We start from the raw sequence: 72089 nt of genomic DNA, 5'->3' as shown, positions 1-72089 counted from the left end.
TAACTGAATGAATAAGTCACTTAATGTAACGCCCAGCTCACTGAAGCCACTATACTGGATGAACTATACTAACTGTATGAACCACTGAACTAACGGATTGATCTAGTGAACTAACTGAACGTGCTAGTGAACTAACTGAATGAACCAGAGAACTAACAGAGTGAACTAGAGACCTAATTGAATGAACTAGAAAACTAATTGAACGAACTAGAGAACTAATTGAATGAACTAGAAAACTAACTGAATGAACCAGAGAACTAACAGAGTGAACTAGAAAACTAATTGAATGAACTAGAGAACTAATTGAATGAAATAGAGAACTAATTGAATGAACTAGAGAATTAACTTGATGAACTAGAGAACTAATTGAATGAACTAGAGAACTAATTGAATGAAATAGAGAACTAATTGCACGAACTAAAGAACTATATGCATGAACTAATGAACTAGTGAACAAGCTGAATGAACTGGTAAACTTACTGAATGAACTAGTGAACTAACAAGTTCAGGAAGCCGAAAAGCGTCCGTCCGTCTGTCGAAAGCACTATAACTTTCGAAGATATAAAGCTAGGCGCTTTAAATTTTGCACAAATTCTTCCTATTCGTGTAGGTTAGTTGGAATTGTAAATGGGCCATATCGTTTCATGTTTTGATAAAGCTGCCATATAATCCGATCTCGAATTTTGACTTCTTAAGCCTATAGACGGTGCAATTCTTATTTGATTTGGCTGAAAATTTGTTTGAGGTATTCTGTTAAGACAACAACAATTGAGCTAAGTATGGTTCAAACGGGTTCATAACTTGATATAGCTGCCATATAAACCGATTTTGGATCTTGACTTATTAAGCCTCTATACGGTGCAATTCTTTTTCGATTTGGTTGAAAATACAGCATGCGGTCTTTTGTTTTGAATTCCAACAACTACGCCAAGAATGGTTCCAATCGGTTCATAACCTGATATAGCTCCAATATAAACCGATCTCCCAATTGTACTTCTCAATTTATACACATCAAAAAATGCCCTTGTTATCTTTGACAGATGGCAATCCTGAGTTATGATGTAAAAGTATAAAGGTTGTGTTTATTAAGGTGGGTCATTGACGAGCAACCGAAAAAGGGAGAATTTTCAAATATTTGTGAATAACTGGAGGCCAACAAGGTTCTGAGGTTAGCCTGTCCGACTATGCAGCTAAATACCTGGATTCGTATCCTAACGAGAACAACAACAACATTTTCCACTAATACTGGCGACATTTATGAAGTATTCAACCGCCAAAAAAATGTCTCTACCCCCTCTACTATGCCAGCAAATCACAAAAACGAGCCATGCGATACGATCGCTGTTACTTCCCCATACATAAGTGTTAATGTATATATGCATGTCTAAATATGTGCGCGTGTGTTTTTAGGTTTAGTCAAAAGTCATTTTATTGGCAATTTAAATGTGTGTTCAGATTAACATAAAAGCGCTTTGATTTTACTCCATTTCTTGGGATCTTTACACCACAAGGCAAATAAAATTGAAACAAATGCCGAAGACATTCATCTCCAGTTAGCCGAATTTCCTATGAAGAAAGCACCATTAAAATGAAATTCAGCTAGCAAATGAAAGCGAGGAAAAATAATTAAAAAACAAAGACTACAAACGGGAAGATAAAGTTTAGTGCCTTTCTTTCAAACCAAAAAGTGCTCAGAAAACACCAACTTTAACAAAATGTTGCCCACATGCCTGGCAACATTTAACTACAATTTCTCCCATCTATCCTTTGGCTAATAGATACCAAGAAATAGTACTGCTGCATTTGTCTTTATGACCCCACATTTGTGGTGGGTATTTAATTTCTTTGACACCTTTTCATCATTGAGAGTTTAAAACCTTCACCAATTCCATTCTGTTCGTCGTTATTTGGATTTTGATGATTTGCTGCAAACCATGAATGACGAGTGAGTAACCTTTCAACCATTGACCATATCCATCTGTACAACGGGGCGTCGTCAGCATGTCTACAATTCTGAAGAAAGTTGTTAATTATGGCGGAATTTTATCTCACATCTTGTGTGGTTCTTTTTTGGGTCAATAAAATAAGAGAAACAGTTTTTTTTTTAGAGAAGTGAATTTAAAATGCTATTAGGATTTGCCAGTTCAAGGTTCTCTATGGATCTTAGCTTAAATTGACATCAATTCAAAGATTTTGATGAATTGTGAACTTTTATCTCACATATAAAGCAATACATAGTAACCACCATTTCATTGAAAACGCGTGAAAAGATACGCTTTGTGTACCCCTATGCCAAATATTGGGTTGCCCAAAAAGTAATTGCGGATTTTTCATACAGTCGGCGTTGACAAATTTTTTCACAGCTTGTGACTCTGAAATTGCATTCTTTCTTCTGTCAGTTATCAGCTGTTACTTTTAGCTTGCTTTAGAAAAAAAGTGTAAAAAAAGTATATTTGATTAAAGTTCATTCTAAGTATTATTAAAAATGCATTTACTTTCTTTTAAAAAAATCCGCAATTACTTTTTGGGCAACCATAAATAGGAGTTAATTTTTTAGAAGGGCTACATTAACAAATAAAGGATGGCTCTTTTGCTATATGTCATTCATTTGGGAATATCAATAAGCGACTCATTTGTAGAAATATCAACTATTATCAATCTTAGGTCTAGTTTCCTTTGGGAAACCAACTGACAACCCTTGGTTAATAGCTGTGGCAACGTATCCAACCTCGAGGGACAAAGCAACTTGGTTAGGTTACAAAAAAAAAAACAAGTAAAAGCGTGCTAAGTTCGGCTGGACCAAATCTTGGATACCCACCACCATGGGTCGCAGTGGTCGAGTTCTTTTCCCGGTATCTCTTTTTACGCCAACAAGAGATTGAAGAAAATAATTTTTATGCTATTGGAGCTAAAGGGTGATTTTTTTGAGGTTAGGATTTTCATGCATTAGTATTTGACAGATCACGTGGGATTTCAGACATGGTGTCAAAGAGAAAGATGCTCAGTATGCTTTGACATTTCATCATGAATAGACTTACTAACGAGCAACGCTTGCAAATCATTGAATTTTATTACCAAAATCAGTGTTCGGTTCGAAATGTGTTCATTCACCGTTCAGCGATGAGGCTCATTTCTGGTTGAATGGCTACGTAAATAAGCAAAATTGCCGCATTTGGAGTGAAGAGCAACCAGAAGCCGTTCAAGAACTGCCCATGCATCCCGAAAAATGCACTGTTTGGTGTGGTTTGTACGCTGGTGGAATCATTGGACCGTATTTTTTCAAAGATGCTGTTGGACGCAACGTTACGGTGAATGAACACATTTCGAACCGAACACTGATTTTGGTAATAAAATTCAATGATTTGCAAGCGTTGCTCGTTAGTAAGTCTATTCATGATGAAATGTCAAAGCATACTGAGCATCTTTCTCTTTGACACCATGTCTGAAATCCCACGTGATCTGTCAAATACAAAAATCCTAACCTCAAAAAAATCACCCTTTACATCAACTTATGGTGGGATTCGGACCATAATCGAATTGAATATTGAATACCATAGAAAAATTTCAACTCAAGGGCTCAAGGAGTAAAATATGGCAATCGGTTAATATGGGAGCTGTGTTAGGCTATAGACCGAGTCAGACCATGTTTTACACGTATATTGAAGGTCATGGGAGTAGACGTTGTACAAAATTCCAGCCAAATCGGATAATCTAGAGTCCTAAGAAGTCAAGATCCCAGAGTGGTTTATATGGCAGCTATATCAGGTTTTGAACCAATTTGAACCATACTTGGCACAGTTGTTGGAAGTCATAACGAAACACGTCATGCTAAATTTTAGCCAAATCGGATAGGAGTTGCGCCCTCTAGAGGCTTAAGAAATCAAGACCCCAGATCGGTTTATATGATAGCTATATCAGATTATGGACCGATTTGAACCATACATAGCACAGTTGTTAGAAATCATATCAGAGCACCTTGTGCAAAATTTCAGCCATATAGGATCAGAATTGAGGGCGCAAATCTTATCCTATTTGGCTGAAATTTTACAGGTTCAAGAAGTGGCCCAGTAGTGGCTCAAGAAGGCAAGATTCAAGATCTGTTTATATGGCAGCTATATCAGGTTTTGAACCGATTTGAACTATACTTGGCATAGTTGTTGGAAGTCATAACGAAACACGTCATGCAAAATTTTAGCAAAATCGGATAGGAATTGCGCCCTCTAGTGGCTTAAGAAGTCAAGACCCCAAATCGGTTTATATGACAGCTATATCAGGTTATGGACCGATTTGAACCATACATAGCACAGTTGTTGGAAATCATATCAGAACACCTCATGCAAAATTTCAGCAAAATAGGATCAGAATTAAGGGCGCAATTCTTATCCTACTTGGTTGAAATTTTGCAGGTTCAAGAAGTGGCCCAGTAGTGGCTCAAGAAGTCAAGATCCAAGATCAGTTTTTATGGCAGCTATATCAGATTATGGACCGATTTGAACCATACTTGGCACAGTTGTTCGAAACATGTCATGCTAAATTTTAGCAAAATCGGATAGGAATTGCGCCCTCTAGAGGCTTAAGAAGTCAAGACCCCAAATCGGTTTATATGACAGCTATATTAGGTTATGAGCTGCTTTAAACCAAACAAAGCACAAATGTTGGAAACTTTATCAAAACATCTCGTGCAAAATTTCAGCCCAATCGGATAAGAATTGTGCCCTCTAGTGGCTCAAGAAGTCTAGATCCAAGATCGGTTTATATGGCAGCTATATCAAAACATGGATCGATTTGGTTCCATTTACAATCCCAACCGACTTACACTAGTAAGAAGTAATTGTGCAAAATTTCAAGCGCCTAGCTTTACTCCTTTGAAAGTTAGCGTGCTTTCGACAGACCAACGGACGGACGGACATGGCTAGATCGACTTCAATGTCATGAGGATCAAGAATATATATACTTTATATATACTTTATGGGGTCTTAGACGACTATTTCGAGGAATTGCAAACAGAATGACGATATTTATTTCGTCATTCTGTTTACAACCTGTTTGAGACCAAAATAATTCAAATACAAACTCAGCTAATAAGGGTACATTTTTAGCGGAATCCACGGTGGAGGGTATTAAAGTTTCGGCCCGGCCGAACTTAGCTTTTACTGGGTTGCCCAAAAAGTAATTGCGGATTTTTAAAAGAAAATAAATGCATTTTTAATAAAACTTAGAATGAACTTTAATCAAATATACTCTTTTTACACTTTTTTTTCTAAAGCCAGCTAAAAGTAACAGCTGATAACTGACAGAAGAAACAATGCAATTACAGAGTCACAAGCTGTGAAAAAAATTTGTCAACGCCGACTATATGAAAAATCCGCAATTACTTTTTGGGCAACCCAATACTTTCTACACCCTTCACCATAGGATGGGGGTATACTAATCTAAACATTCCGTTTGTAACACCTTGAAATATTGATCTAGAACCCCATAAAGTATATATATTCTTGATCGTCTCGACGTTCTGAGTCTCTGAGATATAGTTATGTCCGTCCGTCCATCTGTCGAAATCACGATAGCGGTCGAACGCGTAGAGCTACAGGCATAAAATTTTGCACAGACACTTAATATTGATGTAGGTCATTGTGGATTACAAATGGGCCATATCGGTTCAGATTCAGATATAGCTCCCATATAAACTGATCTCCCGGATTTGACTTTTCAGCCCCTGGAAGCTGCAATTTTTGTCCAATTTGGCTGAAATTTTACATAGAGTGTTCTGTTATGACTTTCAACCACTGTGCAAGTACGGTCTGAATCGGTCTATAACGTGATTTGGTCCCATATAAACCGATCTCCCGATTTAGGGTCTGAAAACAAAACAAGCAAACAGGCGTTAAGTTCGTCCCGGCCGAACTTTGGATACCCACCACCTCTGGTATATATGTAAACCACCTTTCATCAAAATTCGGTGAATATTTCATACCATATGTCCCATAGCAGTTATGTCAAAATATGTTCCGAATGGGACCAAAAACAAATAAGTATAGCAACCAACTTATTAGTATTGGGCCAAGTTGCAGAAAAATGTCGAAGAGCCTAACACAAAGGACTGTCTCAAATTTCGGCGAAATCGGACAATAAATGCCCGTTTTATGGGCCCAAAACCTAAAATCGAGAGATCGGTCTATATGGCAGCTTTATTCAAATCTGGGCCAATCTGGGCCAAATTGAAGAAGGACGTCAAGAGCCTAACGCAACTCACTGTCCCAAATTGCGGCGACATCGGACAATAAATGCGCCTTTTATGGCCCCAAAACCTAAAACCAAGACATTGGTCTATATGGAAGCTATATCCAAATCTGGACCGATCTGTGCGATATTGCAGAAGTATATCAAGTGGCTTAACTTAACTCACAGTTCCAAATTTCGGCGACATCGGACATTAAATGCGCATTTTATGGGCCCAAAACCCTAAATATCCAAATCTAACAAAGGATGTCGAGGGCCCTAACACAACTCACTGTCCCAAATTTCAGTGAAATCGGATAATAAATGTGGCTTTTGTGGGCCTAAGACCCTAAATCGGAGGATCGGTCTATATCGAATGAAGTCGAAGGGCCTAACACAACTCACTGTCCCACATTTCAGCGAAATTGGATAATAAATGTGGCTTTTATGGGCCTAAGACCCTAAATCGGAGGATCAGTCTATATGGCAGCTATATCCAAATCTGAACCTATCCGGGCCAAATTGACGAATGAAGTCGAAGAGCCTAACACAACTCATTGTCTCAAATTTTAGCGAAATCGGATAATAAATGTGGCTTTTATGGGCTTAAAACCCTAAATCGGCGGATCGGTCTATATGGGGGCTATATCAAGATATAGTCCGATATAGCCCATCTTCGAACTTAACCTGCTTATGGATAAAAACCAAATCTGTGCAAAGTTCCAGCTCAATATCTCTCTTTTTAAAGACTGTAGCGTGATTTCAACAGACAGACGGATAGACGGACGGACATGTGTAGATCGTCTTAGATTTTTACGCTGATCAACAATATATATACTTTATAGGGTCGGAAATGGATATTTGGATGTGTTGCAAACGGAATGACAAAATGAATATACCCCCATCCTTCGGTGGTGGGTATAAAAAGATTAATTTTTTATCCGATTTTCTTAAAATTCGATATAGTGAGTTGCTTTAATCCTCCCGACATCCGGCCCAAATATGATCCACATCAGACTGTTTAGATATAGCCGCCATATATTGGTCTAATATTTAGATATAACTATGGATATGGTAGTGGAGTTATAATAAAATATGATGATTAATATATCCACGGTAGTTGGTATCCAAAGTGCGGCACGACCGAACTTAACACTTTTTACTTGTTATATAATCGATAATTATACCCTACACCACTACTATATTGTAGGTGAATTTGGAAGAAGGGAGAGAGATAGTATACCGATTGAATAAGAATAACTTTCTGATTCGATTTAGCTATGTCCGTTTGTCTGTCTGTCTATCTGTCTGTCTATTTGTCTGTCTATCTGTCTGTCTATCTGTCTGTCTATCTGTCTGTCTATCTGTCTGTCTATCTGTCTGTCTGTCTATCTGTCTGTCTATCTGTCTGTCTATCTGTCTGTCTATCTGTCTGTCTATCTGTCTGTCTATCTGTCTGTCTATCTGTCTATCTGTCTGTCTATCTGTCTGTCTATCTGTCTGTCTATCTGTCTGTCTATCTGTCTGTCTATCTGTCTGTCTATCTGTCTGTTTATCTGTCTATTTATCTGTCTATCCATCTATCTGTCTATCTATCTGTCTGTATATCTGTTTGTCTATCTGTCTGTCAGTCTGTCTATCTGTCTGTCTATCTGTGTGTCTATCTGTCTGTCTATCTGTCTGTCTATCTGTCTGTCTATCTGTCTGTCTATCTGTCTGTCTATCTGTCAGTCTATATGTCTGTCTATCTGTCTATCTGTCTGTCTATCTGTCTGTCTATCTATCTGTCTGTCTATCTGTCTGTCTATCTATCTGTCTATCTATCTGTCTGTCTATCTGTCTGTCTATCTGTTTGTCTATCTGTCTGTCTATCTGTCTGTCTATCTGTCTGTCTGTCTATCTATCTGTCTGTCTATCTGCCTGTCTTTCTGTCTGTCTATTTATCTGTCCGTCTGTCCATGTTAATTTGTATACAAACTACGGGTCGCAATTATCATCCGTTAGTCTTCAAATTTCGTACAGGCATGTTTTTTGGCCTTGAGACGAAACCTATTGAAATTGAAAAAATCGGTTCATATTTGGATATAGCTCCCATATATATGTTCGTCCGATTTGCTGTAATAATGCAATAAAATGGACATTTGTTAACCGATTTTCTTATGACTCTCGGTTTAGATTTAGAAATCGGTTTACAGTTTTAGATATAGCTCCCAGAATTATATATGGCTCCCACTTTATACCTATATGGTAGGTGTAGGGTATTATAAAGTCAGCACCGCCCGACCTTTGCCTTTCTTTACTGGATTTTGTTTGTTTTTGAAATTCCAATTTTGACCAAATTCCAAAATTATCCTAAATCTTAGATCTATCCCCATTGGGATGAAATGAATTTTAAGAAACTTCTTTTCGTTTAGCCTTTCAAATTTTTCTCGCAATGGTTCCACTACCTTTGAATAAATCTCAAAAGTATGCATCAACTTCCATTTATTATGAGCTCTACTCAGTGACTCCATGTTAACCCCAATAATTTAGAATTTTCACAAGTCAACTTAAATCATTCCAAGATGGTAATGACATCTTGCCCATATCTTTAAAAGAGTAAAATGGGAGTGAAGTAGACTCCAAAACAGAAACAAAACCCAGCACCAACAAAACTCTACAACACTTCGACATAGAATAATGTTGCCAACATTATGGTGCTATAATAACAATACATCATAAGCCCTATCAATTCGTATGAATCTTGAAAAGTGTTTTTGCACTAAATTCTAACTGCCATCCATTGTGGTGGATAGTGGCCAAGCGATGTGTGTGTGTGCGTGTGTGTGGAAATGTGTGAGATACACTCAGACTCACTGGATTGCACATGCGCGCCTTGTGTGAACGCCTTTTGTATTTAAGCACATCTCCCATCTGCATCTGAGTAGGCAGGCATTAGACCAACTGCCTTTGAACATATTTCATTTAATTTGTCTTAAGACACTTGGCCAATAAGGATATGTGGCACATGTATATAGCCTCACTAACTTGTTGCATTTGATGGTATGACATTTGTTTTCAGAAAGAAAAGAAGGTTTGACTGTAAGTTAAGACAAATTCCAGGACTTGATGAATGTAACGAATTTGGAAAATTGTATAAATGAGATTTATTATACCCACCACCATAGGATGGGGTATACTAATCTAGTCATTCCGTTTGTAACACCTCAAAATATTGACCTAGAACCCCATCCTCTTATATATAAAATTCGATTTGTGTTTGCTTGTTTGTTTGTCGGTTTGTTTGTTCGTCGGTTTTTGTTTGTTTGTTCCGTATAGACTCAAAAACGGCTGAACCGATTACCTTGAAATTTGTTGATGTCGGGAGGGGGACGGACTCTCCCCCTTACCCCAAAAGTGCCGCCCAAAAATAAAAGTGGACCGATCGAGACAACATGGGATTCAAATTAAAGGTATTCAAGACTAGAGCATGAATTTTATAATAAAAGTTGGGTCCAAGTACCGGGGGGCCGCCCCAGCCCCAAAACCCCTTAAAATAGGTTTATTTGACAATCATGATAATATGGGATTTAATTGAAAGGTATTCGGGAGTAGATTACGAATATGGTCAGTAAGTAGAAATAGGCCCTATACTTTACTGATAACGGAAGGTGCCGAACCCTCCACCGTTACCCCAAAAACACCACCCAAAATCAAAAGTGGACCGATAAGGAAAATATAGGTATCAATTGAAAAGTATGCGGGAGTAGATTACGAATCTGGCATATAAAATTCATATCGAAGTATAGGGGGTCACACCACACCCACAAAAACGCCAAAATTGGGCACATTAGCCAACCACAGATATATGGGACTCGGTTTGTTTATTCCGTATAGACTGAAAAACGGCAGAACCGATCTTATCGAAATTTTCGCATATTGTGTAGGTTGGGCTAGAAAGAAACATAGGCTATATAATTTGTCTGTATCGGAAGGGGGACGGACCCTCCCCCTTATGCCAAAAACACAACCCAAAATCCAAAGTGGACCGATCGGGACATAATAGGTATAAAATCAAAGGTATTGGAGAGTAAAATATGAACATGGTATTGAAATTTGAGTCTAAGTACCCACCGGGCCGCTCCGACCCCAAAACTCCCCCAAACAGACATATTGGACGTGAATTTCTATATTGGGCTCAAATGAAAGGTATTCGGGGGTAGATTTCGAATCTGGCATACAAAATCTTCTGTCTGGAAGGAAACATAGTCTATATAACTTTTAGATATCGGGTGGAGGTGGACCCTCCCCTTTACCCCAAAAAGCCACCCATATTCGAAAGTCGTCCGATGGGCACAATAAGGATATCAAATGAAAAGTATTGGAGACCCGAAATCGAATATGGTATTAAAATTTGGGTCCAAGTACCCAGCGAGCCCCCCAACCTCAAAACTCCTCTAAACAGATATATGCGAAGTTCACGTCAATATGGGACACAAATGAAAAGTATTAAGTAGTAGATTACAAATATGGCATAAATCTTTAGGTCCAAGTAACGGGAGTTCGCCCACCCCCAAATACCCCCAAATGGGCATAATAGTCGACCATGGCTATATGGGACTCAAATGAAAGGTACTAGGGAGTAGATTACGAATATGACATTAAAATTTGCGTTCAAGTCAAGGTGGCGCTTTTCCTCCTAAAGATACGTCAAATGGGATATTTGACTCATTATGACAATATGGGACCCAAATGAAAAGTATTTGAGGGTAGAAAACGAATTTGATATTCAATTTTGGAGCGAAGTGTTTTGGGGTACGCCCTAAAGCACCCGTTGATAATAAATAACGAATTTGATATATATTTTTAGTGGAAAGTGCCCGTGGCCGCCCCAGCCCCAAAACACCCACCAAACAGTTCATATTTACCGGCCATGACAATATGGGGCTCAAATTAAAGGGATTTCAAAGTGCACCACGAATTTGATATCCATATTTGAGTCAAAATGTCTGAGGGGCCATCCCTCCCCTAATGAGAACATTTCCCTAAGGAAGAACATTATCACCCGGAACCGAGACGGGGCAAATTCTCACACATCAATGAGTGTTTTCCGATTCAAGTTAAAACTCAATGATAAGAGACCTTTTTTATAGCTGAGTCTGAACGGCGTCCCGCAGGATTCGAACTCGTTTAGCGTCATAGGCTACAATGGCACGAATTCTATATCAGCATCCAGGGCAAAGTGTCCCCACCCTAAAAAAATATTTGAAATTTAAAAAAGGCGTAGCGGAGCGGACCAGTTCGGCTAGTAAAGTATATATATTTTTGATCGTCTCGAACTTCTGAGTTGAACTCGCCATTTCCGTCCATCCGTCTGTCTGTCGAAATCACGATAGCGGTCGTACTCAAAGAGTTAGCTGCTTGAAATTTTGCACATTTACTTTATATTGATGTAGGTCGTTGGGGATTGCAAATGGGCTACATTGGTTTCGATTTGGATATAGCTCCCATATAAACCGATCTCCCGATTTGACTTCTTAAGGCCCTACAAGCCGCAACTTTTGTCCGATTTGGCTGAACATTTGCATGTAGCGTACTGTTATGACTATACTACATATAAACCGATCTCCCGATCTGACTTCTTGAGCCCTTACAAGCCGCGATTTTCACGCTATAGTCTTTAAAAATAGATATATGGAGCTGAAACTTTGCACAGATTCCTTTTTTGTCCATAGGCAGGCTAAGTTCGAAGACGGACTATATCGGACTATATCTTGATATAGCCCCCATATAGATCGATCCGCCGATTTATGGTCTTAGGGCAATAAAAGGCACATTTATTATCCGATATTGCTGAAATTTGAGAAAGTGAGTTATGTTCGGCCCTTCGACATTTTTCTTCAATTTGGCCCTGATTGGATCCGATTTGGATATAGCTGCCATATAGACCGATCCTCTGATTTAGGGTCTTAGGCCCATAAAAGCCACATTTACCATCCGATTTTGCTGAAATTTGGGTCAGAGAGTTGTGTTAGGCCCTTCGACTTCTTTCTTCAATTTGGTTCAGATCGGTCCAGATTTGCATATAGCTGCCATATAGACCGATCCGCCGATTTAGGGTCTAAGCCACATAAAAGCCACATTTATAATCCGATTTTGCTGAAATTTGGGACAGTAAGTTGTGTTGGGCCCATTGACATTTTTCTTCAATTTGGCCCTGTTTGGATCAGATTTGAATATAGCTGCCATATAGACCAATCCCTCGATTTAAAGTTTTTGGCCCATAAAAGGCGTATTTATTGTCCGATGTCGCTGAAATTTGGGACAGTGAGTTAAGTTAAGCCCCTTGACATACTTCTGCAATATGGCACAGATCGGTCCAGATTTGAATATAGCTGCTTTTTATAGACCGATCCTCCGATTTAGGGTCTTAGCCCCATAAAAGCCACATTTATAATCCGATTTTGCTGAAATTTGGGACAGTAAGTTGTGTTGGGCCCTTCGACATTTTTCTTTAATTTGGCCCTGATTGAATCAGATTTGAATATAGCTGCCATATAGACCGATCCCTCGATTTAAAGTTTTTGGCCCATAAAAGGCGCATTTATTATCCGATGTCGCTGAAATTTGGGACAATGGGTTAAGTTCAGCCCCTTGACATACTTCTGCAATATGACCCAGATCAGTCCAAATTTGAATATAGCTGCCATATAGACCGATCTCTGGGTTTTAGGTTTTGGGGCCATAAAAAGCGTATTTATTGTCCGATGTCGCCGAAATTTGGGACAGTGAGTTATGTTAGGCCCTTCAACATCTTTCGTCAATTTGGCCTAGATCGGTCCAGATTTGAAAATAGCTGCCATATAGACCGACCCTCCGATTTAAAGATTTTGACCCATAAAAGGCGCATTTATTGTCCAATGTCGCCGAAATTTGGGACACAGAGTTACGTTAGGCTCTTCAATTTGGCCCAAATCGGTTCAGATTTGAATATAGCTGCCATATAGACCGATCCTCCGATTTAAAGATTTTGGCCCATAAAAGGCGCATTTATTGTCCAATGTCGCCGAAATTTGGGACAGTAAGTTACGTTAAGCCCCTTGACATATTTCTGCAATATGGCACAGATCGATCCAGATTTGGATATAGCTGCCATATAGACCGATCTCCCAATTTAAGGTTTTGGGTCCATAAAAGACGCCTTTATTGTCCGATGTTGCCGAAATTTGGGACAGAGAGTTAAGTTAAGCCCCTTCACACATCAAGATTTGCATATAGCTGCCATATAGACTGATATCTCGATTTAAAGTTTTGGCCCCAAAAGAGGCGCATTTATAATCCGATTTAACTGAAACTTGACACATTAACTTATGTAGGGCTTTTCGACTTCCATGTTGTATATGGTTCAGATCGGTTTATTTTTCGATATAGCTACTAAAAAGATCAATATTTTGTTATACAAATCGGTCCAAATTGGAACATATCTCGAAATAACTGCTATGGGAGATAAGGTATGCAATTTTCACCGGATTTTGATGAACGGTGGGTATCCAAAGTTCGGCCCGGACGAACTTAACGCCTTTTTATTTGTTTTTGTATCGTATGATATTTATATGTATGTATATCGTAAGATATTTTTGTATATTCTATTCTACTTATATGTCATACGATATTCATAAATCCTACGATATTTCCATACCGATATATATGCAATTTACAATATTTTCGTATCGTACTGGTGTTAATTTTCCTTCATGAGTGTTGAGTTTCACCTCTATCTCGGTACCACTCCTTTCTCTTAATACCTCCTTATTCATATTAGCAGCCTTCCATCTAAACTTTCACAGCCAACAGTCTCATCCTTGCTACACTCCACTCCACTACCCAATAGGCAACCCAAAAAATAGATGTGTTCACACATGGACCACAAACAAGTCCAATGAATTACAGGTGGCATCATGACTTGAACAAAACTGACGATAGCCTGTTGCTGTTGTAACTAAACCGAGAAACGCCATGAGCACACTCATCACTTTGAAAATGTATAGCCCCCATATCAGACATTTGAATAAGTCTATGGTCCAGATTATGTGATTTCTTCTTCCCAGTTTTTTTGAAAACTTTTTTGTTTTTGTGACATTGACTTTGGCGTCTGGACATTGTGCCCCCAGGGTTTGTTTTACATTTAAACAAATGAGTTTTGTCAGTTGTTATCTTGTTTTAAGCTTTTCTTAACAAACTTCGTTCATATCTTGGCAACATGTCACCATACCAAATGATAGGACAGACACATAGACAGACAAACGAGTGGATGGAGTGCCAGCCTGGACTATTGAAGGCAGGTTTTTGAGTTGTCTGTCCCAGTGGATATGCGTAAGTTTGTTAAATGCTACTGATTTAAATTCCTAGATAGTGGTTACAGTTTTTAATAAGTTCAATGTTTCTTATGTTCTCTGGCTCACCTGGATAAGCTTTTGTCTGTTGAAGAGGTTAATAGGAACATTCTGAGCGCTCTCGAAAACATTGACTTAAAATTTCAAGGAAGAACAAAAGGAACGTTGCTTGGTATGGGACATAGCGCACATAATTTGAAAGGAAAGACCATCTTCAGGGACCACCTTTAAATATTGGGTTGCCCAAAAAGTAATTGCGGATTTTTTAAAAGAAAGTAAATGCATTTTTAATAAAACTTAGAATGAACTTTAATCAAATATACTTTTTTTACACTTTTTTTCTAAAGCAAGTTAAAAGTAACAGCTGATAACTGACAGAAGAAAGAATGCAATTTGTCAACGCCGACTATATAAAAAATCCGCAATTACTTTTTGGGCAACCCAATAAAATAACAAATTTCCGGTGCAAATTATAGTTTCAAAATTGCGGCTTGTAAGGGCTCAAGATATCAAATCGGGATATCGGTTTATATGGGAGGTATATCAGGTTAAAGACCGATTCAAACCGTATTTAGCACAGTTATTGGAACTCGCAACCGAACACCAAAATTTCAGCCAAATTGGACAAAAATTGCGGCTTGTAAGGGCTCAAGAAGTTAAATCGGGATATCGGGTTATATGGGAGCTATATCAGGTTATAGACTGTTTCGAACCGTACTTTACACATTTGTTGGAAGTCGTAACCGAACACCACGTGCAAAATTTCAGTTAAATCGGACAAAAATTACGGTTTTTAAGGGCTCAAGAAGTTAAATCTGGAGATCGGTTTATATGGAAGCTATATCAGGGTATAGACCGATTTAAACCGTACTTGGCACAGTTGTTGAAAGTCGAAACCAAACACCACATGCAAAATTTCAGCCAAATCGAACAAAAATTGCGGCTTGTAGGTGCTCAAGAAGTCAAATCGGGAGATCGGTTTATATGGGAGCTATATCTAAATCTGAACCGATATGGCCTATTTGCAATCTTAAACGACCTATGTCAATAGTAAGTATCTCTGCAAAATTTCAAGCGGCTAGATTTACGCCTTCAACCGCTATAGTGATTTCGACAGACGGACGGACGGACGGACATGGCTAGATCGACTCACAACGTCGATACGGTTAAGAATATGTATTCTTTATATTTCGAGTTGACAGAATGAACTGAATGACTAGATTAGTAAACCCCCATCCTCAACGAATTGACCAGATGGAATCTTCATCGGCAAGGGCTGCCGCCTCAGTATAAGTGTTCGTCCTTTTTTCGTCTTGGGAGAGGCATATCTCGTTGTGCCTTCTCCGCATGCTTCGTTCGTGTCGGGATTAGAAAGAACCCCGGGTTCGCAGATCAATATTTCGAGTTGACTGAATGACTAGATTAGTAAACCCCCATCCTCAACGGATTTACCCGATGGAATCTTCCTCGGCAAGGTCTGCCGCCTCAGTATAAGTAAATGCAAATTTTGCAAAATTTGCCCATGAACATTCCACTAAGGAACAGGGGCAAACTTCTCACATATCAATGAGTGCAGTCCGATTCAAGTTCAATGCTCAATGATAAGGGACCTCCTTTTTATAGCCGAGTCCGAACGGCGTGCCGCAGTGCGACACCTCTTTGGAGAGAAGTTTTACATGGCATAGTACCTCACAAATATTGCCAGCATTAGGAGGGGAAAACCCCCGCTGAAAATTTGTTCTGATGGTCTCGCCAGGATTCGAACCCAGGCGTTCAGCGTCATAGGCGGACATGCTAACCTCTGCGCTATGGTGGCCTCCTCAGTATAAGTGTTCGCCTTTTTTCGTCATGGGAGAGGCATATCCCGTTGTTCCCTCTCCGTACGCTTCTGGTCCGTGACGGGATTTAAAAGAACCCTGGTCCATGATTCTGTTCGATATGCCGGAACCGCCTTCATCATCGGTCGGAGTCGGTGAGGTGTAACCCGTGCATGGAGTGGGTACATTTCCAAACATGCAGCAGTGCCTCGCACTCGACTTCAAGGTTTATCTCAGGTATCCGATCGGAAACCTCTTCTCTTCCTTCCAGTTTTCCTATCGTTGCCTCGATTATACCGCGATGGTATGAGCTGCTCCCATCATCAATCCATTCTCCCATCGCCTTAAGTCTCATAGCCGCAGTGGCTGCCTCACATTTAATCTGTATGTCAATGGGTCAGATATCTAGAATAGTCTCCAGTGCCTTAGTGGGCGTGGTCCTCATCGCTCCGCCTATGCCAAGACAACATGTTCTCTGAACCTGCTGTATGGTCCCTATGTTGCACTTTTTCTCCATAGCAGTCCACCAAACTACTGAGGCGTAAGTAAATATTGGTCTAATCACGCTCCTGTAGAGCCTGTGGAATATCCTCGGATTCAGGCCCCATTTCAGCATCTACATAGTGCCCAACATATGTGAGCCTTCTCAGTACGCTCCTGAATGTGACACTTCCAATTCAGTTTCCTGTCCAAGATCACACCTAAGTATTAGACCTTGTCAGTCATAGTGTCATCGTCACTATGGGAGTATAGTCACACTGAATACGTTGCAAGGTGCTGTATGACAGCAGTGGGTCACAAGGATTGTCGTCATCGCATTCTTCGTCCTCATCGTCGGACTATGTGACCCCTCTGATCTCTCCCATGGGGCAATATATGCAACAGCAGCATCCCACATCCAATATTGCCAGGCCAGTGTCGGGAAGTTTATCATTTTTACGCCCACCACCGAAGGATGGGGGCATATTCATTTTGTCATTCCATGTGCAACACATCGAAATATCCATTTCCGATCCTATAAAGTATATATATTCTTGATCAGCGTAAAAATCTAAGACGATCTAGCCATGTCCGCCCGTCTGTATGTTGAAATCACGCCACAGTCTTTAAAAATAGAGATATTGAGCTGAAACTTTGCATAGATTCTTAGCAGGTTAAGTTCGAAGATGGGCTATATCGGCTTATATCTTGATATAGCCCCTATATATACCGATCCGCCGATATGGGGTCTTAGGCCATAAAATCCACATTTATTATCCAATTTTGCTGAAATTTGGGACAGTGTGTTAGACCCCTCGACATCTTTCTGCAATATGGCACAGATCGGATCAGATTTGGATATAGCTGCCATATAGACCGATCTCTCGATTTAAGGTCTTAGAGCCATAAAAGGTGCATTTATAGTCCGATGTCGCCGAAATTTGGAACAGTGAGTTAAATTAGGCCCCTCGACATCTTTCTGCAATATGCCACAGATCGGTTCAAATTTGGATATAGCTGCCATATTGACCGATCTCTCGATTTAAGGTTTTGGGCCCATCAAAGGCGCATTTATTGTCTGATGTAGCCGAAATTTGGGACAGTGAGTTGCGTTAGGCTCTTCAATATCCTTCTGCAATTTGGCTCAGATCGGTCCAGGTTTGGATATAGCTGCCATATAGACCGATCTCATGATTTAAGGCTTTGGGCCCATAAAGGGCACATTCATTATCCGATGTCGCCGAAATTAGGAACAGGGAGTTAAGTAAAGCCTCTCGACAAAATTCTGCAATATGGCACAGATCGATTCATATTTGGATATAGCTGCCACATTGACCGATCTCTCGATTTTAGGTTTTGGGCCCATCAAAGGCGCATTTATTGTCTGATGTAGCCGAAATTTGGGACAGTGAGTTGCGTTAGCCTCTTCAATATGCTTCTGCAATTTGGCTCAGATCGGTCCAGGTTTAGATATAGCTGCCATATAGACCGATCTTATGATGTAAGGCTTTTGGTCCCATAAAAGGCACATTCATTGTCCGATGTCGCCGAAATTTGGGACAGTGAATTAAGTAAAGCCTCTCGACATAATTCTGCAATATGGCACAGATCGGTTCATATTTGGATATAGCTGCCATATTGACCGATCTCTCGATTTTAGGTTTTGGGCCCATCAAAGGCGCATTTATTGTCTGATGTAGCCGAAATTTGGGACAGTGAGTTGCGTTAGCCTCTTCAATATCCTTCTGCAATTTGGCTCAGATCGGTCCAGGTTTAGATATAGCTGCCATATAGACCGATCTTATGATGTAAGGCTTTTGGTCCCATAAAAGGCACATTCATTGTCCGATGTCGCCGAAATTTGGGACAGTGAATTAAGTAAAGCCTCTCGATATAATTCTGCAATATGGCACAGATCGGTTCATATTTGGATATAGCTGCCATACAGACCGATCTCTCGACTTAGGTTGTGGGCCCATATATTGCGCATTTATTGTCCGATGTCGGCGAAATTTGGGACAGTGAGTTGCGTTAGGCCCTTCGAGATTCTTCTTCAATTTGGCTCAGATCGGTTCAGGTTTGGATATAGCTGCTATATAGACCGATATCTGGATTTAAAGTCTTGGCCCCATAAAACGCGCATTTATAATCCGATTAAACTGAAATTTGACACAGTGACTTATGTGAGGCTTTTTGACATCCGTGTCGAATATGGTTCAGATCGGTTTATTTTTAGATGCAAATGCAAATTTTGCCCATGAACATTCTACTAAGGAACAGGGGCAAACTTCTCACATATCAATGGGTGCAGTCCGATTCAAGTTTAAGCTCAATGATAAGGGACCTCCTTTTTAAAGTCGAGTCCGAAAGGCGTGCCGCAGTGCGACTAGAGAGTAGTTTTACATGACATAATACCTCATAAATGTTGCCAGCATTAGGAGGGGAAAACCACCGCTGACAATTTTTATACCCCCCACCATAGGATGGGGGTATACTAATTTCGTCATTCTGTTTGTAACTCCACGAAATATGCGTCTGAGACCCCATAAAGTATATATATTCTTGATCGACATGTCATTTTAAGTCGACCTAGCCATGTCCGTCCGTCCGTCCGTCTGTCTGTCTGTCGAAAACACGCTTTTGAAGGAGTAAATCTAGGCGCTTGAAATTTTGCACAAAAACTTTTTATAAGCGTAGGTCGGTTGGGCCAAATCGGTCCATGTTTTGATATAGCTGCCATATAAACCGATCTTGGATCTTGACTTCTTGAGCCTCTAGAGGGCGCAATTCTCGTCCAATTTGGCTGAAATTTTGCACGTGGTAGTTTGGTATCACTTCCAACAGCTGCGTTAAGTATGGTTCAAATCGGTTCATAATCTGGTATAGCTGTGATATAAACCGATCTTGGGTCTTGACTTCTTGAGCCTCTAGAGGGCGCAATTCTCGTCCGATTCAACTGAAATTTCGCACGTAGTGTTCTGGTATCACTTCCAACAACTACACTAAGTATGGTTCAAATCGGTTCATAATCTGGTATAGCTGTCATATAAACCGATCTTGGGTCTTGACTTCTTGAGCCTCTAGAGGGCGCAATTCTCATCCGATTAGACTGAAATTTTGCACGTGGTGTTTTGATATCACTTCCAACAACTACGCTAATTATGGTTCAAATCGGTTCATAATCTGGTATTGCTGTGATATAAACCGATCTTGGATCTTGACTTCTTGAGCCTCTAGGGGGCGCAATTCTCATCCGATTTGGCTGAAATTTTGCATGAGGTGTTTTGGTATCACTTCCAACAACTGCGCTAAGTATGGTTCAAATCGGTTCATAATCTGATATAGCTGTCATATAAACCGATCATGGATCTTGACTTCTTGAGCCTCTAGAGGGCGCTATTCTTATCCGATTTGGATGAAATTTTGTACAACTGTATCTCTCTCACGACCTTTAATATACGTGCCTAATATGGTCCGAGTCAATCAATAGCTTGATACAGCTTCCATATAAACCTATCTCCCGATTTTGCTTCTTGAGCCGCTATAGGGCGCAATTCTTATCCGAATAAACTGAAAGATTACACAATGACTTGTACAATGTTCAGCATTCATTTATGGTCCGAATCGGACTATAACTCGATATAGCTTCAATAGCTTAACAGTTCTTATTCAATATTCTTTGTTTGCCTAAAAAGAGACATCGTGCATTGAACTCGACAAATGCGATCCATGGTGGAGGGAATATAAGATTCGGCCCGGCCGAACTTAGCACGCTCTTACTGGTTTTCTGTTGGTCTCGCCAGGATTCGAACCCAGGCGTTTAGCGGTATAGGCAGACATGTTAACCTCTGCGCTACAGGAGGCCACCGTAGCGCAGAGGTACAAAAAAAACAATATTTTGCTATACACAGTTGAACAATGACTCCAAATCGAAACATATTTCGATATAGCTGCTATGGGGCATAAGGCATAAATTTTTCACCGGATTTTGACGAAAGGTGGTTTACATATATACCCAAAGTGTTGGGTATCCAAAGTTCGGCCCGACCGAATTTAACGTCTTTTTATTTGTTTTTTTTTTTTTTTTTTTTTGATTCCATCTCACTGTGCAACATTTAACATACTAGCGTTTTTCCCCTATTTTTTTTAGATGCTACACTATAAAAAAGTACAGCAATTATTGTCTCCATAGCTTTTTTTTTATAGCGTAGTGACCCATATGGCGCATGATTCATCACGTACACTAATTAGTGGCACAATAAAGGCGTGTGATACATTTCACCTGATCTCGTTGTTTGTTAAAACAAAAATCAACATTATCATCATCGTCATCATCATGATCGTAGTATAATGCCATTTGACAATGTTCAAATTGTCTGTCCATCCGTGTTAGTTATTTTTCCTTATATTGGGCAAAGGGAGAGGTAGGAGTCATTCATCGGGTGTAGCAGAATACAGATGATGAGGAGCAATGTTTAATGTCAGATACTTTTCTGTTATCGTTTATATCATTTTTTTTGTTGACCTCTCATTGTTACGTTTAAGCTTTTGCTCGGTGCTGAAATAAGCAGCTGATGTACATACATGCTGCTAAAATAAAAACATTACGCTTCGTTAAAAAATAATTTTGAGAAGGGAACAAAAGGAAAGGGACAATTAATTGTTTTTTTTCAACAAATCAAATCTAAGAAAAAAATTAAAACTTCTCCGCTTTAACTGTTTTGGTGAAACGGAAGCATTACAGGTGGCTCTCGGTTGAGCATCTTTCGTAGCCCAAATGTATAGAACACATTGAACGGGTTTTTAACAATGCGAGTACTCTCACACTTATTTAATCCTTACACCAGTACCGGATGGACCGGGTCCTTAGAGACTGGACAAACCATGTGATAAGGGAAAGCTGGACTAATTGTGAGTCCCAAGATAAGGCTGAAAGTGGCATAGGCCTTGCCACTGGGGGACATTTTACGCCAATCCTATAGTTGACCACCATATATCCACCACTATCTTGTTTTCTGACAAGATCAATTGCCTAGGAGCGATTATGGATAGGAAACTAAGCTGGAAGTGTCACCCCCAGGAGTGCAATGAGAAGTCTTCCCCATGTTGGACACTATGTAGAACCTTGAAATGGGTCCTATACCCATGGCTCTGCAGTAGCGATATTGCACATCTATCTATGAGTAAGGTCTGATTCAACTAAAAGCTCAATGACAAGGGACCTCCTATTTGTAGCTGAAACTAAACGGCGTACCAAGAGGCAACACTTCTTTGTGAAGATTTTTTTATACAATACAAAAGGTTCAGAGAACGTCCTGCAGGATGTTCGGGGTAAATTCACCCCCATTAACAGATATTACATGTCATTTTCATGAAGGCCACCGTAGCGCAGAGGTTAGCATGTCCCCCTATGACGCTGAACGCCTGGTTCGAATCCCAGCGAGACCATCAGAAAAAAATTTCAGCGGTGGGTTTCCCCTCTAATGCGGGCAACATTTATAAGCAACCATGCCATGTAAAAACTTTTCTCTAAAGAGGAGTGGCACTGCGCCACGCCGTTCGGACTTGGCTATAAAATGGAGGTCCCTTATAATTGAGCTAAAACTAGCATCGGACTGCACTCATTGATATGTGAGAAGTTTGCTCCTGTTCCTTACTGGACTGTTCATGGGCTAAAATGGCAATTTCACATGTCATATTACCAGCCATTTAAGTCCATGTTTTCTTTTCACAAAATAAACAGGTGAAAACACCGGTTTAAAAGTATCTGTGTTGGGGACAGTTTGTTTTTTTTTTTTTGTTTTTGATGATATGCTTGTTGTATAGTCATCGTATAAAAAACAAACAACCACGTTGCCCTGGGTGAGTTTTTTGAGGTCATATCACCAGTCAGTTTAGTCAATTTTTGTTTTGTAGAATACAGCTGTGAAATCACCGGTTTAAAAGTATCTATGTTGGGGACAGTTCGTGTTTATGGTGCTGTTCTTGTTACAGACACATTCAAATAACAAGTTCGGCTGGGCCGAATCTTATATACCCTCCACCATGAATCGCATTTGTCGTGTTCTTTTCCCGGCATCTCTTCTTAGGCAAAAAAGGATATAAGAAAAGATTTGCTCTGCTATTAGAGCGATATCAAGATATGGTCCGGTTTGGACCACAATTAAATTATATGTTGGAGACCTGTGTAAAATTTCAGCGAATTCGAATAAGAATTGCGCCCTTTGGGGGCTCAAGAAGTATGGTTGCCCAAAAAGTAATTGCGGATTTTTCATATAGTTGGCGTTGACAAATTTTTACACAGCTTGTGACTCTGTAATTGCATTCTTTCTTCTGTCAGTTATCAACTGTTACTTTTAGCTTGCTTTAGAAAAAAAGTGTAAAAAAATATATATTTGATTAAAGTTCATTCTAAGTTTTATTAAAAATGCATTTACTTTCATTTAAAAAATCCGCAATAACTTTTTGGGCAACCCAATAAAATAGAGAGATCGATTTATATGGGAGCTGTATCGGGCTATAGACCGATTTAGACCATAATAAACACGTATGTTGATGGTCATGAGGGAATCCGTCGTACAAAATTTCAGGCAAATCGGATAATAATTGCGACCTCTAGAGGCTCAAGAAGTCAAGATCCCAGATCAGTTTATATGGCAGCTATATCAGGTTATAAACCGATTTGAACTATACTTGGCACAGTTGTTGGATATCATAACAAAATACTACGTGCAAAAATTCATTCCAATCCGATAAGAATTGCGCCCTCTAGAAGCTCAAGAAGTCAAGACCCATGATCAGTTTATATGGCAGCTATATCAGGTTATAAACCGATATGAATCATACTTGGTACAGTTGTTGTATATTATAACAAAACACGTCGTGCAAAATTTCATTCCAATCGAATAAGAATTGCGACCTCTAGAGGCTCAGGAAGTCAAGACCCAAGATCGGTTTATATGACAGCTATATCAGGTTATGGACCGATATGAATCATACTTGGTACAGTTGTTGTATATTATAACAAAACATGTCGTACAAAATTTCATTCCAATCGGATAAGAATTGCGCACTCTAGAGGCTCAAGAAGTCAAGACCCAAGATCGGTTTATATGGCAGCTATATCAAAACATGGACCGATATGGCCCATTTACAATACCAACCGACCTACACTAATAAGAAGTATTTGTGCAAAATTTCAAGCGGTTAGCTTTACTCCTTCGGAAGTTAGCGTGCTTTCGACAGACAGACGGACGGACTGACGGACAGACGGACGGACATGGCTGGATCGATATAAAATGTCGCGACGATCAAGAATATATACTTTATGGGGTCTAAGACGAATATTTCGTAGTTACAAACAGAATATCGAAATTAGTATACCCCCATCCTATGGTGGAGGGTATAACAATGGATGGAAAATGCATAATTTATGCCCTCCTAATGGTCCTTTTGGTAGCTATATCCAAACATAGACCGATCTGAACCATTTACGACACGGATGTCGAAAAGCCTATTTATTTCCAGATTCAACTCTCTGATTCTGAGTTTAGTGGGGTCTGTGCAACGAATCCCATCACTCTCATCTGCGAGTACCACTGCGCACCCTGGGAAGACCAGAGCAAGATCGGAAATGCACCCACCCCATTCACCGGTTATATCTCAACAACACCGACTGATGGTGGAGGCGGTTCTGGCATACCAAACAGAACCACGGCCCGGGTTTCTTTTCAATCCCGACAAGGACTGAAAGAATGCGGAGAAGACACTTCGGGATGTGCCTGCCTCATGACGATAAAAGAACGAATACGTACACTGAGGCGGCAGCTCTTGCCTATGAAGGATTCTATCGGGACAATCGGTGCGTACAATCGGCTGTCATGGGATTGGTAGGATCAGAAAGTAGGAGTTGGCGCTCCGGTAGACTTTGAAAATCCCCTCTTTTGGTGAATTGGGTTGATTCAATACTGAAAGCGAGGATTATCAACGGATTTGTACGGTGGCTCGATTTAGAAGATTGTGATCAGAGGAACTCCGAAACGCCTCATTTGTGGCGTTTGGTTATCAATGGGACTCTGAGGTCTATATGACGTCCTCTTCATGGTGGGTGCTACAGGAGACGTTGAGGAAGATGGCTGGTAAACCCAGAGTTACGACTTTTCACCAGGAAAACAATGCTGATTTTTAACCCGAAACTAATCTAAAGTAGGTACATGGAAAAAAGGGTCTAAAAGGGACTGAATCCGCTCTACTCTTGTTCCAACTCGATAGGAAAGAGTTGAGGCCTTAAGCCGCGGACATTACCCTTGATGATTCTCACATATGGATGTCCGGCGTGGGATCGCCAGACAACTGTACCCTCCTCAGAATAATGAAGAAGTTAGAGGGTACAGCGGCGGTGATGACCTCGAGAGCAAAGGAGAGTGCCCCGAGAGAACGAGCTTCTTCTCTCTGGTGTTCTGTAGAGGTCTGAATTGACTGACTCGACCATACTCCCCCACAGGGGACCATTTAGGTAAAAATATATAATAGCTCTTCACCACGGTCTGAGGTGGAATATTAGAGCTGCCCAGGTATCTTAACCAAACGTCATTGACACAACGTTGTATGAAAGCTGCATAATTGTGGTGTACGTGAAGTTTGATGGGGATGGTAAGAAGGACGAGAGAAGTGATGAGACGATTGATGGATGAGTGGTTAGTAGGCTTCATCGACAAAAAAGCGGATGGACCATGAAGCTTCGGAGCTGGTCGGAAGGAAGTGGAGGTAGTGATGAAAGGGTGAAGCGATGTGACGAAGGATGGATGAGTGGTTGGTCCGACCAGCTCGGAAGGAAGTGGATGGATGGATGAGTGTTAGTAGGCTGCATCGATAAGAACGGTAAGCTGAAGGCGGCTTTGACCAGGTCGGAAGGAAGTGGATGTGGACAAGGACGGTGAGCTGATCGGAAGGAAGTGGGTGTGGTAATGGACGGGTGAAGCGATATGACGAAGGATGGATGAGTGGTTAGTAGGCTGCACCGATAAGGACGGTGAGTTGAAGGAGACTGGACCATGAAGTTTCGGACCTGGTCGGAAGGAAGTGGATGTGTTGATGGACAGGTGGAACGAAATGACGAAGGAAGAATGAGTGGTTGGTAGACTGCATCGACAAGGACGGTGAGCTGAAGACGGCTGGACCATGAAGTCTTGGAGCTGGTCAGAAGGAAGTGAACGTGGCGATGACGAGTGGATGAGCAGTTAGTAGGCTGCATTGACAAGGACGGTGAGTTGAAGGCGGCTGGACCATGAAGTTTCGGAGCTGGTCGGAAGGAAGTGGAGGTGATGATATAAGGGTGAAGCGATGTGACGAAGGATGGATGAGTGGTTGGTAGACTGCATCGAAAAGGACGGTAAGCTAAAGACGGCTGGACCGTGAAGTATTGGAACTAGTCGAGTGTGTGTGAAGTTCTGATGTTTTGAAAGTTTTAACACGGTGTCGTTGTTATCCCTTATGACTAACATACTGTATACCGTGTGTGTGAACGGTTCGGTGGCACTCCTGTTTTGGCTCAGACTTGTGCTGAGTCATTTTGGGTTATGCCACCTAATTTCTGTCAGTATCTGAAAGACGTGTTGCTACGGGATAGTGCTTTCATCATCCCACTAGGTCACCAGTCCGATACTGTCTGGAGTTCAACTGCAAGTAGTTGGACTACGTGGTCGTCCTAAATCTGGTACCACGGGTGTCAAAAGCCCCTAGAACTTCGGTTCAAGCCTGACTGTTGGTGAGACCCCATTTGGTAGCTACGTGGTAGCTGTAGTAAAACTCCTTAAATCGCTGGAAAGGCATTTCGATGGTCGGTGTGGAGTTGCATGTACTCAACCGGTTGCGTGACCCATAAAACGAAAAGAGTTTGAATAGTGCTCTGCTTCCAACCAAGGGGAAGATACGTCCAGACAATGTGAACTCGAATTGGCATTCATGCTAGCTTTGGCTATGTATGGGGGCTTTGGTAGATACATCGTTTTCAGCCTGGGTTAAGAGCCCTGCAGGATTAAGCCATCGTGGCAGGTGCCTGCACAAAACACCATTTGGACTTTGACTCGACCACACTTTCACCGGTATTGTTTTCTTCCCGGTTTGGCTAGTGTTCTACATTTTTTATCCTATGCGTGCCTTACCTTACCTTAAATTACGGATGGTCTTTCAACGTAAGAAGGAGACTAACAACTTCCCTGAGCATGACCTCCTCGACGAACCTCGTTGTTTGGATGCCTGATAATAGAGGAGTAAGGCGATACGAGAGGGCAGTCAACTTGGCTCTTAGGGTCATAAGTCTACCAACGGCAAAATTGAATAATGCAAAGCTTTTTTCTATAAAAAAGTTCCTTATGAACTTTTTTCTATAAAAAAGTTCCTTATGAACTTTTTTCTATAAAAAAGTTCATTATGAACTTTTTTCTATAAAAAAGTTCCTTATGAACTTTTTTCTATAAAAAAGTTCCTTATGAACTTTTTTCTATAAAAAAGTTCCTTAGGAACTTCTTTCTATAAAAAAGTTCCTTATGAACTTTTTTCTATAAAAAAGTTCCTTAGGAACTTCTTTCTATAAAAAAGTTCCTTATGAACTTTTTTCTATAAAAAAGTTCCTTATGAACTTTTTTCTATAAAAAAGTTCCTTATGAACTTTTTTCTATAAAAAAGTTCCTTATGAACTTTTTTCTATAAAAAAGTTCCTTATGAACTTTTTTCTATAAAAAAGTTCCTTATGAACTTTTTTCTATAAAAAAGTTCCTTATGAACTTTTTTCTATAAAAAAGTTCCTTATGAACTTTTTTCTATAAAAAAGTTCCTTATGAACTTTTTTCTATAAAAAAGTTCCTTATGAACTTTTTTCTATAAAAAAGTTCCTTATGAACTTTTTTCTATAAAAAAGTTCCTTATGAACTTTTTTCTATAAAAAAGTTCCTTATGAACTTTTTTCTATAAAAAAGTTCCTTATGAACTTTTTTCTATAAAAAAGTTCCTTATGAACTTTTTTCTATATGAACTTTTTTCTATAAAAAAGTTCCTTATGAACTTTTTTCTATAAAAAAGTTCCTTATGAACTTTTTTCTATAAAAAAGTTCCTTATGAACTTTTTTCTATAAAAAAGTTCCTTATGAACTTTTTTCTATAAAAAAGTTCCTTATGAACTTTTTTCTATAAAAAAGTTCCTTATGAACTTTTTTCTATAAAAAAGTTCCTTATGAACTTTTTTCTATAAAAAAGTTCCTTATGAACTTTTTTCTATAAAAAAGTTTCTTATGAACTTTTTTCTATAAAAAAGTTCCTTATGAATTTTTTTCTATAAAAAGTTCCTTATGAACTTTTTTCTATAAAAAAGTTCCATATGAACTTTTTTCTATAAAAAAGTTCCTTATGAACTTTTTTCTATAAAAAAGTTCCTTATGAATTTTTTTCTATAAAAAAGTTCCTTATGAACTTTTTTCTATAAAAAAATTCCTTATGAACTTGTTTCTTTAAAAAATTTCCTTATAAACTTTTTGTCTACAATAAAGCTCCCCTTAAGCTTGCCAGATTTTGTTGAATTTTTTTTTGTGTCCATTTCTCTTTCCATCTCATAATGATTCTGGTTATTTCCAGTGAGACAGTGAGTTGTGTTAGGCACCTTGATATCTTTCTGCAAATTGGCCGAGATCGGTGAAGATTTTGATATAGCTGCCATACAGACCGATCTCTCGATTTAACATTTTGGACCCATAAAAGGCGCATTTATTGTCCGATTTCGCCGAAATTTGGGACAGTTTGTTGTGTTAGGCCTTTCAACATATTTTTTTAATTTAGCCGACATCGGTTCAGATTTGAATATAGCTGCCATATAGACCGATCTCTCGATTTAATGTATTGGGCCCATAAAAGTCGCATTTTTTGTGCGATTTCGCCGAAATTTGGGACAGGTTTAGGCTTTTCGATATCCGTGTCGTATATGGTTCAGATCGGTCTATGTTTGGATATAGCTACCAAAAAGACCAATATGGGGGCATATATTATGAATTTTTCACCGGATTATGACCAAAGGTGGTTAACATATATATCCGAGGTATCCAAAGTTCGGTCAAGCCGAACTTAACGCCTTTTTATATGTTTTATTTTTATTCCATGGTGTAGTCGGTGGCAATATTTGCTGTTTTTAAATGTATTTTTTTCTCATGTTTTGCTACTATCAGCTTTTATTTGTAAAATAAGGGAAGCTGTAAGTTTCAAATTTAGAACATTTTGCGGTCACAGTCCAACCAACATCGAGCTATGAGTAAATACGACAATATGACTCTATTATTATAAGCCTACTTGTGGGGTATGTCATGGTCGAAAATAAATTACCACTTGTCCTCAGAACATTACAAGTCATGGGTTATTTGTAGACAATGGCTGCACTTTGTGCTCAGTTTACTGCAGAACTTTGATTGAATCAAACAAGTGCCCCTTTGTCTGTAAATATTATCAAGTGAAAATGTTAGCATTGAAATTCTTGGTAGTCCTGCTGTCCATGGCATGCTCCATGATCTTAGTGCAAGGACGTTTATTGGTGGTTGGAGATGTTTCCATTAAAATGACCAAAGGTAGGTAAAATTGTTATAAAATTTTGTATTACTACAGAAAAATCTTTTCACTTTCTCACTTCCCCCAAAGATCATTTCCGCTGTGACCATTTGGCCTGTCCCAAGAGCACTCATCGCTGTGTGGTAGTCAAGGAAAATCAACCCAATGATCTCTCAAATGTCTTGCGTTCCAATATCTGTTATTCCAGGTCTCATAAGGTTTTGAAAAAATCCCTCACCTATGAAACCTCAAAGGATAACAAAGAAATTCGCCAACTATTTGAAGTTAGTCGTGATGGTCATGCCAATGTTTTATCCTCCACTGATTTTGACGAAATGGAATTTAGCAAGAAATATTCACAATTCCAAAAGGGTTTATCAAAAAATGCCGATAAACTAAATAGAAATCTGGAGAAAGTGGAACATAGATTGGAGCATATATTTGCCTAAAGAGTATGTCAAGATACTAATGAAGTACTATTTTTATAAATTATTTATGCTGTTTAATGAAATGATTAAAATTGTAAGAATTAAAAGAAGTAATCAAATATTAAAAATGTTATGCATCTCATATAAAACGAGACAAATTTAAAGCAACATTCTTCTTTCATTCCCATGCCCAAAAGCAAGTCTTGCCAAAAACTTCTCAATTAAGAATGTTGATAGCGTCCCCGTATTGATGCTTGCCTTAGAACATTTTGAGATAGATTTCTTTGGTAAATAAAATTCTGCGGAAATGAGAAATGACATTTGTTCCGTTGTCTCCCATAAGAATGCCGAAAACGAAATGAAATTCCCATCAAAATCACTGTGGAGTGTTGGTCCAGGGGGAAAAAATCATATTCCTCATAAAAATAAAACCAACTTGGCTAACTGGCTAATGAGATAAAGAACATAGGAATTTTATGACCACAATTAATTATCACCCGGTTAACAACCATCTTGGCGTAAGGAGATGATGACGATGACGCTGATGCTGATCGTCACATTATCAAGGAGTTACCTACCGCATACATACACGAAACGACACATTCAATACCCTTCAGTAGCAACAGAGTTGCCAATAAGAGGTTTTATAAATCCATACTTTAGGGTTGATAAGTAGGGTTGCCGGCGAGACATTCTGGTATATTATAACTCAGCGATATATCGATCGGAATTTCTCTACCCTACACCACCACAGGGTATTATAGCTTAGTGTGTTTGTTTGTAACATCCAGTAGGAAGAGATACCCCCGATCGACTCAAAATCGCCTTCTGATTCGATTTAGCTATGTCCGTCTGTCTATCTATCTGCCCGTCTGTCCATGTTAATTTGTGTACAAACTACAGGTCGCAATTTTTATCCGATCGTCTTAAAATTCGGCACATACATAATTTTTGGTGTAGAGACGAAGCCTAATGAAATAAAAAAAATTTTCCTTGTGAACTTTTTTCTATAAAAAGATTCCTTATGAACTTTTTTTCTATAAAAAAGTTCCTTATGAACTTTTTTCTATAAAAACCTTCCTTAGGAACTTTTTTCTATAAAAAAGCTCCTTATGACCTTTTTTCTTTAAAAAAGTTCCTTATGAACTTTTTTCTATAAAAAAGTTCCTTATGAACTTTTTTCTATAAAAAAAAATTCCTTATGATCTTTTTTCTATAAAAAAGTTCCCCATGAACTTTTTTCTTTAAAAAAGTTCATTATGAAAGTTTGTCTATAAAAAAGTTCCTTATGAACTTTTTTCCATGAAAAAGTTCCCTATGAACTTTTTTCTATAAAAAAGTTTCTTATGAACTTTTTTCTATAAAAAAGTTCCTTATGAACTTTTTTCTATAAAAAAGTTCCTTATGAACTTTTTTCTATAAAAAAGTTCCTTATGAACTTTTTTCTATAAAAAAGTTCCTTATGAACTTTTTTCTATAAAAAAGTTCCTTATGAACTTTTTTCTATAAAAAAGTTCCTTATGAACTTTTTTCTATAAAAAAGTTCCTTATGAACTTTTTTCTATAAAAAAGTTCCTTATGAACTTTTTTCTATAAAAAAGTTCCTTATGAACTTTTTTCTATAAAAAAGTTCCTTATGAACTTTTTTCTATAAAAAAGTTCCTTATGAACTTTTTTCTATAAAAAAGTTCCTTATGAACTTTTTTCTATAAAAAAGTTCCTTATGAACTTTTTTCTATAAAAAAGTTTCTTATGAACTTTTTTCTATAAAAAAGCTCCTTATGAACTTTTTTCTATAAAAAAGTTCCTTATGAACTTTTTTCTATAAAAAAGTTCCTTATGAACTTTTTTCTATAAAAAAATTCCTTATGAACTTTTTTCTATAAAAAAGTTCCTTATGAACTTTTTTCTATAAAAAAGTTCCTTATGAACTTTTTTCTATAAAAAAGTTCCTTATGAACTTTTTTCTATAAAAAAGTTCCTTATGAACTTTTTTCTATAAAAAAGTTCCTTATGAACTTTTTTCTATAAAAAAGTTCCTTATGAACTTTTTTCTATAAAAAAGTTCCTTATGAACTTTTTTCTATAAAAAAGTTCCTTATGAACTTTTTTCTATAAAAAAGTTCCTTATGAACTTTTTTCTATAAAAAAGTTCCTTATGAACTTTTTTCTATAAAAAAGTTCCTTATGAACTTTTTTCTATAAAAAAGTTCCTTATGAACTTTTTATTATAAAAAAGTTCCTTATGAACTTTTTTCTATAAAAAAGTTCCTTATGAACTTTTTTCTATAAAAAAGTTCCTTATGAACTTTTTTCTATAAAAAAGTTCCTTATGAACTTTTTTCTATAAAAAAGTTCCTTATGAACTTTTTTCCATAAAAAAGTTCCTTATGAACTTTTTTCCATAAAAAAGTTCCTTATGAACTTTTTTCTATAAAAAAGTTCCTTATGAACTTTTTTCTATAAAAAAGTTCCTTATGAACTTTTTTCTATAAAAAAGTTCCTTATGAACTTTTTTCTATAAAAAAGTTCCTTATGAACTTTTTTCTATAAAAAAGTTCCTTATGAACTTTTTTCTATAAAAAAGTTCCTTATGAACTTTTTTCTATAAAAAAGTTCCTTATGAACTTTTTTCTATAAAAAAGTTCCTTATGAACTTTTTTCTATAAAAAAGTTCCTTATGAACTTTTTTCTATAAAAAGTTTCTTCTGAACTTGTATACCCTCCACCATGGGAGGGTAGGAGACGAAATATTCGTCTGAGATCCCATAAAGTATATAGTATATTCTTGATCGTCGCGACATTTTATGTCGATCTAGCCATGTCCGTCCGTCTGTCCATCTGTCGAAAGCACGCTAACTTCCGAAGGAGTAAAGCTAGCCGCTTGAAATTTTGCACAAATACTTCTTATTAGTTTAGGTTGGTTGGTATTGTAAATGGGTCATATTGGTCCATGTTTTGATATAGCTGCCATATAAACCGATGTTGGGTCTTGACTTCTTGAGCCTCTAAAGTGCGCAATTCTTATCCGATTGGAATGAAATTTTGCACGACGTGTTTTGTTATGAAACCCAACGACTGTGCCAGGTATGGTTCAAATCGGTCCATAACCTGATATAGCTGCCATATAAACCGATCATGGGTCTTGACTTCTTGAGTCTCTAGAGGGCGCAATTCTTAACCGATTGGAATGAAATTTCGCACGACATGTTTTGCTATAATATTCAACAACTGTGTTAAGTATGGTTCAAATCGGTTTATAACCTGATATAGCTGCCATATAAACCGATCTTGGGTCTTGACTTCTTGAGCCTCTAGCGTGCGCAATTCTTATCCGATTGGAATGAAATTTTGCACGAAGTATTTTGTTATGAGTACACACATCTCCGAGATCTGGCGTTTTTGAAAACTGGGGAAGAGGGTCCGCCCTCCCCTTCGGACATTTTATTAAATTTTATTTATTTTTTTTTTTTTTATTTTATTAACATTTTTTGGTAAACGGCAACTCTGCTCTCCCTACCAACTGCAGCATCCAAGCATAATGATGTTTCACAAGAGATGACAAACATTTCTCACAAAAGGCTTATAGGCCATAGCAATGTGAGTGAGCGCATGCGCTCCAATGTTTGTCATACCAGCTACGTGAATCTTTTGGAAGGACAAGACACAAATATGCAAAAAGTATTCATCTACATTGGAACATTCGTGATTTTGATGAAATGGATGATAATTTGTGAAAATTGGCCAAAAATGTAAAATAACACACATATTGAATAAAATTATGAGAGAGAGTGAATGAAAACGTCAGGGCGGCCAAACCAAAGAGTAGTTGATATTGAGTTTTTGAAAAAATCATGTTATGATTAATTGAAAACCTTCCCAAATGGGATGATTGGTTGGTGGATGCTGTGCTTTAGGACAATGGCTCCAAAATATTTGGGAAGGGGAAAATGATGGCTCCAAAATTGGGAAGGGAAAATGATTGAGAGGCTACAAAGGAAAAAGAAAATCCATGCTAGGAATTCCTTACAAAATTCTTAATTGTTTTCCATGCCACGCCCCTAAGTCGGTTTATGTCTGGTACTGTACCTAAGTGCCGATATCTGTTAGACGCGAAAGCCGGGAAATCACAAAGAAAACGCTCCGCTTATTGACGGCAGTCCTTTGGCCTTCGTTAAGGCCTGGCACCCAATCGATGCGGATTTCGCCATCCTCAGAGATGGCGTTGACCTCCTTCTTACATTGCAAGACTGTTCGTGACCTTACCGTCCTGGTTGTTATTGCCCTTATGGCAATTTTACTGTCAGTAAAGACGTTCCACAATTTTGCATGCGCATTCGTCGCTCGCCTCCCTTAACTCGGTCTGCGTCGACCCGAAAAGTTTCGGGTTAACCAAGTTTATTGGCGGCAGTCCTCTGGCCTTCACCGCCTTCGTCTGCCCTTTCATTTCCCCTTACTCCGTTATGGCCCGGCACCCAAACGATGTGGATTTTCCCATCCTCAGAGAAGGCGTTAATCTCCTTCTTACACTGCAAGACTGTTCGTGACCTTACCATCCTGGTTGTTATTGCCCTTATGGCAATTTTACTGTCCGTAAAGACATTCACACTCGACGTCCTCGTGTTAGTACCACACCACCTAACGCATTCCGTGATCGCCCGGATATCCGCCTGTAGGACCGTATTATGGTGAAGCAGTCTAAAAGGCCCACTTCGTCCTCTAGCTTTGATTCATCCGTGTAACATGATCTTCCAGATGGCAATACTAGGGTTCCGTCCATCTAAGACTGAGCCGCAGCAGTTCCTCGCACTCGACCTCAAGATTCATCTCAGGTATCCGATCGGAAACCTCTTCTCTTCATTCCAGGTTTCCTATTGTCTCCTCGTTATACCGCAATGGTGTAAAATGCTCCTGTCCTCTGTCCATTCTCCCTGTCCTCTAGCCTTAAGTCTCATAGCTGCAGTGGCTGCTTCACACATAATCTGTATATGAATGGGTCGGATATCTAGAATAGTCTCCAGTGCCCTAGTGGGCGTAGGCCTCATCGTTGCGCCGGTGCCAAGACCCTATTGTATGGTCCTTATGTTACACTTTTTCTCCATAGCAGTCCACCGAACTACTGAGGCGTAAGTAAGTATTGGCCCCATTTCGAGCCTACGGACCGTCTACATAGCGCCCAACATCTGTGAGTCTCATAGCCGCAGTGGCTGCCTCACACTTAATCTGTATGTTAATGGGTCGGATATCTAGGATAGTCTCCAGTGCCCTGGTGGGCGTGGTCCTCATCGCTCCGCCTATGCCAAGATAACATGTTCTCTGAACCTGTTGTATGGTCCTTATGTTGCACTTTTTCTCCATAGCAGTCCACCAAACTACTGAGGCGTAAGTTAGTATTGGTCGAATCACACTTCTTTAGAGCCTGTGGACTATCCTCGAATTCAGGCCCCATTTCAAGCCTACGGCCCGTCTACATAATGCCCAACATATGTGAGCCTTCTCAGTACGCTCCTGAATGTGACACTTCCAATTCAGTTTCCTGTCCAAGATCACACCTAAGTATTTGACCTTGTCAGATATCGACATCGTCTTATTGAGGAAACGTGGTGCGTGAAATTGGCCCACCTTCGTCTTCCTGGTGAAAAGGCATATTAAAGTCTTCTCTGGGTTAACATTGAGAGCTCTGGGTCTAGCCCAGTCATATGCCATATGCAATACCCTTTCGACCCTTCTACATAGCTGGTTCGTTTCCTTACTCTTTAGAAGTATTATAACATCGTCTGCGTATCAGACGGGTTCAAATTCCCCCTCAGTCAGCATCTGTAATAGGTCTTTTATTGTGGTCACCCGTAGGAGTGGCGATAAAATGTTTCCCTGTGACGTGCCCTGTGCCACATTATCCCTTATATTTATGTCATGACACCCATTTATCCACCTGTTCCTAAACATATGGTTTATCCAGTCTCTAAGGACCGGGTCCACCATGTACTGGTCTAAGGATTGGATCAGTGTGTCGGTCCGCACATTATTAAACATTTCCTCGATGTCAATTCATACCGTCAGGGTGTACGTTTTGGCATCGAAAGATTCTTCTATTTTATGCTTAATCTCGTGCAGGGCAGTCTCCACCTTCCCTTGACATAGGCATGCTGTTTGCATTTGAGCAGTTCGCTGGATATCCTACTCTTTATCATGGTGTACACAATACGTCCCATGGTTTTGAGTAGCAAGGCCGTAAGGCTTATAGGTCTGTAGGCCTTTGGTGTCACATAACTTGCCTTGCCGGTCTTGGGTATAAATACCATCCTTGCTTCCTGACAGGATTTCGGGGTATATGCAGGTCCCACGCACGCTGTGAGAATATTGGCCTGGTGGGGCTCCAGATAGTCCGCCTTCTTCTGTAGAAACGCCGGAAATATTCCATAAGGTCCGGGTGACTTAAATTGTTTTGAAGCTTCTCTAAATTTCGTAATTATAAACCTTAGATCAACCCCATTATACCAAGATTCTCCCTGAGTCCGTCGTATCCTGTGAAAATTAATTTTTCATCAAAAGCCTGAACATGTCCTCCGTTGTCTCTGCTCTCACTCCCATGTCGTCTACTAAAGTTTCAGTTTGGACATGGGTTTTTGAGAGAAACTTTTTTATCTTGGCAGCGTCATTAACACTATCGACCTGTTCGCAGAAAAGCTTTCTGGAGGCATGTTTTACCGTTCTGGTCAGGTTAGGTTAATTTAAAGTGCAGTCTGCCATTAGACTCACTTAGACGTTTTCGTTCATTGTGATACCACAAGAACAGACGAAGGAAGATGCCTTCTAGTTCCTACCGTTGAACCAACCAAGTCGCTTTAAAAAGCCCAATAACTTGCGAATGTTCACATTCGCCAAGTCAGACAGGTTCCCACAGGTTCTCAAAGTTCCTAAAGTGGAACTCCAACTGACAGCTAGTGCGGGACACACACAGAAGGTGTTCTATAGTCTCTTCTTCTTTAATGTCCTCACAGCTTCTGTAAAAGTCGTTGCTGGCAACCTACAGTCTGTCTGCATGTTTTCCGATTGACCTGTCATGACAGACACAATGACTGAGACGTCTGTTCTAGCCAATGACAGCAAAGCAGTAGACCTCTTCAAGTCTAGATTAGGCCACATAGTTTTGAAATGCTCACAGCCCCCTCTTTGCGACCATCTATCATTCGTTGTCCTTCGGGCCTGGTCCTGAAAACTTAGCTTACATGTCGCTAGAGGCATACTCACAGATTCCAGTATCCCTGGAATAGCTCTGATAATGTTATTGTATTCCTTGAGCCGTGTGTAATGTACATTTTTTACGTCGTGCTCTGTTAAAAAATCTGCGGACCTCTTTCCCAATATTGCGAATCTCCCCGGTCATCCAGGGTTTTTCTTGGGCTGATTTTCTTTCCCGAAGAGGACATCTATCTTCGAAATATCCCACCAGTGCAGTCGTAATCCTCTTGACATTTTCTTCAATGTCTTCTATGCTTGGACAATCTAAATTATCTTGCGCAAGTCTTCTTCTAAGTAGTCTTCGGAATTTTGTCCAGTTGGTTTTCAACTTATTCCGGAAGCTAATCGGAGTCGTCGCTGGCCGTGCTATTCTAAGCCTAATGTAGCGATGGTCAGAGAAAGAGTGTTCTATGGAGACCCTCCAATCCTGAACCTCATCGATTAGATTTTCCGAGCATATAATAAATGCGGCTTTTGAATCGCAGATCAGTCAATATGGCAGATATATCTAAAAATGGTCCGATCTGGATTATACTTGGTTCCGACAAGGATGGCCCTTTAACTATTGATTCAATTGTCAAATATTAACAGTCCAACTCGTTAACACTTTGTACCATTATCCATGGTTCAATAACAGCAACGCTACACCATTTATAAAGAAAAAATCAGCCTTGTTCCAATAATGAAAGACAGAGAGACAGAAAGAGTGTGAGAGAGAGAGAGAGAGAGCGAGAGAAAAGTAAGTATTCCAAAACCACTTGACCATAAACCAATAAAATCACAGGTGAGCCTTAACATAAAACCAAAACAATGCAAGCGTTAAGATCAGGTCTTACTGCGCATGCGTATATGTTACCCCAGCTAAATGGGTTCTAAAGCCATCGTTGATTGGTGGAAATCGAGGACCGCCCTCTTGGCACTCATACTTAAAACATTTTACTCACCACCTGTTGAGAAATCAGAGAGTCCAAAGATGGCTTAACACCAATGCTCTTAGCAGTCTTTGGTTTTGGGTATGGGCATCTTGCCATTGGTAACACGTTATAGCCAAGTTTGTTAATCAACAACAATGAACTGGTTATCAACACACAGCTCAATAAAAAGGTGCCAAGAGAAGCTGTGCGAGAGGGTTTAAAACCTAAACAACAACACCAAGACCGTTAAGTGAGCATTAGTGACTCTGATCTCAGCTTAAGCTACGGATTGAGTTGATGTAAGTGTCATAACAATGCTCCAAGGGATCATAACGAAGTTTGATGTGATACGGTTAGGACATAAAACGGCGGAAGATTTAACAAAAAAAATTTTGAAACTCGTTTTTCTAAAGTGTTTTTATAAAAAATTAAAAAAATATATATAAAAAAAAAATTATTTATATTACAAGTGCTTTATGCTATCTGGTTGAAAGCAGATTATGCATGATTTGAGAATGGGCTATAAACAATCGCTGCTGCAACGTTTACAACATCTCGAAATGTCGGCATATCAGAAACTGCAAAACGATACTAAAAACGTGGAATCGGATAACGAAACTCAAGCGGTCGCGGCTCAGGTCACCGATTTTAGTATACAAAGAATTTTGGGTGAAACAACGGAAAAATGTCCCCCCGTACAATCGCCTCCTACTTCATCGAGTTCTATAACTCAAGATACACCACCCTGCAGTCCCAAACTATATGCTCCAGTGCCTACAAAACCAGCTCCAGTTACAGTGGATATTTTGGATTTATCAAAGAGCAAAGCTAGCGAAAACTTTGAAAGACTTAACAGCCATACCAATGCAACAACAAATGCCACATCTATAACAGAATATCCATACAATCCCAGTACATTAATGCCTTATCCCGCAATACATCCCAATATATTGGCTGCAGTGGCAGCGGCAAATGCCCAAAAGTTTTATGCCCAATTTTTTCCTCACATTTTGCCCGGCGGCTTATATGGCCAGCTGTCCATGGCTAGACCAACACCGACGGTCTATCAGCAAAAACGTTATTTTGCCCCCTATGTACTCAACAATAGCTGCAACAACCCACCCAACCAGTCAGTGGCCCATCCACCTCTGACACCTCCCACACCCACTCAAACGCTAAACAGCTCTCTAAATCAACCCTCAACCCCCAATAAATATTTATGCCCTCGCTTGGATTGTTTGGACTGTTTGGATTTGTATCATAAATCACCCACACATTCCAATTCTGGTTTCCCCTACAACAAAACTCCCATATTATCACCAGCGGCCTCAACTGTCAGCTCCACCAGTTCTTATCATTCCAAAGTCCACAAGGATGTTTTACTCTCCTCATCAAATATATCGCTGACATCAGTGACGAACATTCAAGTCTCCACTTCGAAATCATCACGAGGCGGTATGGAGAACATGACCTCGATATTTGATACACGTTCCACAATATCATCCAACCCGGAGGAGATTAGCTACAAATGTCGCATATGTGATAAAGTTTTTGGATGTTCCCAGACTTTGCAGGTAAGATTTAAGAGAACTGATATAGCTCTCATATAAGCCAATATATTTGGCTGGCCTTGTCGTTATCCAAATCTCACCACACTGATCAGCGTGGATGGGACTAGAAATTCGGGATGGGATTCGGATGAGACAGTTGCTACAGTCTACAGTAGAAACTGTCCCCATACAATTTCCCCACAGGCTCTTTGCAATCCTGTCTACAGACTTCCATTTCACCGTGTACCGTCTCCTGGATACGCTTTGGATCCTCTAAGTTTATTGTCGGCAAACCCCTGTTGCTAACTGTTATGACTTTCTCTTATCCCATTGTGGCCCGGCATAAAAATAATGAGGATGCATGTCTAGCGTAAGTCCAAGTCGCTCTCTTGCATTAGCGCACAGTCTTATACTTTATAGCCCTGACTGTTATCGCCCTTATAGCCATTTGACTAACCATACGCACTTTCACAATGGCAAGTTATCGCTGTGATCTCCGCCTAAAAGATTATTTTATGATCAATTATGGGATACAAGAGCTCCATTTCAGGACCTACAATTTAACTATGGCCGTGTGTCTGTCCCTCTGTTTCAATCAACCACAGTCTTCAACAAGTAAAAGCACGCTAAGTTCGGCCGGCCGAATCTTATATACCCTCCACCATGGAGCGCACTTGTCGAGTTCTTTTCCCGGCATCTCTTCTTAGGCAAAAAATGATATAGGAAAAGGTTTGCTCTGCTATTAGAGCGATATCAAGATATGATCCGGTTTAGACCACAATTAAAATATATGTTGGAGACCTCCGTAAAATTTCAGCCAATTCGAATAAGAATTGCGCCCAAGAAGTAAAATAGAGAGATCGATTTATATGGGAGCTGCATCGGGCTATAGACCGATTCAGACCATTATAAACACGTATGTTGATGGTCATGAGACGATCCGTCGTACAAAAGTTCAGGCTAATCGGATAATAATTGCAACCTATAGAGGCTCAAGAAGTCAAGATCCCAGATTGGTTTATATGGCAGCTATATCAGGTTATGAACCGATTTGAATCATACTTACCACAGTTGTCGGATGTCATAACAAAACACATCGTGCAAAATTTCATTCCAATCGGATAAGAATTGCGACCTCTAGAGGCTCAAGAAGTCAAAACCCAAGATCGGTTTATATGACAGCTATACCAGGTTATGAACCGATTTGAACCATACTTAGCACAGATGTTAGAAGTGATACTAAAACACTATGTTCAAAATTTCAGTCAAATCGGATGAGAATTGCGCCCTCTAGAGGCTCAAGAAGTCAAGACCCAAGATCCGTTTATATGGCAGCTATATCAAAACATGGACCGATATGGCCCATTTACAATTCCAACCGACCTACACTAATAGAAAGTATTTTTGTAAAATTTCAAGCGGCTAGCTTTACTCCTTCGGAAGTTAGCGTGCTTTCGACAGACAGACGGACGGACAGACAGACAGACGGACAGACAGACGGACGGACAGACGGACGGACAGACGGACGGACAGACGGACGGACAGACGGACGGACAGACGGACGGACAGACGGACGGACAGACGGACGGACAGACGGACGGACAGACGGACGGACAGACGGACGGACAGACAGACGGACAGAAGGACGGACATGGCTAGATCGACATAAAATGTCGCGACGATCCAGAATATATATACTTTATGGGGTCTCAGACGAATATTTCGAGTAGTTACAAAAAGAATGACGAAATTAGTATACCCCCCATCCTATGGTGGAGCGTATAAAAATTGAGATATTGATTGTCACATAGCCGTATTTCATTCATTCGCAGGTTAAGATCGTGAACGGTCCAAATCGGACATGTTTTACTTTAATTCGACATTACAGAAAACTTATTCCTTTAGCCAAATGTAGAATAGATGTCCAAGCGTTTCGATATTCTGCGCTTCTTCTCCAATCTCTGACATCCACTTTCGAGATGTCGCTCTCCACTTGGTCACTCCATTGGAACTTTCGGTTGTTGTTGTTGTAACCGCACTTTCATGTGGAGGTGGCGATCCTCGTCAAGCTCCTGTAGATGAGCAAGCTCGTTCCGGTGCAAAGGATCGATTGCCGCGGGTACAGGGTGGCCATTTGTTATTTTAAGGCGCCAATAACTCGCCTTGTCATATCGAGCATCTCAGCACGCGCAGATAATAGTTCAGCAGGTAAACCGTCGACTTCTGCTGCCTTGTTGTTCTTCAGTCGGGTCACTGCTACTGGACCTCATTCTGACTAAGATTGTGGCTAGTCTCTCATCCATCGGAGTAAACCTGAACAAAGGTGTTTCGTTCTTCAACTAACCACAAATTCACAGCCACATTCATGCCATGTCTCATGGCAGCTATAATATAGGGCATTATCACTCGGTGTTGTTGTGAAGCCTTTCCCCAGCCATCGCACTTTCTGTATGGCAGTAATATCTGTACTTCTCCAATAAAAACGCCAGTGCGTACACTGCACTGGCGGTTTGCGGAGGTCGTCAGCATAGAGAGGATGAGGGGAAAACCTTCTTCTTTTGTTCAAAATAATCTCTTCAAGTTTTTCGGGTGGTGGGCTATTAACCCGACACCCCATTATTATTTTACCTGGAGAGATTAACGGCCCCCTTACTAGGTTGAGATGTCGAGTTATTAGCTCATTCCCAAAACAAAAACCAACAAGTAAAAAGGCGTTAAGTTCGGTTGGGCCGAGCTTTGGATACCACCTTTCGTCATAATCCGGTGAAATATGCATAATGTATGCCCCCATACGAGCTATATCGAAATATGGCCCGATTTGGACCCAATTCGACACGGATATTGAGAGGTCTAATAAGTACAAGTCATTGTTCAATTTTGCGGAACAAAGTATTGTTCTTTTTGGTAGCTATATCCAAATATAGACCGATCTTAATCATATACGACACTGATATCCAAAAGCCTAGCGTAAGTCACCGGGTCAAAATTCAGGAAATCGGATTATAAATGCTTCCTTCATGGGGCCAGGACTTAACATCGAGAGATAAGTCTATATGGCAGATATATCCAAATCTGAACCGATGTGGGCCGAATTGCAGAAAGTTGTCGAAGAGCCTAACGCAATTCACTATCCCAAATTTCGGAAAAATCAGACAGTAAATGCGTCTTTAACGGGACCAAAACCTTAAACAGAGAGATCGGTCTTTATGGCAGCTATATTCAAATCTGGACCAATCTAGAACCAGTTGAAGAAGGATAATGAAGACCCTAACACAACTCACTGTCCCAAATTTCAGCAAAATCGGATAATAAATGTGGCTTTTATGGGCCTAAGACCCTAAATCGAGAGATCGGTCTATATGACAGCTATATCCAAATAAAGAACGATCTGAACCAAATTAAAGAAGAATGTCGAATGGCCTAACCCAACTCACTGTCCCAAATTTCAGCAAAATCAAATAACAAATGTCGCTTTTATAGGCCTAAGACCCTAATCGGTCTATATGGGGCATATCTTCAAAATTGACCTGATTATGGACAAAAAAAAACTGTGCAAAGTTTCAGCTCAATATCTCTCTTTTTGTCCATAAGCAGGTTAAGTTCAAAGATGGGCTATATCGGACTATATCTTGATATAGCCCCCATATAGACCGATCCGCCGATTTAGGGTCTTAGGCCCATAGAAGCCACATTTATTATCCGATTTTGCTGAAATTTGGCACAGTGAGTTGTGTTAGGCCCTTTAACATCCTCCGTCAATTTGGCTCAGATCGGTCCAGATTTGGATATAGCTGCCATATAGACCGATCCTCCGATTTAAGGTCTTAGGCCCATAAAAGCCACATTTATTATCCAATTTTGCTGAAATTTGGGACAGTGAGTTGTCTTAGGCCCATCGACATTCTCCGTTAATATGGCTTAGATCGGTTCAGATTTGGATATAGCTGCCATATAGACCGATCCTCAAATTTAGGGTCATAGGCCCACAAAAGCCACATTTTTTATCCGATTTTGCTATAATTTGGGACAGTGAGTTGTGTTGGGCCCTTCAATGTCCTTCTTTAATTTGGATCAGATAGGTTCAGATTTGGATTTAGCTGCCATATAGACCGATCCTCCGATTTAGGGTCATAGGCCCATAAAAGCCACATTTATTATCCGATTTTGCTGAAATTTGGGACAGTGCGCTATCTTAGGACCTCCGACATCCTCCGTCAATTTAGCTCAGATCGGTCCAGATTTGGATATAGCTGCCACATAGACCGATCTTCCGATTTGTGGTCTTAGGCCCATAAAACACGCATTTATTGTACGATGTCGCCGAAATTTGGGACAGTGAGTTAGGTTAAGCCCCTTGACATACTTCTGCATTATCGCACAGATCGGTCCAGATTTGGATATAGCTGCCATATAGACCGACCCCTCGGTTTTAGGTTTTGGGGCCATAAAAAGCGAATTTATTGTCCAATGTTGCCGAAATTGTGGACAAAGAGCTAAGTTAGGGGCTTAACTTAGCACTTTGTGCACATATTTCTGCTATGGGACATAAGGTATGAGTTTTGCACCGGATTTTAACGAAAGGTGGTTTACATATATACCCGAGGTGGTGGGTATCCTAAGTTCGGCCCGGCCTAACTTAACGCCTTTTTACTTGTTAAAGACTGTAGCGTGATTTCAACAGACGTACAGACGGACGGACATGGCTAGATCGTCTCGGAAATGGATATTTCGAGGTGATGCAAACGGAATGACAAAATGAATCTACCCCCATCCTTCAGTGGTGGATATAAAAAAGAATTCACAAACAGACAATACAAAATTTTATTCAAAATTTATTTCTTTAGAAAATTATGTCAAAAAATTATTTTTCTTCTTTAATTTCATCTTAGATTTTTTTAAATCAACAATTCTTTAATTTTTGTTCTTTTTTTGGTTCCTTTGCAGGCCCATGAAAAAACTCACAAATCCCCACGCTATGAATGCACCGATTGCGGCAAAGGCTTCTCGCAGCTGCGCAACTACAAATACCATTTGTCAGTGCATCGTGGCACCAAAGAGTTTGCTGCCGAGTGTCCAGAATGCGGCAAGACTTTCAATGACAAAGGCTACCTCAGCAGTCACATGAAAATTCATCGCAATAAAAAGGAATACGAATGTCCTTATTGTCCAAAATCCTTCAATCAGAGAGTGGCCTTTAACATGCATGTTCGCATACATACAGGAGTCAAGCCACACAAGTGCTCGGAGTGCGGCAAACGCTTTTCGCGCAAAATGCTGCTGAAACAGCACATGCGCACGCATAGCGGTGAAAAGCCCTATCAGTGTTCGGTGTGTGGCAAATCGTTTGCCGATCGCAGCAACATGACTTTACATCACCGTTTGCATTCGGGCATTAAACCTTTTAACTGTCCCATTTGTCCCAAGGCATTTACCAAGAAACATCATCTGAAGACACATTTGAACTATCACACCGGCTGCAAGCCTTATGTGTGTCCACATCCGAATTGCAATCAGGCCTTTACACAATCCAGCAATATGCGGACTCATGCCAAAAAATGTCAATACAGACCGTTACAGTTTCCGTCCGCAACTTCACCAACAGTGGCAACAGCAACTCCTCCAGCCTCCCAATCCTCTGTTAGAGCATTGACAGCAGCCTCCGTTACGAATTCAAACCAAAGTCGTTTGCTCAATTCCATTTCCCGTTTGCCAACGTCCACAACCTCTGGCTCAGGCAATGGCCATGGCAATGGCAACAATCTGTTCCACAATGGCAATGGAAACATTCCATTCATGCCGGCAACCACTTTAGCGGCTGGAATTCGGATGTTATCCACTGTTACTCCAACTGTACCTTCACAATCTGCAGCATTTCCGCCTGCCCAACAGCCTTTGCTATCCACACTGCGTCCGTTTTGAGTGTTGGTCATTTGGCTGTTCATCCCGCCGCTCACTCATCCAAGGCACATTTAAACACCCGTAATTGTCGTAGATGGCCTTTTAATGGATGCTGCGTTCTCCTTCCCCCACCCCTTTTGCTGTCCCTCTCACTTTTTGACGGGATGACATTTATTACATCTTTAGCCACATATTTAACGCTTTAACTTCTGTTTGTTTTTTTTTTTTTTTTGTAAACTTTTCCAACTGTGATATAATTATAGTTTTAATTTGAACATAGCCTTAGTGCCTACAAAATGATTCATCATCTCGTATTACCACAATGTATTAGAAATAATAAAAACAAAGATTCAAAATTTGAATGGAAAAATGGATTTTATTGAAAAGGGATAGGGAAGGGCATAAAGAAAAATGGATTATTCATCCCCATGTTGCGGATTGGGGCTTGCTTTGACGGAGATGGAGTGTGGCGCTTACTTCCTTAGGGAATCTTGAAACAAAATTTACAAAAACAAGTATAAAGGCGTTAAATTCGGCCGAACTTTGGATACCCACCACCTCGAGTATATATATGCACAACCTTTCGTCAAAATCCAGTGAAAAATGCATACCTTATGCCCCATAGCAGCTATATAGACATATCATCCGATTTAGACCAAATGCTTATAAGTACAAGTCATTGTTCAACCGAGAGATCGGTCTATATGGCAGCTATATCCAAATCTGAACCGATTTGACCCAAACTGAAGACAAATATCGAAGGGCCCAACACAACTCACTGTACCAAATTTCGGCAACATCGGACAATAAATGCGCTTTTTATGGGCCCAAAGACTTAAATCGAGATATCGGTCTATATGGCAGCTATATCCAAATCTGAACCGATCAGGGCCAAATAGAAGAAAGATGTCGAAGGGCCTAAGCAACTCACTGTCCAAAATTTCAGCAAAATCGGATAATGAATGTGGCTTTTATGGGCCCAAGACCCTAAATCAGAGGATCGGTATATATGGCAGCTATATCCAAATCTGAACCGATCAGGGCCAAATAGAAGAAAGATGTCGAAGGGCTCAACAGAACTCACTTTCTTAAATTTAGGCAAAATCGAATAATAAATGTAGCTTTTGTGGGCCTAAGACCCTAAATCGGAAGATCGGTCTATATGGCAGCTAAATCCAAATTTGAACCGATCTGAGCCAACTTGATGATGGATGTCGAAGGGCCTAACACAACTCACTGTCCCAAATTTCAGCATAATCGGATAATAAATGTGGCTTTTATGGGCCCAAGACCCCAAATCGGAGGATCGGTATACATGGCAGCTATATCCAAATCTGAACCGATCAGGGCCAAATAGAAGAATGATGTCGAAGGGCCTAAGGCAACTCACTGTCGCAAATTTCGGCTAAATCGGATAATAAATGTGGTATTTATGGGCCTAAGACCATAAATCAGAGGATCGGTCTATATGGCAGCTAAATCCAAATTTGAACCGATCTGAGCCAAATTGATGATGGATGTCGAAGGGCCCAACGCAAAACACTGTCCCAAATTTCAGCAATTGTTGAAGGTCATGAAAGAAGTCGTTGTACAAAATTTCTGCCGAATCGCATTAGAATTGCGCCATCTATAGGCTCAAGAAGTCAAGACCCCAGATCGGTTTATATGGCAGCTATATCAAGTTATGGAGCGATTTAAATTATTCTTAGCACAGTTATTTAAAGTCATAACAAAACACGTCGTGCAAAATTTCAGCCAAATAGGATAATAATTGCGACCTCTAGAGGATCAAGAAGTCAAGACCCCAGATGGGTTTATATGGCAGCTATTGGGTTGCCTAAAAAGTAATTGCGGATTTTTTAAAAGTAAGTAAATGCTTTTTTTATTAAAACTTATAATGAACTTTAATCGAATATATAATTGCCATTTAGTTCGATAACCTTTTGTCATCTTCCTGGCAAATTTAGTATTCCACGCTCATAGAACTTCTGGCCTTTACTGCAAAAAACTAAACCAAGTGCGATCATTAGTCGAAAACGATCATGGTCCAAGCATGGTGAATATCCACCAAAAGAAGGTTATGCTGTCTGTTTGGTGGGATTGGAAGGGTGTGGTATATTTTGCGCTGCTTCCAAGGAACCAAACGATTATTTCGGATGTTTACTGTCAACAATTGGACAAATTGAATACAGCCATCAAGGAGAAGCGACCAGAATTGGTCAATCGTAAAGGTGTCATATTCCACCAGGACAACGCTAGACCGCACACATCTTTGGTCACTCGCCAAAAACTGAGTGAGCTTAGCTGGGAACTTTTGATGCATCCACCATATAGCCCTGACCTTGCACCATCAGACTACCATTTATTTCGATCTTTGCAGAACTCCTTAAATGGTAAAACTTTCGGCAATGATGACGCTATAAAATCGCACTAGGTTCAGTTTTTTGCAGATAAAGGCCAGAAGTTCTATGAGCGTGGAATACTAAATTTGCCAGGAAGATGGCAAAAGGTTATCGAACAAGATGGCAATTATATATTTGATTAAAGTTCATTCTAATTTTTATTAAAAATGCATTTACTTTCTTTTAAAAAATCCGCAATTGCTTTTTAGGCAACCCAATATATTTGACGTCTGAGATTTAAATATTGCTCTTATATATATTTTTTTCCCTATATGGCTTTTAAAGGCTGTAGAAAACCCCAATTTTTGTTCTATGGAAATTTTACAAGGTTCTATTCGTTACTTCAATAGGTATGCAAAATTTAAATCTGACTAGATTCGGGATAAGTTCTATATATTAAAAGTAGTACGTGGACTAGATGGTGTAGGGTATTATATATTCGGCTCCGCCCGACTGTTGCCTTTCCTTGCAGGTTTCAAATGGCATAGCTCTTCACAAATGTCGCCAGCATTAGAAGGGGATTACCATCGCTGAAATTTTTTTTCAGATGTACTTCCTTAATATCTGCTGAATAATTTCTCTGGGTGTACCAACCACATCTGTTTATAATTTCAGTATTTGGCGAGGGCCTAATTCAAACCATTTTATTCCTCCAAATCACTCAATTGACATTTTTGTCAAAACATTACAGTTTGATTGTTGATATGATTTTAGTCACGTGCCTTTGTTGTCGGATATTGCTGTCAATTACTGGTGTTTGTTAAATGCAATATGCTGTCCCTAGGTTGCCGAAAAGGTCTGCACACACGACAGAATGTGTAGAGTAAAATTTTGTAGGGGCAAATGTTTTTAAAATCAAATGGATTTTAAACACTAGTTTGTTCATTTCTTGTAATTTAAAGGGGGAATTATGATCAAAACAAAAGACTTAGAAAACGAACTTTATTTATGCTTATTTGTATTCAGAGTAATTCACATGAGGTAATTTTGTAGAATAATTCTAGTAACTTGAATTTTCGCCCAATAACTTCTTTTGACCCAACTGCTTCATGAAACCACTCCTTGTTCCGATGATATATTGGCGCAGTGGCAAACTATTGCCCACTCCATGAAAAATGCCGCGAAATCCGTACTTGGGTACCGAAAGCCCCCTCCAAGAAACCCATGGTACGACCAAGAGTGCCGAGATGCTACTGAAGCCAAAAATGCGGCATATAGAGCAACCCTGCAATCAGTAGCAACGCGCCAGATGAAGCAGAGGTATCGGGAGAAAAGGGGAGAGCAGACACGTATATTTCGCAGAAAGAAAAAGGAAATGGAAAGACGTGAGTGTGAGCGAATTGAGATGTACAGGAGTCCGAATGAAGTCCGGAAATTCTACCAAAAGATTTAAACATCAATCCGATGGCTTTGGTGCAGGCACATCCTCCTGCAGAGACAAAGAAGTGAATCTGGTAACTGACACAGATAACATGCTGAGGATATGGAAAGAACATTTTATCCAACTGCTAGTGCCCGACGTTGACGGCGAAGAGAATACCGCAGAACCAATCCCTGATTATGGTATAGAATGTTTACCTCCTAGTCAAAGTGAGGTCCCAGTAGCAGTGACCCGACTGCAAAACAACAAGGCAGCAGGAGCCGACGGGTTACCCGCTGAACTATTTAAGACCAGAGGCGACACCCTGCTAAGGCGTATGCATCAGCTTATCTGCGCAATTTGGCTAGAAGAACGCATACCCGATGATTGGAACCTCAACATACTATGTCCCGTACACAAGAGAGGAGACAAGACGGAATGTGCCAACTACAGAGGAATAAGTCTCCTCACCATCGGATACAAGATACTCTCGAGCTTACTGTGTGAAAGATTTAAACCTAAAGTAAATGAGATAATTGGGCCCTATCAATGCGGCTTTAGACCTGATAATCCACCCTAGACCAGATATTCACACTGCGCCAAATCCTGGAAAAGACTCGAGAAGGACAAATCAACACCTACCATATCTTTGTTGACTACAAAGCCGCCTTCGATACTCCTTTGCGTTCAAAGGTATTTCAAGCCATGTCTGAGTTTGGTATCCCTGCAAAATTAATAAGACTCTGCTGATAGGCGTTCCTCAGTAAGAATAGGAAAGAATCTCTCCGAACCATTTAATACCAAAGGAGGTTTCAGACAAGGAGACAGCCTATCGTTTGATCTCTTTAATATCCAGCTAGAGAAGATTATACGAGATGCAGATGTGATTTGACATGGCACACTAATCACAAGAGAACACATGCTACTCGCCTATGCCCACGACATCGTCATCGTAGGTCGGTCACCGGAAGTAGTAACTGCTGCCTATGAAAGAATCGAAAGAGAGTCAGTGAAAATGGGTCTGGCAGTAAATGGAGATAAGACGAAATGGATGGTTTCAACTCCCAAAAAGCCTTGCACAACCGAGCAGATAAAGAAAATGGAGAAAGCTGGGAACCACAACTTTGAAGCAGTCAGTAACTTTATCTACCTCGACACCGCCATAACCGAAACGAATGACACCAGTTTTGAGATAAAGCGAATAATAATACTGGCAAACAGATGCTACTTTGGACTAAGTAAGCAGTTTACAAACAAGGCCATCTCTCGACACACGAAGATTACACTATACAAGACACGTGAAACTACCCGTGCTGTTATATGGTTCTGAAGCATGGGTACTTGTGAAAGCAGATGAGGCAGTGCTTGGAGTATTTGAGAGAAAGATTCTTCGTAAAATATATGGACCAGACTGCATTAATGGAGAATATAGACGACGTATGAACCACGAGCTGTATGAGCCGCATGACGACGATAGCATAGTTACAACGGCTGCGTTAGCAAGGTCATGTTGTCAGAATGGATGAGGAAGCTCCAGCAAAGAAGTCTTTTGAAGGCAAACACGGGGTACACGCAAATCGGAAAGACCAAATACCCGATGGAAAGATCAAGTTGTGGGAGATACCTCGAAACTTGGTGTCAGAGATTTTATAATGAGCGCAGAATGTCGAGGCGCTTGAAACGCTGTTCTACGTTCGGCTAGTGCAACAAATATTCTGTCATAGCCAATTAAAGTAAAGTAAGTAACTTCTTTTTTAAGATTCAAAATAGGACATATTTTTTCACGATGTTGCTCTTACATATACCAATCCAATATTAATTTCGGAGCCCCTAGAAAGAATTGTTGAACAATAAAACCCATTGTCACTTCCCACAAATATGCAATGTATTTGGTTCATAATTTAATATAAGCTGCCATATAAACCAACAGGAGGATATGCATTCTTTAAGAATACGATAACGAATAAGTGTTTTTTAAAGACACCAAATTTAGACGAAATTTGTTGTGGAAATTATATACCGAAAACCTTTTTTTAAAAAATTAAAATTGAAGAAATTTTCCGAAGAAAATTGAGAAGAAACTGAATTAGTCATCGACTTACCTCAATCCCACAGCCAAACTCATTATGTTAGCTATAATACAACTTGGCATCATTCAGTTTTGCTGTAATGCCATTTCCAATCCATTACATTTACATCGGTAAGGTTGGCCTTATACCTTGCCGTATAGAGTTCGGGCATTCCAGTTATAGAATGCCCGAAGTCCACTCATTATATTGGTTGCCCAAAAAGTAATTGCGGATTTTTTAAAAGAAAGCAAATTCATTTTTTATAAGACTTAGAATGAACTTTAATCAAATATACTTATTTTACACTTTTTTTCTAAAGCAAGCTAAAAGTAACAGCTGATAAATGACAGAAGAAAGAATGCAATTACAGAGTCACAAGCTGTGAAAAAATTTGTCAACGCCGACTATATGAAAAATCCGCAATTACTTATTGGGCAACCCAATAACTTTTTTTTTTACGATTCGAAATAGGACATTTTTTTCACGATGTTGCTCTTATATATAACAATCCAATATTATACTTTCGGAGCCCCTGGAAAAAATTGTTGAACAATAAAATCCACTGTCATTGTCCGACAAATAATCAACCGACACAAACCGACAGCCAAACTCATCATGATAGCTATAATACAAATTGTCATCATTCGGTGTTGCTGTGACGTCATTTCCAATCCATTACATTTCCCTCGGTAAGGTTGGCCTTGCATCTTACCGTATAGAGTTCGGGCATTACAGGTATAGAATGCCCGAAGTCCATTCATTATAGAAAGGGGTTTTTTTCCATTGGCTATATAAACATGACAAATACCTTATCGTACCATATCCTAAAAAAAACTTATGTTAATCCCTTAATTTTACTCTTTGCTCATTATTTGAGAAGATCTAAGGTGGGTAAAGATACACTTCGCTTCAGCCCAACTCAAAATGTGTGAACCAGTTTATTTTTATACCCTCCACCATTGGATGGGGGGTATACTAATTTTGTCATTCTGTTTGTAATTATTCGAAATATTCGTCTGAGACATATTCTGTCTCAGATATAATGTCTGTCTGAGATATATTCTTGATCGTCGCGACATTTTATGTCGATCTAGCCATGTCCGTCCGTCCGTCCGTCCGTCTGTCTGTCGAAAGCACGCTAACTTCCGAAGGAGTAAAGCTAGCCGCTTGAAATTTTGCACAAATACTTCCTATTAGTGTAGGTCGGTTGGTATTGTAAATGGGCCATATCGGTCCATGTTTTGATATAGCTACCATATAAACCGATCTTGGGTCTTGACTTCTTGAGCCTCTAGAGTGCGTAATTCTTATCCGATTGGAATGAAATTTTGCACAAAGTATTTTGTCATGATATCCAAAAACTGTGTCATGTATGGTTCAAATCGGTTCATAACCTGATATAGCTGTCATATAAACCGATCTTGGGTCTTGACTTCTTGAGCCTCTAGAGGTCGGAATTATTATCCGATTTGCCTGAAATTTTGTACGACGGATCCTCTCATGACCATCAACATACGTGTTTATTATGGTCTGAATCGGTCTATAGCCCGATACAGCTCCCATATTAATCGATCCCCCTATTTTACTTCTTGAGCCCCCAAAGGGCGCAATTCTTATTCGAATTCGCTGACATTTTACACAGGTCTCCAACATATAATTTAATTGTGGTCCAAACCGGACGATATCTTGATATCGCTCTAATAGCAGAGCAAATCTATTCTTATATACTTTTTTGCCTAAGAAGAGATGGCGGGAAAATAACTCGACAAATGCGATCTATGGCGGAGGGTATATAAGATTCGGCCCGGCCGAACTTAGCATGCTTTTACTTGTTTAATTTTAGAAACTTAATCACTATCAAATTAAGATTAAATCATTCTCATTTGTTTCCTGCGAGATTGGCTGAAAAAAAAAACTACTTAAATTTCATTTCAAATATTTTAAAATTTAAAACTAATGTATAACCCTTGTCTAAACACTGGCTACTGCTCGTTAGCATGCTACATGATCGATGCTTTGTGTTGTTTAGCCCAACAGCATAAAGTTCTAAAGAGCTCACCGAAAAAGAAAATTTGCATATTTCTCGAAAAAAAATGTAAATCTTAATTAAAATTCTAAGAAAAATTTCCCCATTAACATATAAGGGTTCCTAGAAGTCAGACACCTCATTTCTTGTATTTCCTTGGCAACTTTCTAAGAAATTTGGCAAAAAAAAACCGAAAAAGTGGCAAATTCTAGAACCAACATTAAGAAAAATGGTTAACAGAAACATGTTAAGCATTTTAGCAGGCAATACGCTTGGCAGCAACCCAATGAAATGGGATGCTGCCAAGCAAAAAAAAACTGTCCATGTTCGAGTTCCATGTTAAGTTCCTACCCAAGCAAAACGACAGTAACATTTTTGTTCAATTTTTTCACCAAATGCTTTTTTTCTGACTGAGGTTCTGAGAGAACATTTTTTTTGTGTCAAAAGTGCCGTAATTAAAAATAAAAATTAAATTTAACATCGTCTCGTATGTAAATCTTGTTGACTTTGTTGATTTTGTTTTTAGTTCATTTTAATTTAAGTTTTAATTTGTTTTTGTTTCTTAAATCTTTGCGTTGTTCGCTTAGAGAAATGTGTATTGGTATCTTTTTAACACAATCTCCGTTAAATTATTTATGGTCATTGATGACCCTTGCTTTTGCACATTATTCGAAACATTTATACAGTGAAGATATGGAAGATGCGTAAAGTACAAAAATATTCTTAATAATATAATAAAAAATTTACAAAAAGTACTTTAAAAAAATTTTAAAAATTAAGGCAAAAGTTTATTTCATTTATGAATTTGAAAAAATTTTTAATAAAACTAATAAAATAAAATAAAATAAAATTAAATAAAATAAAATAAAATAAAATAAAATAACATAAAATAAAATAAAAAAAAAATAAAATAAAGTAAAATAAAATAAAATAAAATAAATAAAATAAAAACAAGTAAAAGCGTGCTAAGTTCGGCCGGGCCGAATCTTATATACCCTCCACAATGGATCGCATTTGTCGAGTTCTTTTCCCGGCATCTCTTCTTGGGCAAAAAAAGGATATAAGAAAAGATTTGCTCGGCTATTAGAGCGATATCAAGATATAGTCCAGTTTGGATCACAATTAAATTATATGTTGGAGACCTGTGTAAAATGTCAGCCAATTCGAATAAGAATTGCGCGCTTTGGGGGCTCAAGAAGTAAAATAGAGAGATCGATTTATATACGAGCTGTATTGGGCTATAGACCGATTCAGACCATAATAATCACGTATGTAAATGGTCATGAGAGGATCCGTCGTACAAAATTTCAGGCAAATCGGATAATAATTGCGACCTCTAGAGGTTCAAGAAGTCAAGATCCCAGATCGGTTTATATGGCAGCTATATCGGGTTCTATACTGACTTACGCCATACTTAGCACAGTTATTGGAAGTCATAACAAAACACCTCATGCAAAATTTCAGCCAAATCGGATAGAAATTGCGCCCTCTAGAAGCTCAAGAAGTCAAGTACCCAGATCTGTTTATATGACAGCTATTCCAGAATATGAACCGATTTGAATCATACTTAGCACAGTTGTTAAAAATTATATCAAAACACTACGTGCCAAATTTCAGTTAAATCGGACGAGAATTGCGCCTTGTAGGGACTCAAGAAGCATAATCGGGAGATAGGTTTATATGGGAGCTGTATCAAGCTATTGATCGATTCAGGCTATATTAGACACGTATGTTGATGGTCATGGTTGGATCAAGTTTACTATTGAGCAGTAGGTGGACTTTTAAAGCGCCGTCGACAATTGCCATCACCAAAATGACCCTAGGGATATTAGCAAAGGTTCTTGGACCAATTTTACTATTGTTCGCCGTAGTTCTTTTAGGCATGGAATGCCCTCCAGGTGACAGCAGCCTTTTGACTGACTGCGGTGCAGTTTCCGAATCTAGACGTGTAGTCTTTGGGGTAGCCTGTGCAGTGAATCCCCGAGCAGATTTAAGGGAGTCTCTCTCACAAACAGTGAGGGTCTTAGGATCATTCGCACCAAGCCTCTCAATAAACCTGAGAGCGATGTGCCATCCATTATTCCAACCTCTTAAAGAGCGTATAGGTATGCCGTGGAAGGTCGATGGCCTAGGAAAATTATAGGCACGCGAAGATAAAATAGGTTTGGCATTGTCCTTAAGACTTGACTCTTCAAAAGCCCCTGCTGAACAGTCAACTGTCGACTAGTGGAGCCTGGAGCAGCCGCTCCACCAGTCGTGGTCTTTGTAGCAGACAACATGCTACGGCCTGTTTCCACCAAGGCAGCTGTTGGCACCGTGGAGTACATTCTAAGCCTACTCCTGGGCTGTAGATCCGTCGCTCCACTGAAAACAGACGCAGATCATCAACCGCCTAATGGATAACACTATCGTAGCTATCCTTCAGTGACTTAAAATTTTTCTCAAAAAAAAAAAAATTATGACATATTACGCGTTACAGAAAAAAAATTCTTGGCGAGCGATATAACCAAACGTCCGTTCCACTCAACGGTTCAATCAAATAAACCAAATTAGAACATGCTAAGTTCAGCCGGCCGAATCTTGGGAACCCACCGCCATGGATACTGCTAAAATATGGGAGTTATATCTGGCTATAGACCGATTTGGACCGTACTTGGCACAGTTCTTGAGAGTCATAACAGAACAATTTCAGCCAAATCGAAAGAAAATTGTGGCTTCCAGGGGCTCAAGAAGTCAAATCGGGAGATCGGTTTATATGGGAGCTATATCAGGTTATAAACCGATTTAAACGATACTTGAAACAGTTGTTGGAAGTCGTAACAGAACACTATAAACAAAACATCAGCCAAATCGGATGAAAATTGTAGCTTCCAGGGGCTCAAGGAGTCATTGAGCTGAAACATTGCACAGACTCTTATTTCGCCCAAAACCGAAGATGGGCTATATCGGACTATATCTTGATATATCCCCCATACTGACCGATATCTCGATATTCTTCTTCAATTTGGCTCAGATCGGTTCAGATTCGGATATAGCTGCCATATAGACCGATCTCTCTATTTAAGGTTTTGGGCCCATAAAAGGCGCAATGTTTGTCCGATATCGCAGAAATTTGGGACAATGAGTTGTCCGGTATGGGATAGCTGTGAGCACCACACCAGCTGGAACATTGAGCTCCAATTTGTGTGGTGTTCATTGCTGGCACAAGAAACTTGGCTGCGTGCTACCGAGCGTGCGCACAGGTTGCGGATAGTGGAATGCTCCAAACGGAGTAGCTGCAACGGCAGTCGCGGACAGTTAGCAGTATCAAGCGGAGAGTCTCAGTGAGAGGCCACGCGGCAACGGCTCTTGCACAAATACTGACTGCCTATAATGCTTGATATGACAAGGCAAGTTATTGGCGCCTTTAAATACCCTTTGGCCACCCTGTCCGCACCGATCGGTCCTTTGGACCCGAACGAACTTTCTCACCTATAGGAGCTTGACGAGGATCGGCACCGCAACATAAAAATGTGGCTACAAAAACAACAACACAGTGAGCTGTGTTAGGCCCCTCGAAATCTTTATGCAATTTGGACCAGATCGGTCCAGGTTTGGATATAGCTTCCATATAGACCGATTTCTCGATTTAAGATCTTGGGCCCCTAAAAGACCCATTAATTGTCCGATTTTTCCGAACAGTGAGGGACAGTGAGTTATGTTAGGCCCTTCGACATTCTTCTTTAATTTGTCCCAGATCGGCTTAGATTTGGATATAGCTGCCATATACACCGATATCTCGATTTAAGGTTTTGGGACCATAAATGGCGCATTTATTGTCTGATTTTGCCGAAATTTGCGACAGTGAGTAATGCTAGGCCCTTCGACATTCTTCTTCAATTTGGTCTAGATCGGTCGAAATTTGGATATAGCTTCCACATAGACCGATCTCTCGATTTAAGATCTTGGGCCCATAAAAGGTGGATTTATTGACCGACTATGCCGAAATTGGAGACAATGAGTTATGTTAGGCCCTTCGAGATTCTTTTTCAGTTTGGCTCAGATCGGTCGAAATTTGGATATAGCTTTCACATAGACCGATCTCTCGATTTAAGATTTTGAGCCCATAAATGGCGCATTTATTTTCCGGTTGTGCTGAACTTTGGGACAATGAGTTGTATTAGGCCCCCCACATTTTTCTGCAATTTAGCCCAGACCGGTCCAGATTTGAATATAGTTGCCATATAGACCCATCTCACGATTTAAGATCTTGGGCCCATAAAAGACGCATTTATTATCGGATTTCGCCGAAATTTGGGTTAGTGATTTGTGTTAGGCCCTTCGACATACCTCTTCGATATGGCCCAGATCGGCTTGGATATAGCTGCCATTAGACGGATCTCTCGATTTAAAGTCTTGGCCCTATAAAAGGCGCATTTATAATCCGATCTCGCTTAAATTTGTGTAAAAGATCTTCCAAAAACCCCCTTTCAGAAAATGTACCAAACATCTCCCAAGCTGTAAAAAAGTACTAAATTTGTGTATAAAATTTAAAAAAAGTTCCAAATGATTTCATCACTGCTAAGTCCAGCTTAGTTAATGTCCAAAAGATGGGCAACCATTGCCACTATAAAAATTTCACAATTCTCAAATTGTGTGTGTTTAAATGTTGTTGTGTTAATTGCTTTGAGTTGACCCAAAACTGACCCAAAAGCATAACAACAAACCAACAAAGCAGACATTACTAACAGCATCACTCAAAATGAATGTTAAGCCTTAAAATCACCTGTCTCAAGCTCCTCAGAGACTCGGCTCATGTTTAAGATTTTTATATGACTGAGAGGAGGGCAATGGGAAGCTGTTGTATGTATTTAACTACAAATGTTTTGTTTCTTTTTGTTTTGATGCTTTTTTAGAAGTAACGGAAAGATGTCGGGTAATAACAGGTGAATTCAATGGAAAATGTTCAGATTTTGTTGTCATTATTGTTGTGCCACTTAGTTTTGGGGTTGCGCGCATGCTCACATCCAGAGATACATCTATGTAGTACATTGTTTTACTTTAGTTGGACCGTTCACCTGCCTGTGGTGTGGTTGTATGCTACAAATGTCAAATTAACCTCTGCCCATGCCCATTAACATTTTAAAACATGTTTTTTAAGAATTTATTTTTCAAAAAGTTGGTCATTCATTGAATTTCTTTGAGAAAGGGGGAAACGCTTTGAGGTGGAAAAAATGCAGATAACCAAACATTTGTCAAAGCTCAAAGGTTATTTTTAACTATTGGGTTGCTCAAAAAGTAATTGCGGATTTTTTAAAAGAAAGTAAATGCATTTTTAATAAAACTTAAAATGAACTTTAATCAAATATACTTTTTTTACACTTTTTTTCTAAAGCAATCTAAAAGTAACAGTTGATAACTAACAGAAGAAAGAATGCTATTACAGAGTTACAAGCTGTGAAAAAATTTGTCAACGCCGACTATATGAAAAATCCGCAATTACTTTTTGGGAAACCCAATAAATTTCCACTGTCCCAATTTCCTTTATTCCTTCCCTAAAACCTGTATCTTCAGATTCTATGGATATCGATACTAGACAACCACCATAATATTTTTGTTATATCCACCACCATAGGATGGGGGTATATTTATTTTGTCATTCCGTTTGCAACACATCGAAATATCCATTTTCGACCATATAAAGTATATATTCTTGATCAGCGTAAAAATCTAAGACCGGACGGTCTTTAGCCTTTAAGAATAGAGATATTGAGTTGAAACTTGGCACAGATTCTTTTTTGTCCATAAGCAGGTTAAATTCGAAGATGGGCTTTATCGGACCAGATCATGATATAGCCCTCATACAGTCCGATCTGCCGATTCATGCTCTTAGGCCCATAAAATCACATTTATTATCCGATTTTGTAGAGACAGTGAGTTGTGTTAGGCCATTCGATATCCTTCTTCAATTTGGCTCAGATCGGTCTAGATTTGGATATAGCTGCCATATAGACGGGTCTCTCGATTTAAGGTCTTAGGCCTATAAAAGGCGCATTTATTGTCCGATTTTGGCAAAATTTGAAACAGTGAGTTGTATTAAGCCCTTCGACATCTTTCTTCAATTTGGCTCGGATCGGTCCAGATTTGGATATAGCTGCCACATAGACCGATCTCTCGATTTAAGATATTGGGCCCATAAAAGGCGCATTTATAGTCCGATTTCTCCGAAATTTGGGATAGTGAGTTATGTTAGGCTCTCCGACATATTTTGGCTCAGATCAGTTCAGATTTGGATATAGCTCTCATATAGACCAATCTCTCGATTTATGATTTTAGAACTATTAAAGGCGCATTTATTGACCGATGTCGCCAAAATTTGGGACAGTGAGTTGTGTTATGGCCTTCGAAATCCTCCTTCAATTTGGCCCAGATCAGTTCAGATTTGGATAAAGATGCCATATAGACCGATCTCTCGATTTTTTTTGGACCCATAAAAAGCTCATTTATTGTCCGATGTCGCCAAAATTTGAGACAGTGAGTTGTGTTAGGCCTCTTGACATCTTTCTTCAATTTGGCTCAGATCGGTCCAGATTTGGATATAGCTGCTATAGACCGATCTCTCGATTTAAGGTTTTGGGGCCATAAAAGTCGCATTTATTGTCCAATTAGGATGAAATTTGAGTTGTGTTAGGCCCCTTGACATCTTTCTTCAATTTGGCTCAGATCGGCCCAGATTTGGAAATAGCTGCCATATAGACCAATCTCTCGATTTATGATTTTAGAACCATTAAAGGCGCATTTGTTGTCCGATGTCGCCAAAATTTATGACAGTGAGTTGTGTTAGAGTCTTCGACATCCTCCTTCAATTTGGTCCAGGTCGGTCCAGATTTGAATATAACTGCTATTTAGACCGATCACTCGATTTAAAGTCTTGAACCCATATAAGGCGCATTTATTGTCCGAAATTTGGGACGGTGACTTTTGTTAGGATTTTTGACATCCTTGTCGTATATGGTTCAGATCGGTCTATATTTGGATATAGTTACCAAAAAGACTAATATGGGGGAATAATATATGCATTTTTCACCGGATTTTGACGAAAGGTGGTTTACATATATAACCGAGGTGGTGGGTATCCAAAGTTCGGCCCGGCCGAACTTAATACTTTTTACTTGATTTTTACCCACCACCATAGGATGAGGGTATACTAATCTAGTCATTCCGTTTGTAACACCTCGAAATATTCGTCTAAAACCCCATAAGGTGTATATGTTATGACGTCTTGACGTTCTGAGTCGATCTAGCTTTGTCCGGCCGTCCGTCCGTCCCTCAGTCGAAATCACGATAGCGATCGAACACGTAGAGCTAGCCGTTTAAAATTTTGCACAAATACTTACTATTAATGTAGATCATTGGGGATTGCAAATGGGCCATATCGGTTCAGATTTGGATATAGTTTCCATATAAACCGATTTCCAGATTTAATTTCTTGAGCCCCTGGAAGCCATAATTTTTGTCCGATTTAGCTAAACTTTTGCACATAGTGTTCTGTTATGACTTTCAACAATGTTGCCAAGTATGGCCTAACTCTGTTTAAAACCTTATATAGCTCTCATATAAACCGATTTCCCGATTTGATTTCTTGAACCCCTGTAAGCCTCAATTTTTCTGAAATTTTGAATTCGGTGTTTGTTAGTTTCCAACAACTGTGCCAAGTACTGTCCAAATCGGTGTATTACCTGATGTAGCTCCCATTTAAAACAGATCTCCAGATTTGACTTCTTGAGCCCCTAGAAGCCATAATTATCGTCAAATTTGGCTAAAATTTTGCAAATAATGTTCTGTTATGACTTTCAACAACAACGCCAAGTATGGTTCAAATCGGTCTATATACTGATATGGCTCCCATATAAACCGATCTCACGATTTGACTACTTGAGCCCCTGGAAGCCACAATTTTTGTCCGATTTGGCTGAAATTTTGCATGCGGTGTTCTGTTATGGTTCTTAACAACTGTGTCAAGTATGGTCCAGTAGCAACGCGCCAGATGTAGGATAGGTATCGGGAGAAAAGGAGAGAGGAGAAACGTCTATTCCGCAGAAAGAAAAAGGAAATAGAAAGACGTGAGTGTGAGCGAATTGAGATGTACAGGAGTTAGAAAGAAGTCCGGAAATTCTACCAAAGAATCAAACATCAACCTGATGGCTTTGGTGCAGGCACATCCTCCTGCAGAGACAAGGAAGGAAATCTGTTAACTGACACATATAACATGCTGAGGATATGGAAAGAACATTTTATACAACTGCTAGTGCTCGATGTTGGCGGCGAAGAGGATACCGCAGAACCAATCAATGATGACGGTATAAAATGTTTACCTACAAGTCAGAATAAGAACCAAGTAGCAGTGACCCGACTGCAAAACAACAAGGCAGCAGGAGCCGACAGGTTACCCGCTGAACTATTTAAGACCAGAGGCGACTCGCTGATAAGGCGTATGCATCAGCTTATCTGCGCAATATGGCTAGAAGAACACATACCCAATGATTGGAACCTCAGTATACTATATCCCGTACACAAGAGAGGAGACAAGACGGAATGTGCCAACTACAGAGGAATAAGTCTCCTCCCCATCGCATACAAGATACTCTCGAGCGTACTGTGTGAAAGATCAAAACCTAAAGTCAGTGAGATAATTGGGCCCTATCAATACGGCTTTAAACCTGGTAAATCGACCCTAGACCAGATATTCACACTGCGCCAAATTCTGGAAAAGACACGAGAAGGACAAATCAACACCTACCATGTCTTTGTTGACTACAAAGCCGCCTTCGATACTCCTTTGCGTTCAAAGGTATTTCTGAGTTTGGTATCCCTGCAAAATTAATAAGACTCTGCAGGATGACACTTGCTGCTACGCGTTCCTCAGTAAACATAGGAAAGAATCTCTCCGAACCATTTAATACCAAACGAGGTTTCAGACAAGGAGACAGCCAATCGATTGAACTCTTTAATATCCTGCTGGAGAAGGACTGTACGAGATGCAAATGTGAATAGATATGGCACACTAATCACAAGAGAACACATGCTACTCGCCTATGTGAGTCGACATCGATATCATAGGTCGATCACCGGAAGTTGTAACTGCAGCCTTCGAGAGAATCGAAAGAGAGTCAGTGAAAATGGAAAATGGAGAAGGACTATACGAGATGCAGATGTGAATAGATATGGCACACTAATCACAAGAGAACACATGCTACTCGCCTATGTGAGTCGACATCGATATCATAGGTCGATCACCGGAAGTTGTAACTGCAGCCTTCGAGAGAATCGAAAGAGAGTCAGTGAAAATGGGTCTGGCAGTAAATGGAGATAAGACGAAATGGATGGTTTAAACTCCCAAAAAGCTTTGAACAACCGAGCAGATAAAGAAAATGGAGAAAGTTGGGAACCACATCTTTGAGGCAGTCAGTAACTTTATCTACCTCGGCACCGCCTTAACCGAAACGAATGACACCAGTTTTGAGATAAAGCGAAGAATAATACTGGCAAACAGATGCTACTTTCGACTAAGTAAGCTGTTTAGAAACAAGGCTACCTCTCGACAGACGAAGATTACACTGTACAAGACACTGATACTACCCGTGCTGTTATATGGTTCTGAAGCATGGGTACTTGTGAAAGCAGATGAGGCAGTGCTTGGAGTATTTGAGAGAAAGATTCTTCGTAAAAAATATTGACCAGTTTGCATTAATGGAGAATATAGGCGACGTATGAACCACGAGCTGTATGACGACGATGGCATAGTTACACGCATCAAAATACAACGGCTGCGTTGGCTAGGTCATGTCGTCAGAATGGATGAAGAAGCTCCAGCAAAGAAGTCTTTGGAAGGCAAACACGGTGGTACACGCAAACCGGGAAGACCAAAAGCCCGATGGAAAAATCAAGTGGTGGGAGACACCTCGAATCTTGGTGTCAGAGATTTTAGAATGAGCGCAGAAGATCGAGGCGCTTGGAACGATATTCTACGTTCGGCTAGTGGAAGAAATATTCTGTCATAGCCAATTAAAGTAAAGTAAGTAAGAAGTCAAGTACGGTCCAAATCGGTCTATATCAGGCTATAGAATGATTTGGGTCATACTTGACACAGTTGTTGGAAGTCATAACAGAATACCACATGCAAAATTTCAGTCAAATCGGAAAAAAATTGCTGCTTGTAAGGGCTCAAGAAGTCAAATCGGTAGATCGGCATATATGGGAGCAAGCCGATCTCCCAATTTGACTTCTTGAGCCCTTACAAGCAGCAATTTTTTTCCGATTTGACTGAAATTTTTGCATGTGGTATTCTGTTATGACTTCCAACAACTGTGTCAAGTATGACCCAAATCATTCTATAGCCTGATATAGCTCTCATATAAACCGATCTCTTGATTATCCTTGTTTGGTTCCTAAGAGCTTTAATTTTTACTGATTTGACAGAAGTTTGGTATGTAGAATTAAATAATACCCTTCAACTAAATTTAGTTTTTATAAATTTTTTGCAGAATCCATGGTGGTGGCTTCCCTTTTACTTTTTAATTTCCGATATATTACAAAAATCCCATTCATTCTTTGTAAAGAATATCCGGCTAATAGAAACCTCTTCACATTCTTTACCATTTTGAACTTAGCTGTGATAAGTGAAAGTGATTTCTGTTCTCAAACTGTGGAATGCAGAAGATTCTTGTATGTTCCCAAAAGAGAAAATTTCCCACAACAGTCTACACCAAAAAATGAAAATCTCTAATTTTCCAATTATCAACTAACATCTGTTACTTCAGACATTCCAAACAAATTTTGGGGAAAACCCCACCCTTAAGACAAAAACCAAAAACGGTTCATATTCTACACTGCCTGCTAAAACACTAACACACTTCAACTTGCCATGAAATTGGGTTTATGGCCATGATAATTGTGGTCAGTTGTGGTTGTGGTATAATGTATTCACAAGCCTTAGCCAAATGCTCCTCTTGGACTTTGAATGTCACGAGTTTCAAATAAATGCTTAATTTATTGGCTTATAAATTGATTGGCCAAACAGAGACGCAGTCTCTTTTTTCCCCCAATTTCTTTTCTAAATGGATCTCAATTGTTGGCGCGATTATTCGGCAGCAATGGCTCAATGGATACCATTTCACTGAGTCGACATTGATTAGCGATGCCATAAAATTCATTTGAAATGACAAAAAAAATGTTTCGTAGCACATTTGCTAAGTGTTTTAATGGCTTAATGTGTGGATGGCTGAGTGGCTGGCTGGCTGGTTTCTTGGCAAGTGGAATTGGCCAAGCGGCAGCCCCATAAGCCCCCAAAGCTCCTGTTATTCAATTGTATAATTTCACAAAATTTTATATTTTGTTTTGTCAAATAATTAGTGTGAGAACAGACGTCTCCATTGATTTAGGGCAAGCCATTGCTTAAATTAAAATAATTAGCGCTATTAAAGTGGATTTTTTTTTTTTTTTTGGAAATTTCAAATTTCGTTTTCTTGCCATAAAAATGCAATAAAATCCAATTTAAATAATTTATGATTTTATATCAAAAATCATATTATATGTACATCCTTTTGTTAATTATGGACTCTAGCCACTAACCATTGAGTTAAGTTCCTATCTTCCTTTACCATTTTTACATTCCTGTGCATAGTGTAGAATGATGTCTTCATAATTCATTTCTTGTCACTTTTTTGTCTCTCTCTCTCAATCTCTTGAAGTTTTTTTTTTTTTTTTTTTTTTGAGTAGTACGTTTAACACTTTCAAAAATGTTGATTAAAATAATTATTGAGAAGGCTTAAAGTGTAACAAGCGCACATTGTTACTTACCATCGGAATATAAAAATGGATCGAATATTGTGTTTAAATGGTAATGGCTTTGGATGTGTGGGTATTATCAGACACCCTACTTTCGGCTTTTAAAGGATAAATAAAATATAATTTTTAGGAAGAAACTTGAAACTGTCGTACTTAGTGTCGTTTTTCCAAGACACTCAATAAGGCAACTAGGTTCAAATATGCCTTTCTAGACCATACCCGGCACGAATGACAAGAGCTCAACACAACCCACAGTTCCAAATTTCAGCGAAAGTGAGTAATAAATATGGCTTTTATAAGCACAAATCGGGCAAATACTGAGCACGAATATCAAAAGGGTCTTCAATAGGGCTATCCAACAAGAGGTGATATTGTAAGCGTGGTAGTCATTTAGCCTCTTAACTATCAATTAAACATCAGATCATTTTTCTAATTAAAGGGATTTTTCTTTGGATACCAAAATAACACCTCTTATTGGAAAATCCTCTATAACTCACTGCTCCACATTCAAACCAATCGGATAATCGCATAATTAATACACCTTTTAGAGGCCTAAGACCCTCAATAACCTTATATGGTTGAAATAAGAGCTCTAACACAATTCACATTTAAAAATTTCAGCGAAATCGGGAAATTATTTCGCCCTGTTTTGGCCAAATACCTAAAATCGAAAATATGGTCTATATGCCAGCTATATCGAAATATTGATCAATTGGCATTATTTTGAAAAGGATGTTTAGAGGTCCAACATAACTAACCGTTCCTTTAGCAACATTTATTATCCACAAAATCGAATAATAAGTGCCTATTTTATGGGCTCAAAACCCATAATCCAAATTTGTTGAAATCTGGACCCTACAGACAGGGGTCGGCATAAATGTCGATGGGTCTAGCAAAACATCCAGTACTAAATATCAGTGAAATCAGTTAGTAAGTGAGCCTTCAATGATACCGAGACCTTTAAATTATTCAAAAAATACGTGTAGTAGCCTAATATAACTCACTGTAGTCAATTTCAGAGAAATCTGAATATAAATGTGTCCCAAGACCTTCAATCGGCAAATTGGTATATATTGAGGCTATATCAAGGTGAGGTTTTTTTTAATTGAATCAGCTTAAATGTAAGATTTTATTTATTCTTATAAAAAAAAATCGCATTAAAATATGATGCAGAGATATGAGGCTGCATAAAAGTCATAACCCTAATGGACACCACCAAATCTTCTTAGAATGGGGCAGGAAATGAAGATTTCGTTGTGCTGCAAATGCCGCCCTTTGAGGCTGAGCATAAAAATTTGGTTTTTAGACTCTAATCACTACTATATTCATTTGTTCCAAGCCTTTTTTGCTCATCTTATTTATATCTGAAAATTGGCTTCTTAGTTTGAGAAATTACTTTTTTATGACCAGCGCACATTAATAGGAAACACTTCAAAATTATCTAAAAACAAGTAAAAAGGCGTTAAGTTCGGGCGGGCCAAACTTTGGATACCCACCACCTCGGGTATATATGTAAACCACCTTTCATCAAAATTCGGTGAAAATTTCATACCTTATGACCCATAAAAGTTATATCAAATGTTCCGATTTGGATCAAATACTAAAAAGTATAGTAGCTATATCTAAAAGTAAACCGATCTGAACCATATACGACACGGATGTCGAAAAGCCTAACATGAGTCATTGTGGCAAATTTCAGTGAAATCGGATTATAAATACGCCTTTTATGGGGCCAAAACTTTGAAGCGAGATATCGGTCTATATGGCAGCTATATTCAAAACTGGGCCGATCTGAGCCCAACTGAGGAAGGACGTCGAAGAGCCTCACTAAACTCACTGTCCGAAATTCCGGCGAAATCGGACAATAAATACCCCTTTTATGGGCCCAAAACCTTAAATCGAGAGATCGGTCTATATGGCAGCTATATCCAAATCTGCACCGATCTAGGACAAATTGAAGAAGGATTTCAAAGGGCCTAAGATAACTCACTGTCCCAAACTTCAGCAAAATCGGATAATAAATGTGGCTTTTATGGGCCTTAGTCCCTAAATCGGAGGATCGGTCTATATGGCAGTTATATCCAAATCTGCACCGATCTGGGCCAAATTGACGAAGGATGTCGAAGGGCCTTAGACAACTCACTGTCCCAAATTTCATCAAAATTGGATAATAAATGTGGCTTTTGTGGGCCTGAGACCCTAAATCGGAGGATCGGTCTATATGGCAGCTATATCCAAATCTGAACTGATCTGGGCTAAATTAACGAAGGAGTCGAAGGGCCTAACACAAGTTACTGTCCCCAATTTCATTAAAATCGGATAATAAATGTGGCATTTGTGGGACTGAGACCCTAAATCGGAGGATCGGTCTATATGGCAGCTATATCCAAATCTGAACCGATATGAGCCAAATTGACGAAGAATGTCGAAAGGCTTAAGACAATTGTGTCAAATTTCATCAAAATCGGATAATAAATGTGGCTTTTATGGGCCTAAGACCCTAAATCGGAGGATCGGTCTATATGGCAGCTATATTCAAATCTGAACCGATCTGGGCCAAATTGACGAAGGATGTCGAAGGGCCTTAGACAATTCACTGTCCGAAATTTCAGCAAAATCTGGTTATAAATGTGGCTTTTGTGGGCCTGAGACCCTAAATCGGAGGATCGGTCTATATGGCAGCTATATCCAAATCTGCACCGATCTGGACCAAATTGACGAAGGATGTCGAAGGGCCTTAGATAATTCACTGTGTCAAATTTCATCAAAATCGGATAATAAATGTGGCTTTTGTGGGCCTGAGACCCTAAATCGGAGGATCGGTCTATATGGCAGCTATATCCAAATCTACACCGATCTGGACCAAATTGACGAAGGATGTCGAAGGGCCTTAGATAATTCACTCTGTCAAATTTCATCAAAATCGGATAATAAATGTGGCTTTTATGGGCCTTAGACCCTAAATCGGAGGATCGGTCTATATGGCAGCTATATCCAAATCTGAACCGATCTTGGCTCGAAGGGCCTTAGATAATTCACTGTGTAAAATTTCATTAAAATCGGATAATAAATGTGGCTTTTGTGGGCCTGAGACCCTAAATCGGAGGATCGGTCTATATGGCAGCTATATCCAAATTTGAACCGATCTTGGCTAAATTAACGAAGGAAGTCGAAGGGCCTAACACAACTTACTGTCCGAAATTTCAGCAAAATCGAATAATAAAAGTGGCTTTTATGGGCCTAAAACCCTAAATCGGCGGATCGGTCTGTATGGGGCCTATATCAAGATATAGTCCGATATAGTCCATCTTCTAACTTAACCTGCTTATGGACAAAAAAAGAATCTGTGCAAAGTTTCAGCTCAATATCTCTATTTTTAAAGACTGTAGCGTGTATTCAATAGACAGACGGACAGATGGACGGACATGTCTAGATCGTCTTAGATTTTTACGCTGATCAAGAATATGTATACTTTATAGGGTCGGAAATGGATATTTCGATGTGTTGCAAACGGAATGACAAAATGAATATACCCCCATTCTTCGGTGGAAGGTATAGAAAACGATTTTGATATGCAACATTCCAAAAATAAAATTGTTACCAGCTTATTTCGATTTGTTACCTCTGGATAATGTGTTGGTGTCTTAAGTCTTTGCTTATTACTCTCTTATAATTCGCACCTAATCAGATCCAAACTCTGGAGTTTCTGTCTTAAGTCTTTTCCTCCTATGCTCTCACCTTGAGTTTGTGTTTTAAGTCTTTAAGAACAGCATTTTTAGATTTGGTACCTCTGGATAATGTGTTTGTGTCTTAAGTCTTTGCCTATTACTCACCTATAATTCGCACTTAGTTTCTGTCTCAAGTCTTTTGTCCCTATGCTTTCACCTTGAGTTTGTGCTTTAAGTCTTTAAGATATGGGCTTTTACAATCATGTTTGTGTCTTAAGTCTTTTGCTTCTATTCCCTCTATGTTTGTGTCGTAAGTCTTTAGTAATTCTCTCTCTCTCTCTCTCTCTCTCTCTCTCTCTCTCTCTCTCTCTCTCTCTCTCTCTCTCACTCTCACTCTCATCGTTCACACTTCACCAGATCCGTGTTATAAAGTTGGTGTCTTAAGTCTTTTGCCTCTAGGACTCAACATTGTGTCTTTTTCATTCATTTTCTACCAGAGTTCTCAACTAACTCTGCTTACCTTAAAGTTTGTGTCTTAAGTCTTTGAATTTCCCAACATGTTTTTGTCTTAAGTCTTTGGCTTCTATGCCTTACCACTATGTTTGTGTCCTAAGTCTTTTGTTGTTACTCTCGCCCGAAATTCTCTTCTCTAAAGTGTGTGTCTTAAGTCTTTTGCAACTATGTTCTCACCAAAATGTTTGTGTCTTAAGTCTTTTACTTCTACCCTCTCACCACTATGTTCGAGTTCATCTAACCCGAGTCTTACGCTTATGTTTGTGTACTGCCTCTTTTGCCTATACTCTGTCATAATAATGTTTGTGTCTTAAGTCTTTTGTTTAATATTTTCTTATGTGTTTAGGTCTAATGTCCTTTGTTATTACTTTCTCCAATACTTATTTGTTAACCATTCCAATAGTCTTAAGTTGTGTCTTAAGTCTTTTACTACACTCTCACAATTTTTTTTGGATGGATGGTGGATGGTTGCCGGACTGCTAGGGCGCTATGGCCGGCCATCGGCCGGAGAAGGACGAGAGAGTTGCTGGCGTTCGAGAAGAGGTCGATGAGTACCTTGACAAGGGTCATAAGCGGACACTGTGCCATATGCCGCATGGCGCCGCGCATGAGATTACCGCACAATGACTTCTGTTTGAGTTGCCCCGATGAGGACGATGAGGAGATTATTGAGCACTTGCTGTGTTCATGTCCGGGTCTACAGGGACGTAGGCCCTCCTTTCTGTGGAGCCGTTTCTTCTGTGATCTGGGTGAACTTGCGAACGTGCTTCTGGTAGATCTCCTGAGATGTGTTGAAGGAACAGGATGGTTCCGGCGGGGGGTGCCATAAGCTTCAGCGTAGGTACATTCGTGCTTGGGTGGGGATGAGCGTTTCTTAACCCTCCATTCCACCTGTCTTTCTTTTTTTCTTGTATAACCTCTAGTCCGAGGTCTCACAATGACCCCGACTGGCCTCCGAGTGAACTCACCTTTGGTGGGCAACCCACTCAACCAAACCTAAACTAGGTTCAAGAAATCAAGATCCCAGATCGGTTTATATGGCAGCTATTGTATATCAGGTTCTATACCGATTTACGCCATACTTAGCAGAGTTATTAAAAGTCATAACAAAACGCCGCATGCAGAATTTCAGCCAAATCGGATGAGAATTGCGCGCTCTATTGGTTCAAGAAGTCAAGATCCAAGATCGGTTTATGTGACAACTATACCAGATTATGAACCGATTTAAATTATGACGAAACTGGGTTTACATATATTCCCAAGGTGGTGGGTACCCAATTGTCGGCCCGGCCGAACTTAACACCTTTTTACTTGTTTTTATACCCTCCACCATAAGATGGGGGGTATACTAATTTCGTCATTCTGTTTGTAACTACTCGAAATATTCGTCTGAGACCCCATAAAGTATATATATTCTTGATCGTCGCGACATTTTATGTCGATCTAGCCATGTCCGTCCGTCTGTCCGTCCGTCCGTCCGTCTGTCCGTCCGTCCGTCCGTCCGTCCGTCCGTCCGTCAGTCCGTCCGTCCGTCCGTCTGTCCGTCCGTCCGTCCGTCCGTCAGTCCGTCCGTCCGTCTGTCTGTCGAAAGCACGCTAACTTCCGAAGGAGTAAAGCTAGCCGCTTGAAATTTTGCATTAATACTTCTTATTAGTGTAGGTCGGTTGGTATTGTAAATGGGCCATATCGGTCCATGTTTTGATATAGCTGCCATATAAACCGATCTAGGGTCTTGACTTCTTGAGCCTCTAGAGTGCGCAATTCTTAACCGATTGGAATGAAATTTCGCACGACGTGTTTTCTTATGATATCCAACAACTGTACCAAGTATGGTTTACATCGGTCTATGTTTTGTTATAGCTGCCATATAAACCGATCTTGGGTCTTGACTTCTTGAGACTCTAGAGTGCGCAATGCTTATCCGATTGGAATGAAATTTTGCACAAAGTATTTTGTTATGATATCCAACAACTGTGTTCAGTATGGTCCAAATCGGTCCATGTTTTGATATAGCTGCCATATAAACCGATCTTGGGTCTTGACTTCTTGAGCCTCTAGAGTGCGCAATTCTTATCCGATTGGAATGAAATTTTGCACGACGTGTTTTGTTATGATATCCAACAGCTGTGCCAAGTATGGTTCAAATCGGTTCATAACCTGATATAGCTGTCATATAAACAGATCTGGGGACTTGACTTCTTGAGCTTCTAGAGAGCGCAATTCTTATCCTATTGGAATGAATTTTTGCACGACGTATTTTGTCATGATATCCAATAACTGTGCCAGGTGTGGTTCAAATCGGTTCATAACCTGATATAGCTGTCATATAAACAGATCTGGGGACTTGACTTCTTGAGCTTCTAGAGAGCACAATTCCTATCCGATTTGGCTGAAATTTCGCATGACGTATTTTATTCTTACTTTCAACTACTGTGCTTAGAATAATTTAAATCGGTCCATAAACTGATATAACTGCCATATAAACCGATCTGGGGTCTTGACTTCTTGAGCTTCTAGAGTGCGCAATTCCTATCCGATTTGGCTGAAATTTTGCATAACGTATTTTATTCTTACTTTCAACAACTGTGCTAAGAATAATTCAAATCGGTCCATAACCGGATATAGCTGCCATATAATCCGATCTGGGATCTTGACTTCTTGAGCCTCTAGAGATCGCAATTATTATCCGATTTGCCTGAAATTTTGTACGACGGATTCTC

At 39.6% G+C, this 72089-nt stretch overlaps 2 protein-coding genes across 2 annotated transcripts; both read left to right on the top strand.

Moving 5' to 3' along the window:
- Window positions 1-29305: 29305 nt before the first annotated feature.
- LOC106085967 (uncharacterized) lies at window positions 29306-29923 on the top strand. The gene is made up of 2 exons (XM_013250455.2): window positions 29306-29493; window positions 29564-29923. The coding sequence occupies exons 1-2, from the start codon at window positions 29385-29387 to the stop codon at window positions 29920-29922; spliced, it is 468 nt and encodes a 155-aa protein (XP_013105909.2). The 5' UTR covers window positions 29306-29384; the 3' UTR covers window position 29923.
- Window positions 29924-38557: 8634 nt separating this feature from the next.
- Window positions 38558-45698, top strand: LOC106085963 (zinc finger protein 8). The gene is made up of 2 exons (XM_013250452.2): window positions 38558-39631; window positions 44552-45698. The coding sequence occupies exons 1-2, from the start codon at window positions 38558-38560 to the stop codon at window positions 45524-45526; spliced, it is 2049 nt and encodes a 682-aa protein (XP_013105906.2). The 3' UTR covers window positions 45527-45698.
- Window positions 45699-72089: the final 26391 nt, after the last annotated feature.

This window comes from Stomoxys calcitrans, chromosome 3 (assembly GCF_963082655.1).
Source record: "Stomoxys calcitrans chromosome 3, idStoCalc2.1, whole genome shotgun sequence".
Classification (NCBI taxonomy): Eukaryota; Metazoa; Arthropoda; class Insecta; order Diptera; family Muscidae; genus Stomoxys; species Stomoxys calcitrans.
This window is presented reverse-complemented; position numbering and strand designations above follow the sequence as displayed.

Bases quoted from the DNA above. Each gene is read 5' to 3' on its own strand.
- LOC106085967 (XM_013250455.2), top strand. From the start codon at position 29,385: ATGTTAGCATTGAAATTCTTGGTAGTCCTGCTGTCCATGGCATGCTCC. The intron at 29,494-29,563 runs GTAGGTAAAATT...CTTCCCCCAAAG, and splicing joins TTCCATTAAAATGACCAAAG to ATCATTTCCGCTGTGACCAT.
- LOC106085963 (XM_013250452.2), top strand. From the start codon at position 38,558: ATGCATGATTTGAGAATGGGCTATAAACAATCGCTGCTGCAACGTTTA. The intron at 39,632-44,551 runs GTAAGATTTAAG...GTTCCTTTGCAG, and splicing joins GATGTTCCCAGACTTTGCAG to GCCCATGAAAAAACTCACAA.